The following is a 70,708-nucleotide window of genomic DNA, read 5'->3' on the forward strand; positions in this document are numbered from 1 at the left end:
GAGGAGGGGGAGATTGGGAGATTGGGAGGTTGGGATGAGGAGGGGGAGATTTGGAGAAGGGGATTTGGAGGAGGTTTAGAGGAGAGGGAGGTTGAGAGGAGGGGAGGTTGAGAGAAGGGGATGAGGAGGAGGGAGATTGGGATGAAAAGGGGAGAAATTGGGAGGAGGAGGGGAGAGATTGGGAGGAGGAAGATTGGGAGAAGGGGATGAGGAGGGGGAGATTTGGAAGAGGGGATGAGGAGGGAGATTTGGAGGAGGGGAGGAGGTTGAGACGAGGGGAGATTGGGAGGAGGGGGGGATTGGGAGAAGGCTGGGTGGAGGAGGAGGAGAATGAGGAGGTGGAGTCTATTTCCTATCTCCGCCTGCCGCTCGCTCTCGGCAAAGCGAACATGACTTCACTCGCCTGCGTCATTGCACCCCCCCCCCCCCTAACAACGCGTCACAGCCGAGACCCGATTCCGCACTGCCACAAGCACGACCCCTCTGCCTCCTATTACAACCACACACAGCCGCCTTCCTCTCTCTCTCTCCCTTCACAGCCTTGCTCACACACCCCCCCCCTGCAGCTACCTGCCCTCCACCCTGGCACCACCATCACCACCACCCCCCCGACCCCAACGCAATTGCGCGGCGGTGAGCTGCATCGGCAGGGTGAGTCTGTGGGCTGTGCGTGTTGGTGGTGGTGGTGTTGGTGGTGTTGTTGGTGGTGGTGGTGATGTTCGTGGTGGTGTGGTTGGTGGTGGTGTTGGTGGTGGTGGTGTGGTTGGTGGTGTGGTTGATGGTGTTGGTGGTGTGGTTGGTGGTGGTGGTGTTGTTGGTGATGTTCGTGGTGGTGGTTGATGGTGTTGGTGGTGTGGTTGGTGGTGGTGGTGTGGTTGATGTTGTTGTTGGTGGCGTTGTTGGTGGTCGGTTCGTGTGTGAGGAATGACCGCGGTTGAGAATTGTCTGTGAAACCCGCGCGGGGGTCCCTGGTCACGCGAACGCGTGCGAGAGGACGAGCCCCGTGGGGGGTTGCGGAAGGAAAGGAAAAGAAGGAATGGGGGGAAGGGTGGTGGTGGTTGTGGTGGTTGTGAGTGATGGTCCTGGGACTTGCATTGAGAGCCGCTGTAGTGGTGGGTGGTGGGAACGAGGAGATGGAGCGATGAAATCGGCACACGTGCTCTAGGTGCCTCCGGTAGCATCGTGAACATGGCGGATTGCGGGGAGGCTTTCATCCAGCAGTGGAGTGGCTGCATCGTTGTTGTTGTTGTTGTGCTGCTGGTGGTGGTTGACGTGAGCACCACGACCACCACCACCAGCAGTTGCTGCTGCTGCAGCAACCCCCAGGCCGACGGCTTCATTGACGCTTCGTTGTCGGTGTTGTTGTTCAAACTCGGATGTTCCGTATGCAGTTAAATGTGGTTGGTTCGATGTGAGAATCGATCGATCGATAATCACCAATATCAGCTGTGATTGATCCTCTGCTGGATGAAGGCCTCCGTCCATCATAGGGCTCCATCCAAGCCCCCCCCCCCCCCCACAATCACTCCGACCCAGTGGCGGCTCCTGCAAAATCTCTCAGGGGGGGCAAATGTCTGGATGATTGATAAGGATAAGGTCCACCCATGCAATGGATAAATTAACAGCTTAAGCATGTAAAGGCAACTTCACTTATTTAATATTAATGAAAAATAAAGTGACTCTTACAATACATCTTGTTTGTTTCTATACTCACTAATAAAAGAAACCACTCAAGTTTATTTTATTACAGATTCCACTAGGTGGCGATGAAACGTGTTTACGTATGATGACGTTAGCACGTATGATGACGTAAGCACGTTAGGGCGAGCCCTCCCGGAAGCCATAGAGAATGCATTGAAGCGCCCGCCGTTCGAAAAATAACATCTTTGAATGTAAGTCTATGGGGCCACTCGGGGCGATTCTCAGCCGGAGTGAAATCGCCCAAAAAGAGGCGGTACTCCACAGAACGTAGCATGACACTGATTGGACTATATCCAGAGGCACAGTGACGGCTAGCGTGACTCTGTGGTTCAATGACATTGGTGGTGCGTCGCCCAATCGCCCTAATGAAGAAACCGCCCCTGCTCCGACCACACACTTGGCCTGCCTACAACGCGAGTCGGGTTTCATTAACGCTCCGTCTCCCTTCGGAGGACGTCCTTCCTCTATAATCTCTCTCATCTCTCTCTCTCATCTCTGTATCATCTCTAGATTCTCTCTCGCTTCTCTCTCATCTCTCTCTCGTCTCCCTAACATCTCTCTCATCCCTCTATCATCTCTAAGCCAATCCTCGAGTTCTTCGTTGGTTGTTGTTGTTGTGCCTCGTTGTGCCTTGTTGTTGTTGTTCCGCAATGTGAGTTCCATAGCTGTCAACCCCTTATCAGCACCCTAACTCATTACAGACCAACTCAGACCTTATTGGTCACCACGTGTCCCTGAAATATCTCAACGTGCATCCTACAAAGTCCCATCACAAGGGAGAAACACAAAGAGACAATGTTGTTGTTGTTGCCGGTAGTGAAACGTCTCCACGTCGTATGGACCTGAAAACTCAATGTCCCTGTACAAGAATACGGGGCTAAGCCGTGTGGGGGGGGGGGGGGGGGGGGTTGACGGGGTACGGAATTCCCCCAACGCGTGATAATGACAACAAAGTCAGTAAAACACGTTCCTTCGGAGTGGGCAGATAGGAACTTGGTTGGACAGCACATTCGTGCACGACAGACAAATATGGACGACAGACAAATAATCCCTGGTGGGCAGTGTGGAACCTGTTGTTCCTACCTGTATACAAGATAACTTGATTTTCGGTAGCCAGGCAGCCAGCCAGGTAGCCAGCCCCCTTAACTATCGGCCCCTCCCCCTTGGTTAGGCCCCTCCCCTTACCCCCCCTCCCTTAGGCCCCTCCCCTTACCCCCCCCTCCCTTAGGCCCCTCCGCTGACCCCCCTTCCCTTAGGCCCCTCCCCGCTCCGTACCCGGCAGTAGGTCTCCACCAATCAAAGAGCTGTTTATACAGGTAGGAACAATGTTCCACACTGCCCACCAGGGATTTTTTGTCTGTCTGTCTGTCGTGCATAAATAAATATATAATATAAACAGCTCTTTGATTGGTGGAGACCTACTGCCGGGTACGGAGATGGGAGGGGCCTAAGGAAGGGCGGAGTCAGGAGAGGGGCATGAGGGGGGGGGGTCAGAGGAGGGGCCTAAGGGAGGGGGGGTCAGGGGAGGGGCCTAAGGATATGGGGGGGTGATCAGGGGAGGGGCCTAAGCAAGGAGGAGGGGCCGATAGTTAAGGGGGCTGGCTACCTGGCTGGCTGCCTGGCTCCCTAAAGTCAAGTTATCTTGTAAACAGGTAGGAACAACAGGTTCCACATTGCCCACCAGGGATTATTTGTCTGTCTGTCGTGCACGAATGCGCTGTCCAACCAAGTTCCTACCTGCCCACTCCGAAGGAACGTGTTATTATATATTTATTTATGCACGACAGTCAGACAAATAATCCCTGGTGGGCAGTGTGGAACATTGTTCCTCATCCGTTGTGGTGGTGGAGCAATTAACGTGCTGCATCGATTCCATCCCAAGTCTACCAACACCGGTGACGATTTATCTGAACCGGTCCTGGTCCTCCGCTTAGGTCGACTCAGCCTCAAATGAGTTACCTGGAGTGGTGCGTAAAAACATCGCTACTGGGGAGACAAAGGCGGATGTGCGTGGTGGTGGTGGTGTTGGCTACCCCCCCACCACCTCCCTCGTGTGCCGTGCCGGCCTTCGTTGGTGCTGCTACTCGCTAACAGCACTTGCCCCAATGGTCTGTTACAGGCTACACGGGGGATCTTTGTCTTTGGAGGTGGCGTTTGATGTGGACTCGTGGTATAGCAGTTGCAGGTTGCCGTGGTGAATCGTGCAGTAAATCATAGGCGAGGGGAGTTCAATAACAATTATTAGTCCCAGCTACGGTCAACATCAGTGGCGACTGTGATCAGTAATCGATCGGCCCCTGAGCATTACTCCTCCTTCACGAAACCTACAAACTGACCAGCGTGGTGAAGTATGGTCGAACCCCTCACCCCCCCAACTCCGCACCCCATGACTGACACCTCGTGTGAAGGTCTTCACCCAACAGGATAAAGTATCGACAAAGGGGTGTTTCGTAGTGCTGTATTATTATTATTGTTGTGTGTAAAGTGATTACTATGATCCTGTGATTCTTCGGGAGATTCTTCAGAAGAGGCTGGCAGCACGTGGAGCAAAACGTGGGACATTATGTCAAACAACGCAACGAAGAGTGAGCAGCGTTGAATCGAGCGAATTGTTCCAAGGTCTTCACCACCACGGCATATAAACTATTTTTGTTGTTGGTGTTGTTTGTGAATGCCCCAATTAAACTTTATGCTAAGTGCAAGGAGAGAGAGAGAGGTTTTACAAGTGACGGGGTCACTTCCTGTGAAATCAGTCCTGTTGCCCAGTGATTAAATCAAACAGTCTGAAACTTCCTGGTGCCATGTTCAAGTCGTCCGGCTCTATCAAGGCCCTCTCTCTCTCTCTCGGACTGCTGCCTCGGACGTCTCTCTAAAACCCCCAAAAAAATCTATCGTCGTGACCATTGAGCAACTGCAGTAGCCGTGCTCTATGCGCTGCTGGATGATGGCCTCCAGAGCCATCGCCATCTCTCACGTTCCTTGGAATGCAACGATCCTCCCAGCACCTGTACACGAGCTGATTTCATCGCTGCATCTCCACGGTGGAAATTCCTCTTTCCCTCCTTTGCCACTCCGTCGTTAGTCTCGATCATAGGCCAGACACCCAAGCCCACTCGCTGTGCTTTTTCTTAAAAGCCAATATGATGTTTTTAACCTGATTTTGTTCTCCAATCCATGTGTTAGTGTGTGTGTGAGCGCGGTGGTTAGCGCGCTGTGCTACGAACTCTGCGACTTGAGCCAACATCAGTGATGAATATCGGAGCTGGTTCTGGTCTTCCCCTGGAACGACTCGGCCTTAAATGAGTACAGTAGCTGTTGGACTGTGTAAACAGCATTGAGGAGACAAAGGCGGCCGGGCGTGGTGCTGGCCAGCTATTTCCTCCCCCCGCCTTGTGTGTCGTGTCAGCCTTCATTGGTGCTTGCTAACAGCACTTGCCCCAACAAAGGCTAAATAGGGGGTCTTTGTGATATCTGCCTCCTTGATGGACATAGTCAGCTGTGTTGTACAGCCTCTTGAGATGCGGTTGAGAATAGAAGCTCTATAAAATCCAGAGTGTTGTTGGGTCATACGTGGCTTTTTTGGGAATATCCGTGCACTTGGCGATGAACCGAAATGAGTGGGGATGTGACGTGCAAAGATATGTATTATTTATACACCCTTGCCAGCAGCTGCAAAAACGTGATTAGGCAATGGGCCTGGCGACATGAATACCAGGAAGTAATGCCACTGCGTGCGTAGGTGTTGGTGGTTGTGCTCCGCAGCTCTCCAATGTGTTTTAGTTGTGATTGTCCAGCAATTTGTTCCACAAAAACTGGGAGATTCGTAAACAAATGAAAGCATAAGCACCTTCAATGTTCACTCCACGTTGCTAGGGACCTTCCTCGGGAACTTGTTCAGAAGATGCAGCCAGCACATGGAACGAAATGTCGGACATTATTCTGAACAACGCAACGAAGAGCTAGCAGCGTTGTGCAAATCCTCGAGGTAGATTAACGATTAACTGTCGTCTTTCTGACGTCTCGTGAATCGCTTAAAATTCATGCATGGTGTTGAGGATTTCAGAGATAAATTCGTGAAATGTTTTCAATCAGTCGCACCTGATGGTACAAATTGGCAATATAAATTAATTATATGGTACCTGTTCGCCCAAATTGCTAATATGCTAAAACATTAAACACCAAAATACATAGGAACTTACTTATCTTACAAAAGCATGAAATATAAACACATTTACCAGCAGCAGCAACAGCTCAATGTATGCAAAAGAATGCTTAATCTGAACACAAAATGTGACGGGTGACAAGCCCGACTCTACACCGTCCACAGTCGAGCAACATTCTGTGCAAATCCCCTAAACAGATTAACGACCAACCATCGTCGCCGTGCTGGCAGTGTCTCGCCGCTCGCTGAGCGAGCCGCCGCCGGTGGCAGCAGGATGAGCCAGGAGCCGGGCGCCAGCCGGGGCGTGGTGGCGCAAGTGGACGGACGCCGCGTGTGGGTCCGCCGCGTGCCGTTCGGGTACAACGAGGAGACGCTCCGCGATAAGCTGCTCATCCACTTCCTCAAGCCGAGCAAGGGCGGCGGGGAGGTGCTGGAGGTGATCTACCCGACGGAGATGCCCGGCTGTGCCCTGCTCACCTTCCAAGACTCACAGGGTAGGTAGCAGTGCGTAGCGGTTAGCACAACGCGTTACGAACCTGGTGACCCGAGTTCTATTCCAGCTCACTGTCAACACCATTGACAATTATCTGAACTGGTCCAGGACTTCACCTAGTTGTCCTCCCCACACCTCCGATTAGCACGGTCGGCTATGTATGGTGCGAAAGAAGTTCAACATACGTACATACAAATGAGTACCTGGTGCGGTATGTGTAAACATCGCCACTCGGTAGACAAATGTGACCGGGCATGATGTTAGCCACCTACCCCCTTCGTGTGCCGTGCCGGCCTTCATAGATGCTCACTAACAACACTTGACCCAAAAGTCTGTTATGGCTATATGGGATGATCTTTGTCTTTGTATATATACGCTCTCGCCTACCGTGCATGCTCAACCCAGCACTGTCTTTGTCACCCGAAGATGTTTCCTCTGTCCCTTGAACGCTGGACGTGTTCAGTGGCAAGACGGGTGATGAAGCACAAGCCACACATCCTGAGCATCGATAAGGTGGAACACGAGTTGCAGGTGTCTCCATACAGCGACAATAAGGCGAGAACCCTGCAAATTCACCACACCTCGTGTGTCGTCGCGCCTTGCTAGAAGGTATAGTTGCTCACACCACCGTTGGCGGAAGGGGCCTCCACTAGAAGGAGTTTTACAGAGCCCCTGAAGGGTATATTCTGTGCGTGTGTATGTTGAATTTATTTCGCACCGTACGTAGCCCACCGTGCTAATCGGAGGTGCGAGTAAGGACAACAAACTTAACAACAAGCCGTTGTAATAAATTAGTTTTCAATCAAAATTTTAAAGTGCACAGTTCCAGTGGCTTCCTAATATCGGAAGGAAGAGAGTTCCAGATGGCCGCAGGTGGAACTACCCACACTACCCCACTACATGTGACCTGCTCTTGGACTAATCGTCTACACATTCATACTGCTGTGTGGTCTGAGAAAGTGAAATTTGAACAAAGTTGTCCATCTTATTCCACTTCCACGCCGGGAGATCGAACGGAATCGGCGACCTCCAGATCACAAGATCGGTGTGCTTACCGGACGCACGGTCTTCCGTCTCTATTTTTATCCGTTGCAAACGTGGTCGGTATGAACGCTGCCCTCGCAGGTTATCGAGAAGGTGACGATGGTGGTGAACCTGGAGACGCTGCGGGACGACGCGGCGGTCCTGGGCCTGTTGAAAAGCTCGGGGCTGTACCACAGGAGGGCGGCAGCGCAGTGGTTCGTGGAGGGGACATTCCGCGAAGTGCAGAGAGTGCACGACGAGCTGCTCTACCTCGTGAGCAGCGAGCACAACGGCGGATTCTCCTTGGTAGAGCACGGGCCGGCGGCGGCGGCACATTTCGGCACCACGAGTCACCGGCCACCAGAGGACGCTGCAAACCGTAAGCCGTCGTCGCAGAGGGCCGCCGTTGAAAGTTTCGAAAACAGAAAAGGATTTTCAAAGCAGCACTCAAATGCAAAGGCGCTTCCGGACCCATCGCATTCATCGGTGGACCCACAACACAAGGCGGAAAGTAAAAGACCCTTTTCGCAAGAGGAGGCCGGTGACCGTCTTTCATTGGAGCACATTGAAAAGTGCAAGTTAATGTCTTTGAAAGCAGACAACAGCAAAATGCCGGAGGTAGGTCTCGTTAACAGGACTGTATCTACCGTGGTCCAGGCTCCTCATCAACAAATAGTTCCCGACAAAAGTAAACTTTCCAACAACAGAAATTCCCACCCGAGACCGGTGGGGCTGCAGCAGTTGGATAGCAGGTCAGTTTCAGTACAAACCAACAACTGTCGATTCACCTCCGAGAGCGCTGCAGCTCTGCCGTCCACCTCTTCACAGTTGAGGGCCAATAACGGAGCCGAGCCCGTGAAGGCGGACAATCAGAAGCAGCCTCTCGACTGGTCACATGGCGGCACCCACGGTGACACTTCCACTAAAATACCCAACAGAGAAAAGGCCATCGGTCACCCGAAAAATTCCAAAGCGACCCCGATGGAGACCGCAAAAGGCGCAGCAGCCAGAGCCGCTCAGGAAACGGAGACGCGCGGCAGATCGGCGGCGCTTCACGACAAGAAGGCGCAGCCCACGCAAAGAGCCGGCGCTCATGTGGTGGCGCTGCCCGAGCGGGGTCTGCACAGTGAAGAATATTCGGTGGCGATGGACACGGACGTATTTCAGTACATCAAGAAATTCTACAAGCAGCAGTACAACGACGTCTTGAGCAGGAACCACGCCGAGTGCGTCGAGTGTGAGAGCGGAGAGATCACCACCGTGTATTTTCAGTCGCAGGCGGTGGGGCGGTTGGACGACGCCGACGGTAAACGCAAGATGTGCAGAGCGAGGAATGAGCTGTCCACGTTTTATCAGAAATTTCAGGACAAGCTTTGCCAAGAGTGGGTCGACCTAAGTCCGGCGTCTTTGAGCGTGGAGAAGCTGACAAAAATATGCCAAGCCATGCAGAATAAGTACAAGGAAATTCTTATAAAGCGATACCAAGCAGAGTTCTGTCTGGTTGGAGAGATCTCTAAGGTGTACGAGGCAGCCAGTGAACTTAAATCCTACAATAAATTACCAGACGACGATCAGCGTGGCATCCTAGAGGGAGACACGTTCACCAAATCGGCACTTTTATACAAAACGTGTGATGCCCGTACCACTGAAGGTCTTTACAATATGTCCGGTAGTATGAGCTCTAATTTTATGAAAGACGAAGCTGGGGCAAAAGAAAAGGCATCCACCACCAACACCACCAGCGGAGGCGGAGCCAATTCAGACGGCAGGGCGTCCAACAAAACCTTCGAGGGCCAGACAGACACCTCGCATGGCTATGCATTGCCTGAAATGTACGGGATGTCGGCGTTTGCTAGGAGGCAGGTGGATTACACAAATACTGACGTTAATTCTTACAGGTCGTCGTTTTTGGGAAGACACGACGAGGCGAATGAATTCTCCGGCTCCTCGGACGATGTCCTGAAAGAAGCGACGGGCAGAAAGCAGCAGTGTGCCACGATGTCGACGGCGTTTTTGAAGGAGAGAGGCTCGAGGGTTAGATCGGCAGACGTCTCCTCAAAAATCCCGTTGCGGTCACAGAGCCTAGACGTGCCATTTCGGTCGTCGCAAACCCCGGACGAGCCGTTTGACCTCAGCCGTTGTCCTGAAAGTGTGGCCATGGACACAATGGTATGGACGTACATTGAGTCGTTTCACAAAGCGCGCTGCAGAGAGCTGGGTAGCAAGTACAACGTGGACGTCGCCAAACGCGTTGACGGCGATATCGTGACACTTCAGTTTTCGTCTGCGAACAAATCCATCCCGGAATGTGACCCCAGGAGCTTCGGGAAGGAAATTGCTCAGCTCTACAATTCCGTGGAAAAAACGCTGGGCCAGCAGTTCATCCCGATCGACGAAATCAACCTGCTGCGGGAGAGTGGCGGCATACACGGCATAGCGACCATGAAGCACGTGTGGAGGCGGCTCAAGGAGAGGTTCCCCGAGGTGCTGTTCTCCGAAAGCGCCGGCGGCATCTGTGTGGTCGGCAGGAGCGAGGAGTGTGTGGCCGCTGCCAACGAGCTCAGAATGGTCAATACCACCATCGCCGACGACCAGCGCGAAGCGGAGAAGCAGCTGGGCCCGTCAAACAGACAAGCTCCTCGTGCAGTCGGCCACGAAGCGGGCGCCAGAAGCAAGCACTTGGCTGAGCAAAGTGGCTTTAGATATGAGAGTGCGACCGCCAATGATACCGGTGCTGCCGCTGACGTCCTTTCATGGCCACTGGGCGGGTCGGACTTTATCGGAGAATCCAATGGCGCATCGACGTCTTCGTCTTCTACCACGTCGTTAAGCAGCAAGCTTCAGCACTCCGCGGGCTTCGATCGATGTCCGGAAGAAATGTTATCTCTGCACAATGAGCAGCGAACGACGGACTACTACGCCTCCTCGCATTTCTACTTTCCGAGCGCAAGCGGCGTGCGAGTGGACAGGGGTCCCTCGAATGCTCCAGACCACGGCGCGTCTGCTTTGGCCGAACACCTCCAGCCCAGGGAGGAGGCAGATCGAGGCAGAAGGAGAAATTGTTCCGACGCGCACCATGTGGAATCCGCCGTGAAGAAACAGTCCAACGTCGAGAAGATCGCCGATGACACATTCTCGGTGGATGCCTTGAAATTCCAGTACTTGGAGAAGTTCTGCAAAGTAGAGCTCGACGGCATCCTGAAGAAGTACAACGTTCAGATCACCATCCTGCAGCAGAAGCCAAACCTGGTGTTGAAGCTCACGGCGTGTGCGACAGGCGCAGGTAAAGTGGAGGATGCATCGAAGGTGTTTCTGGTCTGGTACCTCAACAAGTGCTACAGTTTACACATAGAGTACCTCCTGATGGACGGCGTTGCCGTGCAACTGTCCGAGGAGGAGATTCAAATTTACAGCACGGACCTCCAGCAGAGGAATCCTCCCCTGCTGCTCACACGGCACAACGACCTCATCGTGATTGTGGGTCAGAAGGATGGCTGCCTGGCGGCTGTGCACGGGCTCGCAGAGCTGCTTGCCGCGTGCGTCTCTCGCGAGCCGTCCGGCCGTACCCCGCATTCTGCTTCCTCGGAAAAGGACTCTCAAGTCTCCCCTCGACACTTTGGCGAGGGCGACAGCAGGAGGAACCCTCAGAACCACGTTCACACCCTGCCACAGAGGCATCAGCAGAAGCAGACCAGAGGAGGCCTCGAAGGCGCGAAAACCAGCTCCAGAATTTTGCCAAACAGGTTCAGCTTTGAGACCAGGGGGGCGAAAGCCGCGACCCTGCGTAGCCCCTCGGCGAAGGAGTCGAGCGCTAAGCCGAGGTCATCGGAGTCGCGAGGACGGCAGGACAACGTGGACGTGGAGAGGGGCACGGCGAGCGGCGCGCCGAGACGGTCGTCGTCGCTGCCCCGCAACATGGCGCGACAGACGCCCGTGCAGAACGCGCAGAAGCCGAAGGATTCGCGCGCGGACGTCTGCAAGGCGCAGGACATGGGCAGGAGGCTGCAGAAATCTCAGGACTTGCTGGCGTCCGCCGTCTCGACCAAAACCAACCTGGATGGGGTCGCCCTTAAAGACACCAACGTGTTCGCACAGGGCCTCTCCTCCAGGCACTCCGCCGCCGCCGCCATCAAGGAGCGTGCCGACGAGGGCCTGTGGACAAGCGATGGCTCGGCCGCGGGCATGCGCAGGTGGACCTCCCTGGAGGAGCTCGGCGGCTCAAGAAGGAACCCGGCGAACGCCACTGGGGAGGGACGGGCATCGCCGCGGGATGAGCTCCGCGAGCATTGCCGAACGTCGCCTTCGCCCCTGCTGTCCCTGGAAAAGACATGCTCCCGGTGCCAGCAGTTCTCTGGGCAAGTGGTGAGGCTGAACTGCGGGCATTGCCTCTGCGATCGCTGCCTGGGATCGCCTCCCAGGGTCCCGGCGGAGGCGAGGGCCTCGTTCTGCCCCATGTGTCTGTTGGGAGAGGCGGCGGCGGCGGCTGATGGAGCAGTGGCCGGATCGGACCTCGGAGGCAGCATGAGCTCAGCCGTGCTCAATTTTCCTCTGCCGGGACACAGCAAGCAGCTGACCATCAAGATCACCTACAACATCCCTGATGGCATCCAAGGGGTTTGTACGGATTTTATTTTCTAACATTGCTCACTGGCAATTTACAATGCTGTTTGTATTTGTGTAATGTAAATCAAGGGACCTTTAAATGGACATACTCTTAGTTCTTTCGGTAAAGTCACGTAGGTAAAAAATGAAATGATGACGGAGACTTGTGTTGCCTCCGAAACGTCGTGATTTTTTTATTGTTTTATTTTTATTAATTTTAATTGCATTTTTTACCTACGTGACTTTACCGAAAGAACTAAGAGTATGAATCCTTGCAGTCACGAAAGCTTCAAATCTAGAATTTAAATGGACAGTCTATTGCTCTCACAACTCAGGTTTTTTTGGTACGTGCAGAGCAGGAGGGAGCTGGGTACAGCGGTTAGAATACTTCACCTATGAATCTGGCAACTGGAGTTTGATTTCCGGCCATGCCTAGCAGTGAGTAATATCTGAACTAGTCGTGGGCCCCCTGCATGTGACCAAGATTATTAACTCATTACCACGTAAAAAAATATTCCCCTTTACTTACCGATTAGTGACAGCTAAGATGCTTGGCGTGACGGATTGGCCACGGTGGTGGGGGAGGGTTTGCGCGGCCGTGTGAAGCGAAGCTACGGGCTGCATCCGGCCGTTGCTTTGCCCCCACCGCTGCCGTAGTAAAGCGATCGGGACGCGTTGTGTCTATCTGCGGCTCGAAGCAGAGGCGGGACCCGTACCCCGGACGCCCCTACTTTGGCGGAACCTTCGAGGCCTACCTGCCCGACAGCCCCGAGGGCCGGCGCGTTTTGTCGCTGCTCACGAACGCCTTCCAGCGCGGTCTCACGTTCGCGGTGCGCGCCACCGGCGGGACTTCGGGCCAGGCACGTGTCACCTGGAACGGGATCCCCCACAAGACGGCCGTGTTCAGCAGCAGCTGCGGGTGAGCGGTGTGAGCGGAAAACGTGCCTGGCGGGGGTATCCCCCCACCACCAACCCCCCCCCCCACCCACGCTCACCCTCTCCTCCTCCCTGTGACCCGTACTTGACCGGTGCGGTGAAGTATGGTCAAGTAATCCCCCCCGTGATTCACACGGTGTGCGAAGGCCTTCAGAAGTGGCTTGACAAAGCGCTGTAAAGTATTATCGTTATTGTATGCACCGTACGTAGCCAACCGTGCTAATCCAGACAGCCGCAGAAGCGCATCTGAAAGCGCGCGATTTGGTGATAATCTTTATTCGATAGTTAGCCAAAAGCCTCTGCGAGGATGACTGGAGTTTGGATGAGAAGAGATTGCGTGATGATGGGTTGTTATTAACAGGCTCCAGTGCAGCAAACTAAAAATGCGGAGCCAAACATCATAACGGCAAATGGATTCTAGAATGTGACATCATAACTGTTTGACTCTTGTTTTGCAGGGAAAGCTATCCGGATTCTTCCTACCTGACCAGGGTGTGCAATGCTCTGCGTGCCAAAGGAGTGGAGTAATTGTATCCTTTCTGCTGCTCATGCTGCGGCCGACTGCAGAAGGTCCACGGCAATACACTCGGCATTTTTGGGGCAATCGTTGTCATTGGCAGTTATCGGCCATATTCACTGGCAAGAGCACTTAATATTGGCAGCTATGGCAACTTGGTACGGCAGTGACGCAGAATGTGGACGGATTTGTTTTGTCTATAAAACATAAATCGGTGCCGACAATATTGCCCGTGACGATTCCCGTAAAATTGTCTCGGTGTATCGTGGTGTTCCAGAGGCTCGCTCGTGCCATGTTCGAGAAACTCTGAAATACATTTGGCAGGGTCATCGTTAGGGATTTTAACTGTTTCAGTGATTTTAAGTTGACGAGAACCCGCGAAAGAAACTTCCCTTTTGCAATTTAAGTATAGTTAACTTTAATCCCTACACATCGCAGTTACGTCGCTTGGGTTTGAAGAGCAATTTTGAAAAGTGTAAAAAAAATGAATGCTCGCCACAATCACACTGTTGTTCAATTATTTAGCATTTAAAAGGGGCTTCTTAGCGATCGCTTTTCTTCATTTCAATGGACCTTAAAGGTTTGCCGCTGAGCCTCCGTTATGTATTTTCCCGCAGCATGTTATTGGTTCAATTTCACAATATTCTGAATTTGGAGGATGTGGCTTTTATACCGAGAATTTCCAGCAATGCAGGGTTTCCCAAATGACATTGCTCATGACCTAGCATGGGCCCTCTCTCTCCAACTCTACTAATTTTTATGCATTCAAATACGAATTAAGTAGGTACACGCCGCGCTTGCCTGATGATTGCCAAACAATTCACTTGACGTGTCACATGACAAACATGTAGAGTACACACGTGCACGCAAAATCGCTCGTGCCATGTGGCACAACCGCCACCATTCGTCACTGGGGACGTCACCACAGCGCTTGTGCCAGGCCAGGTGCATGTTGAGGCCACGTGCTGTGTCATTGATGGCTCGCTGGCAGGTGGCACATAATCTCTGTGTTTGAGTTGGCACGCTACACAACTTGAGACACATATTGACGAGAAAAAATGCAATGACAAAGATTCCCCGTTTCGCCTATAACATATGGTTGGGGCATGTGCTGTTGGCAAGTATCTGTTAAGGCCGATGCAGCACACATGGGGGTAGGTGGCCAACATCCCACCTGGCCGCCTTTGTCTCCCCTGTGCTGATGTTTCCAAAGAAAAAGATTCCCCGTAGAACCTAAACAAACTGTTGGGGCAAGTGCTGTTAGAAGTAGCACCTATGAACGCCGGACTGGCACATGAGGGGGTGGGTGGCCAGCACCCTGCCCGGCCGCACGCCGGGCCGCATTTGTCTCCCGAGTGGCAGTGTTTTTAAACATCGCACCAGGTACTGAATTGAGGCTGAGTCGACCTAGGGGAGGCCCAGGACCAGTTCAGATAAAAGTCACTTGTATTGGCCGTGAGCAGGAATCGAACCCTGGTCGATGGGTTCGTAGTGCAGCGCACTCACCGTTACGCAACCGCTGATGTTTACAGACACACACACATGATCTCTCTTAATTTGAATCCACGGAATATGTTTTAGCAATCATCACTTGCGTGCAGCGTGTAACGACTTGATTTGTATTCTAATAGAGGTGAATTGTAAAATACGACCTCCCATGGTTTGTCGCAAGGACTGGAGTGTGAAGAATTCTCGTTTGAGGTGGTTACAAAAAAATAATCGGATAAGTGTGAACGGGTGGGGTCATGCCACCCCAAACCTACATGGATATCATCCTCATCATAGCTGCTGAATGGGGCCTTTCCAAGCTCATCGCCATGCAAATTCGCTCTACTTATCGTTAAAATGTCTTTTAAAAGTTGCCAAAAATTAATTATCCAGATGTACAGCAACAACTATACGCCATGCGTATACACAAATTCACTGTCGGCTTATTGAGCTGTTTAAAAGAGTGTACATTCCACTTTAATAACATTTACTCCGGTTACTTGTTTTATATATAGTATATATTGTATATGCATACAATGCACTTTAAGAGCCAGTTTTATTATACTGTTTAAAAAAAAAACAATAAATAAGACTTGGGAAGAGATGTGAAATATTTTTTATACAGGGAGGCCCGTTTTTGAAAACGCTTTCGCCAATCTACTGGACTATGATTTACTATCACGCATTTGTGAATGTTTATTAAAAAGTTGTCTTATAAAAAGAACGTTTGTGTTTTATTGCAGCTTTCAGTATGTTTTTTGGGTGAGAGCGCATGCATATAAATGCGTCGTGAAACCCACCACCACCTGACAGCCAATTAGTAAGGGTTGTCACGTAAACGAAAAATGCCGATTTGTTACTAGTTGTGTGTGTTGGAGAGTAAACCCACAACATTTTCAATTCGATGACCGCGACGTTTCCCCATTAATTACAACTGGCATCATCGGCGACAGCCAGCACAAAGCTGTCTGTTTTGTTGACGTGACAAACTTTACTAATTGGCTGCCGGGTGGTGGCGGGTTTAACGACACGTTTATATTTCGATTTAAAGCTTTCGTAACTGCAGGGATTCATCTTCTTGGTTCTTTTGGTAAAGTCACGTAAAATGGAAATAATAAAATAAAAAAATACAACATAGTAAAATAATATTATAATATAATAATATTATAGAATAATATTTACGTGATCTAACCCCCCAAAAAATATATGTTATGTGCGTTTTCACCAAGATTATATTACAATCGTTACTGTTCGTTCATTGAGTTTTTGAGCCAGGATGGGCGAGGCCTGGGCAACGACAAATATGCAATTGTCAAAAAACCTGAAATAATATTTTAGTTACAACTTTAATAAATCTTATCTATGATTTATCATACCATCTGGGAACACGTGTACTGTTGGCGTCACGCCACAGGATTAAATCCATTTCCGTTTTGAAGTCTCGCAGTGAGAAGTGTTACCACCCTTGATTGGTAAACGGCCCTCAAAGATGACATTACCATACCTGTCAACCCCTTATCAGTGCCCTACCTTATTGCAGACCAATTCAGACCTTATTAGTCTCCCCGTGTCCTTATAAATATCAACGTTCATCCGACAAAGTCTCATCACAAGGGAGAAACACAAATAGACAAATCTTTTGCCTGTATTGAAACGGCTGTACGTCGTGTGGACCTGGAAACTCGATGTCCCTGTACAAGAATACGGGGTAAACCCTATGGGTTGACAGCTATGCATTACAGTCTGTCGTCAATTAAATAGACCTCTATAGCTACACCTGGGTCACACATTGCCATTCGTTTTTTTTGTAAAGACAAAATTAAAAACGAAATTGCATAAGTGGCAGTAGAAATAAATGATGGCTGTATCGTACTTATGCTTCATAACATTAATGAAAGACTGCGTAATTTCAGGTCTGTCCACATTTATTCCTTCTGATGAGTTTCTTATTTCTTTACACAGTGTAAGAATTGTATTGCAGTGCAACGTTATCGTGTGTGTGCATTACTACACGGAGCTGGGATGCCCCATTGGGGTTAATGGTCAACACTCTGGTCTTGTTCGATCCCCTGACACGGAAGTTAAAACCGTGCAAGTTTCTTAAATTCAATTCCTCCTCCGCCTCTGCCCACCCAGCAGTAAACGTGGGGAACGTCACGGCTGATCGACCGGCAGGTCGCATGCGGTGGAGTAAAGTTTGGTATATAGAGTCACGTACATAGAAAAAACAAATTTGAAGAATTTTTTTGTATTGTTTGCTGTTGTAACTTGCTGGACCCCCGTGCCCATATTTGTGTAAATAAGGGCTTCATCGGATCCCCTCCTCCAGTCTAAACCAAGATTCTGATTACTCTTTGGTTCACGTAGGTAGAAAATAAAATAAATAAAAATTTGAAGAATTTTTTTTTGCAAAAATATATAAATTTAAAATAATAAAAGCAAAAAACCCACGACGTTTCGATCGCAACACAAGAGGTCTTCACCAGGCGGAGAGAAAAGAGGGAGCAAGCCATAAATGCCCCTGCTTCTGTGCGGCGTCAACAGCATGGGCGGAGCAGCTAGCGCCAATGTCGGAGCAAAGCACCACAAGTCCAAGTCGTGTTCATGTACAAGTCGTGCGTTAGACATTGGGGGGAAAGGAGGGGGCAGAGATGGAGCTGATGGCGAGAGGGCGGTCCAAGTGTGTTAGACAATGCACTCTCCTACCGTTTGTTTTGTATTGTTTGCTGTTGTAACTTGCTGGACCCCCGTGCCCATATTTGTGTAAATAAGGGCTTCATCGGATCCCCACCTCCAGTCTAAACACAGATTCTGATTACTCTTTGGTTCTTTCGGTAAAGTCACGTAGGTAGAAAATAAAATAAATAAATATTTATACCTCCGTGACTTTACCGAAAGAACCAAAGAGAATGGATTCCTGCAGTCACGAAAGCTTCAAATCAATAAAGATTCTGATTCTCTAGCCCCCGCCCCCTAATTATTTAATCCTCTTAATTATTTGACCACGCCTACCTACTCTTTGGTTCTTTCGGTAAAGTCACGTATAATTAAATACTTGCATATGTATGCTAGTATTTTATTTATCTTTATACTTAAAATAAAAAAAACTTCCATGCATATAAAGATAAAAGAATAAATTAAATACTAGTATGTATGCTAGTATTTAATTTATTATTTTATCTTTATACTTAAAATGAAAAAATAATAAATTAAATACTGCCATACATATGCTAGTATTTAATTTTTTATTTTATCTTTATACCTGACTTTACCGAAAGAACCAAAGAGTAATTCCTGCAGCCACGAAAGTTCCAAATTAAGTTTTTTTTCACGCCTACCTAATTATCCTACCCCTCTCCCCGCTTCTCTGGGTCCCACCTCTTTTGTTCGGACCCCCCCCCCCGATTCTCTAGCCCCGCCCCCTAATTCTCTGGCCCCGCCCCTAATTCTCTGGCCACGCCCCTAATTCTCTGGCCCCGTCCCTAATTCTCTGGCCCCGCCCCTAATTCTCTAGCCCCGCCCCCTAATTCTCTGGCCCCGCTCCTTAATTCTCTGGCCCCGCCCCTAATTCTCTGGCCACGCCCCTAGTTCTCTGGCCACGCCCCTAATTCTCTGGCCCCGCCTCCTAATTCTCTGACCCCGCCCCTAATTCTCTGGCCACGCCTCCTAATTCTCTGGCCACGCCTCTAATTCCCTGGCCCCGCCTCCTAATTCTCTGGCCCCGCCCCTAATTCTCTGGCCCGCCCCTAATTCTCTGGCCACGCCTCCTAATTCTCTGGCCACGCCCCTAATTCTCTGGCCCCGCCTCCTAATTCTCTGGCCACGCCCCTAATTCTCTGGCCACGCCTCCTAATTCTCTGGCCACGCCCCTAATTCTCTGGCCCCGCCCCTTATTCTCTGGCCCCGCCTCCTGATTCTCTGGCCCCGCCCCTAATTCTCTGGCCACGCCCCTAGTTCTCTGGCCACGCCTCCTAATTATCTGGCCACGCCCCTAGTTCTCTGGCCACGCCCCTAATTCTCTGGCCACGCCTCCTAATTCTATGGCTCCGCCCCCTAATTCTCTGGCACGCCCCTAATTCTCTGGCCCCGCCCCTAATTCTCTGGCCCCGCCCCTAATTCTCTGGCCACGCCTCTTGGGTCTCTGGCTCCGCCCCTAATTCTCTGGCCACGCCTCTTGGGTCTCTGGCTCCGCCCCTCCCGCGAGAGAGAGACGTTTCCGGCTGCAATGGCCGAATTCCACATCAAGAACAAGCGCACGGCGCTCGAGCGCATCGAGAAGGCGCTGTCGCCTCTCTACTTCACCGACGTGAACCTGCGGGGCAGGTAAAGCGCGGCGCGTGTGTGTGTCACCTGCACTGCACGTGCACCTAGCCTGGCACACCTCCGATTAGCGCGGTTGGCTACATACGGTGCGAAAAAAGTTCAACATACAGTACTGTACATGCTGTACGTGGTGAAGTGTGAGGTGTGGCCAAACATGTCTCGCCTTCCAATCCACCAGGCCTTCATCCAGCAGTGGAGCGACTAAGGGCTGTGTTGCTGTGTACATTGTTATTGACTTGCATCCCACTGGGATTTTTGCACACAGCGTTGGTGTACGGTGCTTTTTCTGCAACATTTTGCTGTCTTTTCTTGGATTTTCTGTTTGCACTCAGTCACATATTCACTTTAAGATGTTTTCTTGTTCATGTGTTTTGTTTGTTGCGGTTGCACCCGATTCAAGAGCCGAATGGCTCACAGGGCTACACCTAATACATGAAACTTGAAACTTATACCTGGTTATACTGGACCGGTATATTGACTTCACCGGTCCTGGTGGCCTTCACCACCTGCACCCCCCGCCACCTTTAGGATGTTTGTTAATTTTTTAACTGCGGTTAAAGTGCAGCGGCGTGGGGTGTAAGTTAGTGAAGATTAACTTGAGAAAACTATCATTTACAGGCCCATTGTCAATCCACTGCTGGATGGAGGCCTTCCCACGGGCGTTATCACTCCCCACTCATGTTTGTTTGTTGTAGTACAGAGTTAGACTGATGGCCTTAATCTAAGTTGTCTTGTGGTTGTTGTTGTTTGACTTGCATCCCACTGGGATTTTTGCACACAGCGTTGGGTTACGATGTTTTTTTCTGCAATATATTGCTGTCTTGGATTTTTTGTTTGCACTTAGTTCCATATTCACTTTAAGATGTTTTTTGTTCATGTTTTTTGTTTGTTGCGGTTGCACCCGATTCAAGAGCCGAATGGCTCACATGGCTATACCTAATACATGAGCTTGAACTTGAAGAGCCGAATGACACACAGGGCTCTACCTAATACATGAATTTGAACACTCATGTTAGCCGTGGAATCGAACCCAGGTCGTGGATTGTAATCGACATTAAACACGTGCTTCGTATCCGTTACCTGCCGCACGTTTACACCTGATGTGCATATGAACTGGGTGACCACGGGTGTGGAGATGGAGCGTGGGAATCGGTCAGATTGCATAGCCCAATGCCTGGCCCCTATCCAGCCCGTAGGCCCCGGTGCAGTTGCACCGCCTGCACACCTGAGAGGTTACACCACTGGGTTGTATTGGGTGTTGCGATGCTGTGCGGAGTGGTGGCGCAGTGGTTAGCGCACCATGCTTCAAACCCGGCGACCCGACGTTCGATTCCTGCTCACCACATACCAAACTGGGTTACAGATATTTGAACCGGTTCGAGGCCTCCCTTAGGGTCGACTCAGCGTTAAATGAGTACATGGTGCTGGTCACCCACTCCTTCGAGTGCCATGTTGACCTTCATAGGTATCGCTAACAGCACTTGCCCCAATACTCTGTTACAGCTATAGGGGGGGGCATCTTTGCTTTTGGTGATACAGGCTGTATGAAGATGCCCGGCCGGTATCTGGATTGGCGGTGCATCATGCTGGAGGACGCATTTCCTTCCAGGACGCCCAGTCTGCTACGTACGAGAAGACGCAGGTCGGGGATTCCTATGGACCCACGTACGTTCCCACACGCACGCACAAAGACACACACACACAAGCTCTCTTCACCACTACTACTTACTCGCTGTACACCGTGGTTGCACTGCACATCGAAGGCCATGGAATTCTCAAATGATGATTGCATCGTATTTACACTCGCCGGTCGATTCCTGTTGGATTCTGCTGCGGCGGTTGTATGGTTAGCGCACCAGGCTTCCAATATGCCGGCTCAGTTCCATCTCCAGGCGTGGCAGTTGCAACAATGGGTGCAAGTTCCTCCCCCCATTGCCATGTCCTTATGTACACACTCCCAACAGGTTTATTTTACGTGTACCCCTTGTCTGAGCAGCACACAATTAGTTGCAAACACACAGCCGTGTTTCCCCCCTCAGCTGGTCCACACACTGGTTCCAAGTACACGTGGAGGTCCCGGAGGAGTGGACGTGCAAATCTGGTGACGACGATGACGACGCCGCCGCCGAGTGTGACGAGGTTCACCTGCTGTGGGAGTGCGAGGGCGAGTGCCTCCTGTTTCGAGACGGGCAGCCCGTGGCAGGCCTCACGACAGAGGGCGAGAAGACCAGCTACGTCGTTGGGCGGGCGAGACGCAGGACCCCCCCGTCACCGTCGTCGTCAGCGGCAGGATTCTCCGGCACGGCCGAGGATGCGAGCGGCAGAAGGAAGGACGCGGGAAACGAGTCGGCGACCGGGAAAACCTCCGCGCCAATCGACCTCACGACGTCCACGAAAAAATCCCTGCCACCGGCGCGCTCCTTCACAGCCTACGTGGAGATGGCGTGCAACGGCCTGTTCGGCGCCGGCAAGGGCTCCATGATCGCACCGCCGGACCCTGAGCGGAAGTTTGCGCTGAAGCGCGCGGCAGTGGCGCTGTTCCGGCGCGACGTGTACGAGCTGCTGACGGATCTGGAGGTGATCTACGAGGTGGCTTGCGGCCTGGCAGGAGAGGCGGATGGACGTGGCGGCGAGCAGCTTGGCTACCGTGCCCTCTACTGCGGCAACGCCGTTGTGAGCGCCTGCGCGGATGCTCCACGGCCCGGCCCGGCAGGGGCCGCGCCGGCCGGCGACGACGGTGGCGACACGCGGGAGTGGGTGCGGCACGCCCGAGCTATCTCGGGGGCATTTTTCTCCGAGCCGTGGCCCGGGTGCGGCCACGGGAAGGAGAGAGGGGCGGCTCCGGGAACGGTGGTGCACGCCATGGGACACTGTCACATCGACACGGCATGGCTCTGGCCCTACGAGGAGACGGTGCGCAAGTGCGCGCGCAGCTGGGCCACCACCCTGCAGCTCATGGATCGTGACCCCGAGTTTACGTTCGTGTGCTCGCAGGTAAGGAACAGAGTGAGGTGGGAGTGAGATGGAGGGAATCGAGACTATAAACGTTTCACCACGGCAGCATCCAAATCAGAATCTTTATTTATCCTGCAGAAGTGTGTGTAACAGTGTGTCTGTGTACATTAATGAAACCATGAGGTTATATTCTGTGGCAATGAACTTCTGACCTCCGGTGACGATAATTGCACACAGTCTGTTGTATTTTCAGCGGCTTAGAATTACGTACTTTTTGTTGCTTTGGGGACTCATCTCAGCATTCAGTTCACCTACTTGATTGGGCTATTTGTGCAGAGTACATTGTCACAGTTTGGACAAGAAGGGAAGGAGGATGATAAAAGAGACATTAGTTAGTTGTGTACAGTCGAGAATTTAACCCAAAAGCCTTAAGAGATAAACCTCACTAAAACATGTGCCCGATGTCATCAGATCACACAAGCTAAGCAGGAAAATCTGTATAAGGCTCGGATGGGTGACCACAACAGGCAATCATAGGGCTGCGGGGTTTAGGGTGGATATGTAAATTAAAAACTTTACTATATTTACTTTACCAGGTAAGGCCCACTGAGCTATATTGCTCTTTTTCAGAAGTGACCTCGCCACAAATGACAGCTCAACAAAGTGACTTATCACGTGGTCATTTATAGCAGCCAAATACCCTAAACGTATGTCCATTCTAAATGTAGATGGAAAAACCGGAGGACCCAGGGAAAAATCCATGTGACCACAGGGAGAGAGAGACACGCAAACTCCAAATATAAAACCGGCGTTATGGTCGGGATCGAACCCACGACCTCTTGTATACCAGACAAGGCAGATAACATCTCGCCACCATGATGACCCTGTGTGATCGTGAAATATCCAACGGTCGGATACGCGACGTTGTACTTAACCGCCATCCTCTGACCTCTTCATCTGCTCGTCCTCTTACCCGCACCCCCTCTCCCATCTCCCTGCAGGCCCAGCAGCTGAGCTGGCTGAAGCGGCGCTACCCGCGCTCGCTGTATCCGCGTGTGCGCGCCGCGGTGGCGCGCGGGGCCTTCGTGCCCGTGGGCGGCACGTGGGTGGAGTTTGACGGGAACCTCCCGTCGGGCGAGTCCCTCGTGCGCCAGTTCCTGCTGGGACAGCGCTTCTTCCTGCACGAGTTTGGTGCCCGCTGCGACGAGTTCTGGTTGCCCGACACCTTCGGATACTCCGCACAGCTGCCGCAGGTGACCCGAGCCAACTGGTGCGTCGCGTGGTTAAGCAAAGGTTAAAGGCGCGGCCCTGCAATTGCTTGCTCGCGCCATTGCTGGCGGTAGGGCCTCCACTTTTTATTTTTATCAAGGCCCACTGCGTAATATAGCTCTTTTTCAGAAACGCATTGTAAACCACTTCCAACTTCACAAATTCAACGGAGGCAGCAGTAGCTGCAGCGATTCACTCAGTCTCACCTGTCATTGCGTGGCTTTAAATCTTGGATATAGATCTCTAAGATGTGATGCACAGAGCCATATGCAAGAAGTAGTGAAGGAGTGTGTTGCTACCACACAATGACATTACTAAACTAAACTATGTTTATTTCACCAGGTGAGGCCCACTGAGCTGTGTCGCTCTTTTTCAGAAGCAACCTGGCCACAAATGATAGCTCAACGAAGTGGCTTATCGTGTGGAAATATATAGCAGCCAAATACTCTTAAACGCATGTTTATAAATGTGGAGGGAAAAAAGCGGGAGGATCCGGAGAAAAATCCAGGTGACCATGGGGAGAACATGCAAACTCCAAACATACAGACGCCAGGGTCGGGATGGAACCCACAAACCTGCTGTATACCAGGCGAGGTAGTACACGTCTTGTTGCGAAGGTATTTGGCTATTCCACGTTGATCAGACATGCAGGAAGAGGTGCGCGTACTCACACTTTACTTCCATCGCACGTGCCCTGTTCATCGACTAACTGCGGTGTTCCCACCTATACTGCCGGGTGGACAGGCAGTGGTGGGGAATTGAGAAACTTTCCCCGTTGTTTGAACTTCGGCACCGGGAGATTGAACCGGCGACCTCTGCATTGCAAGTGCAGGGTGCTAACCCTTAGACGTCTCACTTGAGCGTCCTCAAACTTACCAACACATCACATAATCGGAAGCAACCTCGCCCCCCTATTGACAAATGAATGCCCACTTGCAAGCCACTGCTGCCATCACCTTGTGCCATACAGGGACAGCTTTTGTCAGGGGGGTCCCCCCAACCTTTTGTTGGGCATTGGAATGAATGGGATGAGAGGTGATGTAAGGCTCTGTGAGATGCCGAGGCATTTCGGCGCCCAACAAATGCAAATCGTCGATGACGTTGCGAAAGGAACGAAGTTCCAAAGGAATTGAGAAACACAATTGAAGAGAGCACTCCAGATTGGCAGGAGCACACGTGAACTGCCAATAACGTTGGATGCACTGGAGGGTACAATAAACCAACACATCTGGTTTGTGTTTTCAAGTTTTGGGCCACCATTGTATTAATTTGGCCCATTATCATTGGGGTAAGTCCCTAATCGCAACACACAAGTTTTGTTCACATCGGATCATCTTCACAAGAGTTGTCGTGCATCCCCGTTACAAACATATGGACAGCTACTGCATATGTGCGTGTGTCGAACTTCTTTCGCACCGTACCTAGCCAACCGTGCTAATCGGAGGTGCGGGGGGGGGGGTAAGGACAATATTGAACTTTAGTTGTAAAGCAGTTGGCAAACCGACCAACGTGCCTGCCCACCTCTCGTTGACCCCCCCCCATCCCCGACAGATCATGACGTCGTGCGGCGCGAGGCGGTTCGTGACCCAGAAGCTGAGCTGGAACCTGGTGAACGCGTTCCCCCACTCGACGTTCCACTGGGAGGGGCTGGACGGGACGCGCGTGCTCACACACTTCCCCCCCGCCGAGTCCTACGAGTGCAAGGTGAGGCCACCCACGGAGAGAGAAGTGCGGCAGTGCGGCAGTGCGGCAGTGCGGCAGTGCGGCAGTGCGGCAGTGCGGCAGTGCGGCAGTGCGGCAGTGCGGCAGTGCGGCAGTGCGGCAGTGCAGCAGCGCAGCCACCAGACCGCCATCGAAGTCACTCTTCCGGTGTTTTCGATTAATTGTCACGATTGCAATTTTTGTGCTACAATTCGCAAATCAAATCCTTGATTCAAATTTTTACCACTTGGTTTGGATTTTTTCTATTCTTTTTTTAACCTCTATCTTGTTGGTACAATTTTGTACGCTCCATGAGCCGAAATCTGATATTAGCATCTCATTTGCAATGTCAATTTCATTTGGATTATTTAGAGCATGTATAGTCTTGGTTGCATTTTCAATCTCTTTGTGTCATTAGTCTGTTGCATTTGTTTTGTCTTGTTTGTATCATCCAGCCCGTTTGTATTGTCTGTTGTTTTTTATATTAGTCCGAAGGTGTTAAAGCATATCATTTACAATATTCTGGCGTGTATGATTATATGTGCTATCATGAGCATAAGGCATCAATTTTTATTAATTAATCGAGGAACCCGTTACCCTGATATTTAAAGATATGTTTTTCATGAAATGAACGTTACTCTGAAGCATGGCGAGTGGGAAAGAAAGTGCTTTCCCCTCGTGTGGAAAAAGAGGTCACTTGAAGAGGTGTCGGAAGCAATTCTCCGAAATCTGCTTCTCTGCGAGCGACCTGAATGGATGCTGGAGACTCGAATGGTTTCTTCATCTCATAACGTGATGGCTGACGGCACAATCAGGTTTAAATTGGGGGAACGGACAATAAAAAAGAAAAACCCGCAGCAAATAAGAATTTCCATTGTAACCGCTGCTCTTGTACCGCGTCGGCCCAGGTGAGCGTCAAAGAAATTCTCAAAAGCGCTTCAAACAACCGGGACAAGGGTCGCACGCAGCACGCCCTCCTGCTCTACGGCTTTGGCGACGGCGGCGGAGGCCCCACGCTGGCCATGCTGGACCGGCTGCGCCGCGTACGCAACGTCGCCGGCTTGCCCCGCGCGACCTCCTCCACCCCCGCGCGATTCTTCAACGCGGTGGAGGCGGAGGTGAACCAGGGCGAGCGGGGCGGCGGCGGCAGCGGCGGTGTAGGTCGTCTGTGCACTTGGAGTGGAGAGCTCTTTCTGGAGATGCACAACGGCACGTACACGACGCAGGCACGCGTCAAGCGCGGAAACCGCCGGTGCGAGGCGCTGCTCAGGGACGCGGAGGCGCTGTGCTGCCTGGCGCTGCTGGCTCAGAGCCCCGTGTACGCGGCTGAGCGCGCAGGAGACGGCTGCGGCGAAACGCGAGATGAAAGTAAAAGCGGAACCGCCTCCGAGGGCGGCAACGCCATGCCAGGAACCAACGCTTCCAGTGGTGGTACGGAGGGCAAGGCGAATGACGACGACGATGGTGATGATGGTGATGATGAGGGCGACGACGCGATGGTGTTGGGATATCCCCGTCAGCAGCTGACGCGCCTGTGGGAGGGCGTCCTGCTGAACCAATTCCACGATGTGCTGCCTGGCAGCTGCACGCGCCAAGTAGCGCGTGATGCCGAGGAAATCTACGGCGGCGTGGAGATCGACGCGGAGCAGATCGCCCGCGACGCCATGGCGGCCGTCGTGCAGCGCGAGCCGGGCGCCGGAGACTTCCCGCGCGACCCCATCGCGTTCTTCAACACGCTCGGCTGGGAAAGAACGGAGGTGGCAGCGTTGCCGGGCCGCGGCGTGAACGGCTACCTCGGAAGAGACCGATTCGTCCCAAATTCTAAAATTGTTTACGGTCGGTATGTGAAGGGCGACGAGAGACGCAGCGACAACGCCGATGGCACAGACGGCCAAGAAGACGCTTCCGCTGGTCTGGTTCTCGTCACCGTTCCGGCCTTCGGCTATTCCATCTACAGCGAAGCCTCACTGCTGGCCGGCGCGGCCAAGTCTCTCGCTGTAATACTGCACCACGAGTCTGACAGCCGCGCGGTCCTGGAGAATGATCTGCTCCGTGTGTCGGTGGATGGCGCGGGGCGGTTGACTTCGCTCATCCACAAGCCGTCGGGCAGGGAGGCGGTGACTCCGGGCCAAAAGGCGAACCAGCTGGTGATGTTCGACGACGTGCCGCTGTACTGGGATGCGTGGGACGTCATGGACTACCATCTGGAGACGCGGAAGCCTCAGGAGCGAACCTCCGAGCCGCTCCGGGTTCTCACCGACGCTGCGGGAATCCGCGTGGCCGTGCGCGCGTGCCTGCACCTGGGAGAGCGTAGCCGGGCGACCGTGGACATCTCGCTGGACGCAGGAAGCCCATTCGTTCGGTTCGACGTCACCGCCACTTGGCACGAAAACCGCCGTTTCCTGAAAACGGAATTTCCCGTGGCGGTGCGCAGCGGCGGCGGCGAGGCCACGTACGAGATCCAGTTCGGGCACGTTCGCAGGCCGACGCACCGCAACACGTCGTGGGACTGGCCGCGCTACGAGGTGTGGGCCCACCGCTGGGCTCACCTCGGCGAGCACGGCTTCGGCCTCGCTCTGCTCAACGACTGCAAGTACGGCCACTCGGCACGCGGCAACGTCCTGTCCCTCTCGCTACTGAGGTCGCCAAAGGCGCCGGACCCAGAGGCTGACATGGGGGAGCACACGTTCGCGTACGCGGCCATGCCGCACGAAGGCAGCTTCCAGGACGCTGGCGTTATCCGCTGCGCGAGCGCCTTCAACCATCCGTTGAGAGCGCAGCGCGCGTCCTCCAGCAGCGTGGCGGGTGGCGCCCAGAATTCCTCCATGGCTTCCTCCGTTGCTCCGGAAAGCCCGAGTAAGCAAGATGCGGCATTGACCGTTGACGCTGCGCCTGCCGAGGTATTCAACGAGGAAGCGTCCCGGAGTCTTCCTGCTGCGCCTAGCGGCGGCCCGCGTGTCAAACGGATTTCCCAGCGGGGCTTCTTCACCGTGGAGCCGTCCTCCGTGGTCGTGGAGACGCTGAAGCTCGCCGAAGGTTGGCCTGGCCACGCAGGTACCGGGGTGGTGCTGGTGGTACGTCTCTACGAGTCCCACGGCGGGGCGGCCGTGGCGAGGTTGCGGTGCCGTTGCTCGCCGGACCTGCCGCTCATTTCAGCTGTGCCGTGCAACATGCTCGAAGACGCCGACGACAGCGAGCCACCACTTGTCGTCAAGGATGAAGGTGATGATGAAGAGAATGTGCCTGAGCAAGTGAAGGAAGGCGATGACGGTCCCAATCAAAAACAGGCAAAGAGACCTCAGTCCGGCCCGGCCTGGCGCTGTGTCTTCGTGCCTTTTAAAGCGTTCCAAATTCGCACGCTCTCTCTGCATTTTGGCCAGCCCACACTTGTGCTGTAGATGAAAGTCTTTTCAAATTTCATTGACAAGATAATGACGTTACTCTTGAGGTGCTGAGAATATCTTCGTGTTAAATAACTCCACCTCCTCCAGGCACTTGTTGTTTTGCACCACAGACAGACTTTGATGTCTTTCTGCTTTATCTTGCACCGATGTTTGCATCGCATGCATCGGTTTTAACGGTTCAAGTAGAAAACAAAAGTCCCATAGAGAGAACACTGATAGACGCACGAGGTGGCATCTTTTTAGTGCTGCAGAGAAGAGAATGTGACCAGAGACCAAATCATTGAAGCAGAATGACACCGAAGTCAAATGAATAAACGTAGTGATTTGTCAAATCCATTGTTAGAGGAAGATCCATGTCGGTCACGAGGGCTGGTGTAAACTTCACCGCGCTGGGCGGAACAGAATTGGTTTACACGTCACCACTGATGTTAGCCGTGGCTCGGATTCAAACTCTGGTCCCCTCGTTCATAACGCAGTGCGCAAACCACTGTACCGCCACTCCCACCCCTTGATGATGCTTAGTTTATTACACGTTTGTTCATAATCGATTGTGAGAATCGCGATGTTGAAAGAGGAAATTGTGGTGCGAGATATCTATTCAGCGGCAGTATTTCCGTTGGTCCAAATGTTTTGTTTGATTAAAGTCGCCGATTGTTTTGCCGAAATGATGCCGATTCCAAATGAAATTCGCCAAAACTGTGGATATTGGCAATCGTTATAGAAACTGATCTTTATTGCAGGAGGGACCTGGATTTCTAGGTGATTTCTTAAGTCTTATAAAAGGCTTGGTTGCTAACACTAATTGTCCGTTTATGTGAATAAAGTTTATTGCTTGAAAATAGTAGTGCCGCGTTTCACTCTGTGGTGGTTGCTGGAATTGTCCTGCGTTGCCGATTTGGTTATGGCAGACAGACTTCCCAACGAGGCCGGGGGGTTGTCACATGACGCACCACATGGTCCTGGTAATCACCATACAGGCGGACTGTCAAATTCACGACGATCTACATTCACGACACATCCTCTGACACAACTCCGTACACATTTTAAACCGGTCCGGTTTCCAATGTCACTTGGTTAGGAGCTTTTGTTATTACTAAGTGGTTTTGTGGATTTTTACTTCTTAAACCCTGTTAAATGTGGCTTACAAAAAGGAAAAACACATCAGCAAGCAATGTTTCTACCTTATTCTTGGTTCTTTCGGTAAAGTCACGTGACTTTACCGATAAATAAATTATTTTATTGTTTCCCTTCTACGTGACTTTACCGAAAGAACCAAGAATATGAATCCCTACAGCCACGAAAGCTTGAAAACAAAATGTTTTTACCGTTTCTACTATGGCGACAATCGGGTCCGATTTATGACGGGGTTTCCAGGAACGCATTGTGACATCGTAAAAGCTAAAAGTGGGTGACCGCCTCGACTGTGATTAAACAATTTGGTAGTGCTACGTTGGCAGCGATGCACACGAGCATAAATAACAAACAACAATTCTAGATTTGAAGCTTTTGTGACTGCAAGGATTCATACTCTTTGGTTTTTTCGGTAAAGTCACGTAGGTAAAAAATTTAGTTTTCATTTATTTTATTTACTTTTTACCTACGTGACTTTACCGAAAAAACCAAAGAGTAACAAACAACAAACTGAACACATTAATCAATACCACTGCCCTCTGTGAAGAAGGGCCACTTCCTGCCGATACATCGCCTTGTTGCGATTGCACAATTGCTGCGAGGCATCGCGCAATCTCAGGATTGCTGCAGTGGAGCTGGGGGCGTAGTGCACATTGGTTAAGCATGACGGGTGACGTTTCTTCTGCATGGGAGATGTGGATTAAAAACAAGTAGAAAGTAAACCACGGTACTTTATAGTTGTTGAAAATGGCACCAAATAAATAATACACAGATGTAAAGCATCGTGCTGAAAAAAAGAACAACACAAAGTCATTAAAGTGAAGCATTACATGTTCACCACTTAAGAAATTCGGCTGAGTGCAATTGAGAATAGGGGCTCTGTTCATTCTTGCTCATGGTCGGTTTTTTTTAAGGAATGAGTTCAAGAATTTGTCCATGGAGTGATCAACTTCTGAGAGTAACAACATAAATAACCTTGAACACAAACTTTGACCGTATTTATTCCCTGCAGCGGGGAGATACCTGGTCACATTACAGAGCTTGCAATGGTGGAGAGAGAGAGTAACTTTACCCACTGTGACAGGTAGCCCCGTATGCGTATGACACAGCTGTGTATACAAAATGCACAAGACATCCCGATCTAAAACCTTGGTCTCTTTATGTTTTTGTACAGCCTCAACATTACAATTACAAACCCACCACACAGTTACTATGTATTAAGCTACAACACCTGTTTCCAGCATCAGAGGTACACATCAATAACTGATTTGTATTTTAAACAATTCCAACGGTGTTGAACTTCATGACAATATACAGTCCTTTGTCTCATCCACTGCTGGATGAAGGCTTCCCTACACCGTGTCGGGCATGGAGGTTATTAGATCATACTTCACCGTAAACGTCAGCTTCAGACATACATGGGAATTGAACTCGGGATTGCCAAATTCGTAGTGAAAGTCAACGACCAACGCGCCGCTGCGCTTCTCAACACAGACGTCCTTCCATCAAGATAATGGTCCAGACTGCATCGCAAGTGTCAGGAATCACCCCTTGTATCATTGTGACCATTGCGCCACCCCATCCTCCACTGGGATTCCTCTAACACAGCATTGTGATGTAAAACTCTGCGAGCCGAGGTTGATTCCCAGCCACAGGTAACGTCGGTGGCGAGTGAGATCTGAAGCGGTCGGTGCGGGACATCGCGTGGCTACGTTCTGGGCAACAGAGGGCGGTGGCAGCCAAATAAATACTGGTAGGAACCTCCTGGTTACACCAGCCCACAGGGGATTATTGTGTCCATCGTGCAGGGAGGGGCTGGGTGGGGAGGGGAGGGGCTGGGTGGGGAGGGGAGGGTGGGGAGGGGCTGGGTGGGGAGGGGAGTGTGGGGAGGGGCTTGGTGGGGAGGGTGGGGAGGGGCTGGGTGGGAGGGGTGGGGCTGGTCAGCCCGTGGTGCCCTTATAAAACTCAAAGTTTAACCTACTCACGCCGGCTTCTGCCCGCCCTCAGTCGGGCATATTTGCGGAATACACCACGCCGCCGTTGTCCCTGGCCATTGACCGAGCAACCCAACGTTCCTACCAGCTCCCTCCGCAGGAATGTGTTGTACCGTAGGTGCTTCGTGGTCAAGTGCTGTTGACGGAACCCCCATGACCGACGCAAAAACGGTGTTTCAGGAGTCCTTCATCCAATAGATTAACAAACGGCCGTGACGTTTGTTTGTATGGCATGTAAAAATGTTCATAATTAAAAAGCAAAACTTGATTGGATAAAGATGGACCCACGCCTCAACTCTGAGCGTTGGCTTGGTGCTGCCATGGAGACAGGGTGGTCAGAGGCGATGTGCGCGCAAGCGTTGGCGCACTTTCTCTGCCATGACGGCCTCCTCCACGGAGCGGTCGTAAAACTCGAGCACGGCGCCGTGCGGGCAGATGAGATAGGTGATGATGGAGTGGTCCACCTGCGCGCACACGCATGGTAATGAACGAACGTCAGCCGCATTCGCTATACGCCGCCTGCCACCAAGTCACCCGGAATAACACCGATACTGTAATAGCGCCTGCGTTTACATTGCACCCGTAAGCTAACGAAACGTCTCGGTGCATTGCTCTTTACCTAGGCGACTCCTTTCCCCCCCCCCCCCGGAGCAATGTTATCACAGCACCGGCCCGCTCAATAGGCATCAGTCCACCAGCAGAGGAAGAATATTACTCATGTGATCTCGTTAGATTTAAGAAGCTAAGCAGCTTTGAGGTTTGGGCTTGGTTAGTGCTTGGATGGGCAACCGTCATTCATGACTGGTTGTCTCCCCAATCTTTATTCCAAATGTGCTGTCAGCATCATGTGGAGAATGGCCAGAGATATGGACATCATAGAACTACTTCTGAGATCACATCAGGTGGCTTTTGTTATCCTGATATAAGGGGGTACTGTTACAGAGAAATGTTGTAACAGTATTTTATTTCTCATAACTGGAATGCAACCAAACTAAATGCAAATCCAAATTCATGGTGTTTTTTTTTTTATGCAGTCACAGGTAATCTGGCTGAAACCATTAACTCACTACACTTTAGAACCCACTTGAATTTAAACTAAACTTGAAATTTTCCAGGTGTGGCCCACTGAGCTCTCTAGGTTTTTTTCACGAGTGACCTGGCCACAAATGATGGCTCCACTAAGTGCCGTATCATGTGGCCGTTCATAGCAACCAAATAATCATGCTTGGGATGACTGTAAAACCCGGATTCAAACCAAGAATCCCAGCAATGCCAGCTGCGTATCGACCCCTGAACCGCTCGGCCACTTCTGTCTGCGCACGTGTGTAGTAGATGACCCCGCGTGTAACGTACCACGTACTCCTGGTCGGTGGGGTCACGTGGGCCGGGCTGAGCGTACACGCGGTAGGCTTTTGAGATCGACGAGATCTGCTCCGGAGAGCCGGTCAGGCCGACCAGCCGTGGGTGGAAATCTGCGTGGCACGCGACAAAAGCTGCCGTAGTTTACGGGGTTGTCTCGCCAAGTACACAGGTAACGACAACAATAATGATGATAATTCTGTAACTTACGTCGGTGATATTTTGGCAAAAAATGTGGATCATGAATAAACACGACCCTGGTAGGTAAAGGTGCAGCCCTGCAATTGTTTGCTAACGCCACTGCTGGCAGATAGGCCTCCACTCAAGGGAGCTCTCGAAGCCCTCGAAGGGTAACAGGCCTTCTCTTCCATACAGGTAAAATGTCTTTGAAGAGGTGGGAGTACCCATAATTTACCCCGCCATATGCGACCTGCCGACCATCTGTGCTGTACCCTCTTTGGTTCTTTCGGTAAAGTCACGTATAAAGAGAAAATAATCAATTAAATACTAGCATACGACGTTTCGATTGCAACACAAGCAATCATCATCAGGTATAAATGAAATAGAAACACAAATCTAGTATACTTGAAAATGTAATGTAATACAACAGAGAGTCGGATAACATAACAGTGTTGACTGTTATGTTATCCGACTAACTGTTGTATGAAATAGAAACACAAATCTAGTATATAAATGAAATAGAAACTCAAATCTAGTATACTTAGAAATGTAATGTAATACAACAGAGAGTCGGATAACATAACAGTCAACACTTATACTAGATTTGTGTTTCTATTTCATTTATACCTGATGATGATTGCTTGTGTTGCAATCGAAACGTCGTATGCTAGTATTTAATTTATTATTTTCTCTTTATAAGTGACTTTACCAAAAGAACCAAAGAGTAATTCCTGCAGTCACGAAAGCTCCAAATTAAGTATGTGCTGTACCCATTTATACTGCTGGGTGGACAGGTTAGGGGAGGATTTCATAAACTTTCTCCATTGTTTCAACGACCATTGTCAGGAGTTTGAACCAAAGACCCCAGTGTGATAAACAGAACATCACGGCAGCATCCCTTTCATAACAACATTTCAAAATAAATTCTTCAACACACTGCAAATAATAAATGAAGCAGGTTGGTGAAGGTGGGAAACCCGTCGTGCCTTTTATGTATTGCGCCACAGCCGCGACGTCGTCCCTCTGCGGATCGATCGTCACGAACACAGGCTGCACCCTGGGCAGGTTCGTGTCCTTGTCTGCACACGCACGCAGCACACGCACGCAACACACAGCACACGCACGCAACACACAGCACACGCACGCAGCACACGCACACAACACGCAGCACACGCACGCAGCATACACGCGTCACAGGACCTAAACACGTGCTTGTCACACCGGATGTGAGACGTGGTGTCAGGTTCAATAACTGCGTCTGTTACATGGCGAGGTTGGCGATATGTTAACTCTCTTGCCTGGTATACGGGAGTTCGATCCCAACCCTGACACCTGTATATTTCGAATTTGCATGTTCTCCCCATGGTCGCATGCATTTTTCTCCGGGTTTTTCCCCTCCACATTTAGAAACATCCATTGAAGAATATTTAGCTGCTATACATTTCCATATAAGCCACTTCATTGAGCCATCACACGTGGCCAGGTTGCTTCTAAAATAAGAGCTACACAGCTCAGTGGGCCTTACCTGGTAAAATAAAATAGTTTAGGAATGTCATTGTGTGGTAGCAACACACTCCTTCACCTCTTCTTGCATATGTCTCTGTGAATCACATTTTAGAGATCTATATCCAAGTTTGAAAGCCACAAGATGGCTGCAGGTGAGGCTGAGTGAATAGTTACAGCTGCTGCTGCTGCCTCCGTTGAATTTGCAAAGTTGGCAGTGGTTTACAACGCGCCGTACCGTTCGCAATGAAATCTGCATGTCACAATGCACTCAAGAGTTTGCAATTTGCCCTATGGCTTTCAATGTGCTGTGGTGCACGATGTGTCCCACAGTTTGGTCACCGTCTTCGTAGCCACACTGCAGCAGAGGTCGCAACCGGGTACCCGATACCCGTACCCTACCCGATACCGGGCTACCCGTACCCGGCCGGGTACGGGTACCCGTTTGCGACCCTGGTGCGGCCGGGTACGGGTAAGGAATCAAAACCCGTTTGCGACCTCTGCACTGCAGGTTTCCCTTGATTTCCCACTTGTTAAGAGAGTCACAGGATCTGGTGTGAGTCATGCGGATTCCTGCACTATGAAAATTCGAAGTCTTTTCATTATTGACCACCACCCTAAGTGATTTTATGAAGTCATTGATATGGAATTATTGTTGGATTCGTGAATGGATTCTCGTGACCTCCTATTTCGAAGTGGCTTTGGAAGCCCTTCTACGGTCCGTGTGAAGCTCACGTACCGAGGGTGTGTACGACGCCCGATACTTTCTCCATTTCCTCTGGACACACATCGGGGCAGTGCGTGAAGCCAAAGTAGAGCAGGCTCCACCGGCCGACCAGGAGGTCGTGACCCTTAACCTTGTGTCCACTCTGATCGGTCAGTTCAAATTTCACACCTCCCAGCCCAACGATGTGATCATTCAAGCCTAGACGGACGACAAACACAGCGTATAAGCACACACACAAGCACGTGCTTGTGATCACACACGTGTGTCCAAATGAGGACACTCAAAAGTCATCCAAGAGGAGTAACAGTTTGAGAATGTTGGTAAAGATAGGCGAATTTCAGAGCTAACCGACACGGCATTGGGAGGCCTTTATCCACCAGTGGTTGACAATGCCGTTCATGATTATTACGTGTACTTTAGTATACTTACGTACCTTGTTTTTCATACCGCAAATATGCCCACCACCCAAAGAAGGCCGATCCAATTCCTGCTGTCACCAAGATTCGAGTTCGCAAACTGAACTGCTCACGCGTGCACACGGAAACACACGTAGAGAGCCCTTCTGTCAATCGGCCGCTGGATTAAGGCCCCCTTCCCCAAGCAGTGTGGGTTGTGAGGGCTGTTGGCCACGCTGCAGCTCTGGCAAGCTCACCTGTATCTCTTTGGAAGCCTTGGAAAATCCACGCGTGTGTAATCGCGTGCTCACCTGTCCCTACAGCAATTACCGAGCCACACACACCACACCGGTGAGCGTTATCTTCGCGGTCAAGTATGGAGTTATTATTGGGGGTTTTTTCATAAACGAAGCCCAAAAACTACACCTGGGTGTTTTTCTGAGTTGCTTTGCTCATTTTTTGTTACAATTCACCTTTTGGGGCCAATTATTTAACGGTGGGGCAAAGGTCAAGTTAAAAATGTCAACACATGGGCACAATCATTTCAGTTCTACTTTTTTGGTCACAACTAAACACAAATATTTTGAAATCTGTCTTTAGGTGACCCAACTCTAAACTTTAAAGGTAATACAGAGGGTGGCATCGACAACTATATTTTTACAGTGTAAAGTCGCATATTCCACTCCCGAACCTCTGATTAGCACGGTTGGCTCCGTACGGCGATAAATAAGTTTAACATCCATACACGTTGTTTGCTCCAAGTGCTGGGAGATTCTGCAATCCCTCTCCTGAAATTCAGTTCCTGACGAAGCTCCCATCGCGTGGAGCAAAACATCGGACATCGTGCCAACAACACGACCCAAAACACACTGGAGAGCAACATAGCACGACCGTGAAAACCCACGCAGTCGAATTCATTTAGATAGGCCCTAACACAACCTTCACAGTCTCTCACACATTTGCCTATCATATATGCGACCCCATCTCCATAAACCATCACAAATGTTGCGGGACGTCCTGTAATCCAACGTGACAATATCACCAGTATCAATTATCATACAAATTTACACATCAACTGGTATCTACAATGAGGCCAATCTGACTCGCAAAGTCCAGTAATATTCACGTACCCTTAAGGGGAACAGGAGAGCTGGTGTCAGTCTTCGAGCAGCGCACCACAAACGCATCACGCCAGTCTACTACAACACACGGGCAGCTGTACACACAGACAACAGTAAATACACTGCTGTATGAAGACCCCTCCATGCCGTGTCCATCATGGGGGTGTTACGACCGTGCTTCAGGACGCTCATCAGTGCGGGTTAGTGAAGTGGTTGGGTGGTCCAGAATGGGGAGCGGTGGCGCAGTGGTTAGCGCTACGTTGCGCAACGAACCTGGCGACGGGAGTTTGATTCCTGCTCGCGGCCAACACCAGTGACGATTATCTGAAACGGTCCTGGGCCTGCCCTAGGTAGACTCAGCCTCAAATAAGTCCCCGGTGCAGTGTGCCCATATCACTCCTAGGGAGTCAAAACCAGCACGGCGTAGTGCTGGCCACCCAACTCCTCGTATACCGCGCCGGTCTTCATCGGTGCTCGCGAACAGCACTTGCCCCAGGCAGCCTGTTAAGGCTACACGGGGGATCTTTGCCTTTGTTTGGGGTGGTCCAGGAACGATTCAGATATCGCTCCCCAAGGATGGTGGTAACCACCGTGGCTGAGAATCGAACTCAGGTAGCCAGCCGGGTTCATCTCGCGAGCGGTACTGCGAAAGAGCGGCCACGTGGTGGCGTGAGAGCGTAGCCAGTCCAGAGGTCGCAAACGGGTTTTGATTCCTTACCCGTACCCGGCCGCACCTGGGTCGCAAACGGGTACCCGTACCCGGCCGGGTACGGGTAGCCGGGTATCGGGTAGGGTACGGGTATCGGGTACCCGGTTGCGACCTCTGAGCCAGTCCCAGCGTGAGACTGCTCTGATGACATGTCGGGTGGTCGGAGGGGAGTGTGTTAAGAGCTGCGAGCCTGTGATTTGTTGTAGAGTTTAAGCGTGGTGGTATCTTCTTGGTTCTTTCGGTAAAGTCACGTAGAAGGGAAGTAATACAATAATAAAAATAAATCTTCTTGGTTCTTTCGGTAAAGTCACGTAGAAGGGAAGTAATAAAATAATAAAACAATAAAATATATAATAATAATTATTTTATTATGTTTTATTTTTATTATTTATTACTTCCCTTCTACGTGACTTTACCGAAAGAACCAAGAAGATGAATACCTGCAGTCACGAAAGCTTTAAATCGAAATAAAAATAAAACATAATAAAATAATTCTCACGACATTTCGGCCACAATGCAAGCAGCCGTCCTCAGGTGAAGAACAGGTCGGGCCGAAACGTCGTGAGAATTATTTATTTGTTTTATTTTTATTATTTTATTATTTCCCTTCTACATGACTTTACCGAAAGAACCAAGAAGATGAATCCCTGCAGTCACGAAATCTTTAAATCGAAACGTGGTGGTATCATTCGCTACACATTCTCACGATTGTGTGAGCACGCGTGCTTTAAGTCTGTGGGTGTGAATAACTAACTGCGCGTGTGTGTGCGTGGTACAACTCGCAATGCCCTCGATCTTACCCAGGAAAGCCTCACTAAATCTTAAGGAAGGTCCCGCATTGGCATGGCACTCCTGAAAAGCGCGTGCAACAGACACACGTGCAGGCACAATTAATAGGCACTCACGAAGATACGCGTGGAACCAGAGAGAGGGCACGGCACACACAAACTAAGACATCGCCACCAATTGGCGGTGATGACACCAGGACGTCATGTGCTGGCCAAGGTGAAACTTGAGCTCACGTTTTAAGTGTCGACTGGCAGCAGCAGGTCACGGGACAGACCCAGTGGCTCTGTGAGACAGACAATGCGGGTACACGATGCACAATGACACACATACAGCGATACAGACACAGTCCCAGAGACAAGACAAAGATCCCCCGTATAGCCTTAACAGACTGTAGGGGCAAGTGCTGTTAGCGAGCACCTATGAAGGCCGGCACGGCACACGAGGGGGTGGGTGGCCAACACCACGCCCGACCGCCTTTGTCTCCACACCGTATCAGGTACTTGATTCAGGCTGGGTCTACCTGTGAAGACCCGAGACCGGTTCAGTTAATCGTTACTAATGTTGGCCGTGTCGAGCTCGTAGTGCAGTGCGCTAACCACTGCACTACCGCTGCCCACACACAACACGCGTAAGGGACACAAACTCAGTCACACGCAGACACAGCATAGACATGCACAGCCTCACTGTCGCCCCCACTCACTCTCTCACCCTCACACGCTCTCACTCAAACTCATCCACCCGCACCCATCCTGGCTCACCCTCACCGACTCACTTTCACTCACTCTCACTCTACCCACACCCCAGGTGACCCCAGGATCCTCGCCCCCTCACACTCACTCTCTCATCCTCACTCTCACCCCTCACTCACCCTCACTCACTCTCTCACCCTCACTCACTTTCAGCCTCACTCACCCCCTCACACACCCCCTCACTCACCCTCACTCACTCTCTCACCCCCTCACTCACCCACTCACTCTCACCCTCACTCTCACCCCTCACCCACTCACTCTCTCACCCTCACTCACTCTTTCACCCTCACTCACCCCTCACCCTCACTCACCCCCTCACTCACTCACCCTCAATCACTCTCTCACCCCCTCACTCACCCACTCACTCTCTCACCCTCACTCTCACCCCTCACTCACCCACTCACTCTCTCACCCTCACTCACTCTTTCACCCTCACTCACCCCTCACCCTCACTCACCCCCTCACTCACCCCCTCACTCACTCACCCTCAATCACTCTCTCACCCCCTCACCCACTCACTCTCTCACCCTCACTCTCACCCCTCACTCACCCACTCACTCTCTCACCCTCACTCACTCTCTCACCCTCACTCACTCTCTCACCCTCAATCACCCTCACCCCCTCACTCACTCTCTCACCCCCTCACTCACTCTCTCACCCTCTCTCTCACCCTCGCCCCCTCACTCACTCTCTCACACTCACCCTCACTCACCCCCTCACCCTCACTCACTCACTCTCTCACCCACCCCCTCACCCTCACCCACCCTCTCTCCCTCTCATCCCCTCACCCACCCTCTCTCCCTCTCTCCCCCTCACCCACCCTCTCTCTCTCACCCCCTCTCTCACCCTCACTCACTATTTCACCCTCACTCACTATTTCACCCTCACTCACCCCCACTCACCCATCCCAGCCCTCACCTCCACGCCCCTCGTGTCCGTAGCCGGCGAATCACGTGGAGTCACTGCCGCTTCCGGACCGGGTCCCGCTCGCGCAAGGGTCCGGCCTCTTCTCACCGCTCCGCTGTTTTAGTTCCGGTTTCATTCCTCCCCCCCTCACCCCCCTACACAAGATTCACTTCAGCGGCTCCTTTTTGTCAGTGCCACCCACTGCTTGACGAGGGCTTCCCCACGCCGTGCGCGTCCAGGGGGTTTAGTTGGACATACTTCACCACGCTGGACAATGCGGGGTTAGTGAAGGCATAAACGTGGGAACATAGAAGTAAAATAACATAGAAGTACTGTACAATGGATGTTGCTACACTGCCCTATGCTGATTCTAGATTTGAAGCTTTCGTGACTGCAAGGATTCATATTTTTAGGTTATTTTCCGGTAAAGTAGCGTAGGTAAAAAATTAATTTATTTTATTAATTTTAATTTTTTGCCCTATGCTGCCCTACCCACGTGGTACTTGATCTGGGGTCACGTCGGTTTTGGGATCCTGCGGTCACTCGGGGTACACGGGGGTCAGGATCTTGGGGTCCTGGCTCCAGGTTTCAACTTGGCTTACGAGATCACGAACGCGTAAGCGTTCAGAAATTAAACGAAACACGAGGGAACCGAATCTTGACCGAAAGCTTTCGTGACTGCAGGAATTCATATTCTTGGGAGTTTCGGTAAAGTAACATACCCGCTGGCTAACTCACGGAAAACAAGTCGTAATTGGGACATTTGTGGCTCGGCGAATCACTTTCCCATTTAAATTTCACCAAATACCACGGATTCGTTTTTATTTTTAAACTTTGGATTTTCATGACGCTTTCAGATTTATTTTACACGGATCGTTTACATTATGCCATGTTTTTTTTTACAATGAAAGAATTTAAATGATCTGCAATTGCTGGGCAAAAACCCCCCCTATCTGTCGAAATCAGATCAATCCACCTGTAAACCACGTGGCTTGTGTGGGCACTCCTACTCTGAATCCCCTCCTCTTTCCCCGCCCCCTGTGAAAACACACGCCGCTCTGTGTAGCTCACTTCAGTGTTTTCTAATTTTCCCGTTCCTTTTACATCCATATCTTAGTTCCCCATTCTCATATCTCGTTCATTTCCCCCATACATTACATCATTCACTCCCCTTCATGTCGTCTGCCACGGGTAAAAATAAACTATGTTCTTCCATTTAAAGCTTTCGTGACTGTAGGGATTCATCTTCTTGGTTCTTTCGGTAAAGTCACGTAGAATGGAAATAATAAAATAAATAAAACATAATACATTTTTTATTATGTTTTATTTTTATTATTTTATTATAATTTTTATTATAATAAAATAATAAAAATTAAGCATAATACATTTTATTATTTCTATTTTTTTTTTATTTCCATTCTACGTGACTTTACCAAAAGAACCAAGAAGATATGTTCTTCCAGTCCTTTCGTTCCCCCTTAGCTGCTTGTATTCAGTAGTGGCCAGGTCACTTATGAAAAATAAGCTAATGGCTCAGTGGGCCTTACCTGGTAAGAAAAAACTATTTTGTTTAGTTTTATTTGTATATATTTAAAAGTGATTTATTTACATTTACTATACTTTGCACTCCTTTTGTGTTTTTGTATTGTTTGTTGTAACAACTTGCACCTACTGGACATCTGAAAAATAGCTTTATAGCGCAATGGATCCTCCAGTATAAATACATATTATGATTTTGAAACTGTGATTTGTGAGTGAAGGCAGAGAAAGAAAAGCGGAAGAGATTGCCGGATGAAATCTAAATCATTATAAGGCCACGACCGGACAGGACCGAGTTATAATTAGCCCGTGGGTGCATCTTTAATTTGCTTCACAACTCATCGGATTCCTCCAGTCAAAATAAAGTTTCTGATATCAGCCATTGCCTCTACTGGCAGACACAACATCGTGCCCTTGCAACATCCCTTTTGTAAAGGAAATATCGTGGACCAAACATTAAACAACAACAAAACCCTCTCTTTACACACACTAAACCTTGTTTTATCTCTCTCCCTCTCTTCTTCATCTCTTTCCACAGGAGCACAGGGCCAGATCTGTTCGTTTGGCAGAACCGTGGGAACCTCACGGGTCATATGGGCAACTTCTGACAAGAAATCGGGCTCAGAGGTCATGAGAACCCTGGGCCAGTTGTGAGTGGCGGGCACGGAGGCCGGGCGATGTTGCAGTGAGCGTGGGAGCAAGAGGGGGGGGGGGACGCTGCAGAGAAGATTTCTCCCAACACCACCACCACGCTGGTAATGAGGAGGAGCCGTGCTCAATGGGACGCTCACTCAAGCAGAACCATTGTTGCTTCGGGCCAGCCACAACAATAGCTGGCGTCTCTACGCGCCTTGGCACCCTCGTCTCTGTCGCCTGCAATGTTCATTTGGTCAGCGGTTTCACCACCGCCCCCCCCCCCCCCCCGTTCTTTTCAGTTTAATAAGGAGTAGTAATTCTAGATTTGAAGCTTTCGTGACTGCAAGGATTCATATTCTTAGGTTTTTTCGGTAAAGTCACGTAGGTAAAAAATTAAAATTAATAAAATAAAATAAAAATCATGACGTTTCGGAGGCAACACAAGCTTCCGTCTTCAGGTGGAACCGTCACAGCACGATTGCTGCATCAAGTGAGAGAAATTCCAAGAAAACAGTCCTTGTATATATACTGGTTGAGGGTGGGAGGAGCCATTGTGAGGTTCGGTGTGGCTGAAGCACGCTGCAAGGAATGAGCCTTTGTTGTGTAGACTGGTTGAAATGAGAGGTTCCAAGAGTTGTTAAGGTGCGGCTGATGTAAAGGTGCGGCTGCTGTGAATGGGACTGAGTAGTAAAGTGGCTTTCACGACCAAATATTATCCAATAAAAATTTATAGAAACAGGATAACCTTCACAATTCCTCTGAATCCTTGGCACTCGAACAGACTTGCAGACATGATAATTGTTTTTTTTACCCTTTTATCTGGCAACAAAACTGACAACTTTTTTTACGAGGAGTCATGTTTGCATTGACCACAATACCTGCAGTCATAATGCAAACAAACAACATAACTCTGATAATGTGCACTGTCCTTGAAGTTGATTGGTCCACACCCGAGACAGCTTTCCTTAGAGCCTAGTCTCACATGGTGTTGGACCAGATGATGTAAACAAGTAAACCCGTAAAAACAAAGTTTTTCACTCTAAATCCTTTATATGCGTGGCGGCTAGAGTCCTCTCGTCCTCTGGCTTGAGATGGCTGCAATCTATGGGTCAGATGATTGTCTGCCAGTATTAAGCAATTGGTAATTAAATATTAAATTTGTTTTCCCTAAACAGTGTAAAATTTTGGAAAATTTTTTTCACAAAAATTAATTGTCACACACAAAGAGTCTGTGTGGAAAATGTCAGCTCGATTGGATCACGGGAAGTGGGTTAAAAAACGAGGGAAAGATTTGCACGGTCCTAAGCAAGCAAGCGAACTTAATATAAAGGATTTAAAAATATATTCGCCTGTGGAGGACGCGGGGATCGATCCCGCGACCTTTGGCATGGGAAGCGAGGGCGCTACTAACTACGCTACTCCACCGCGGCCTGTGAAGGGGTTACGCTCTGGGCTCTTGCACTGTGATGTTCAGCCAAAGCCATGAATGCGTTCTATTTGAATATATGTAAAATACAAATTTTTTGCCTAAAAAGTGTAAACTTTTGGGAATTTTTTTTCACGAACAATAATTGTCTGGCACAACGAGTCTGTGTGGAAAATGTCAGCTCGATTGGATCACGGGAAGTGGGTTAAAAAACGACCGAAAGATTTGCACGGTCCTAAGCAAGCAAGCAAGCACGCGAACTTAATATAAAGGATTTAAAAAAGGTGTCAGTTTTGTTGCCAGATAAAAGGGTAAAAAAACAATCATCATATTTTTTTACTGGCAAATGAGGTTCCAATGGTGTATAGACTTGCAGACAGTCGGACATAGCCGACACATAAACGCTTTGAACCCCGAGTTGCAAAGGATACGAAGCTTTCGTGACTGCAGGGAATTCATCTTCTTGGTTCTTCACCTGAGGACGGCTGCTTGCGTTGTGGCCGCAACGTCGTGAGAATTTTGTTTTATTTGTATTATTTTATTATTTCCCTTCTACGTGACTTTACCGAAAGAACCAAGACGTGCCAATTCGTTACTAGTTCAGTACACCGGTGTGTTGGAGTAAAGCCACTATCTACAATTCGAGTACGACGTTTCGCTGATAATTGCAGCCTAATTAGGCGAGAGCTTTGCTGAACTAGCTACGCATTAGCACGTCTTGTTTACGCGAGAACCCTTACTAAATGCCTGTGTCGGGTAGTGTCGGGTTTAATGACACAACTATTGTTTTTTTTCGTATAATTTCCAACTAAGCGTTGATGTATCAGCCATGTCCGACTGTCGGTCTGTTTGTGAGGTTTCAGAAGAACTGTCATGAAGATTATCGAATAAAAAATGTATTGTTTTCGTATAAAGTTGGACAAAATTCATGGAAGGGTTATTGCCCAAAACACTAATTTTCAGAGGGGATGGGGGGGGGGCACTTTTGCCGATAACACATCGTCAGTGTGAGGGCTGCCACACATTTAACACCATTGGGGGTTTGATATGAGCAGCACGCTGATGATGATGGGGTGGTGTTGTCACTCGTTGTGTATTGTCGGGGGCCACCAGAGGACCGCCAGTGGCCTGCGGGTCTTTTTAAATCCTTTATATTAAGTTCACTTGCTTAGGACCGTGCAAATTTTTCGGTCGTTTTTTAACCCACTTCCCGTGATCCAATCGAGCTGACATTTTCCACACAGACTCGTTGTGCGTGACAATACATTTTCGTGAAAAAAAAAATTCCAAAATTTTACACTGTTTAGGGAAACATTTTTAAATATTTAATTACCAATTGTTTAATGCTGCCAGACAATCATCTGACCCATAGGTGGCAGCCATCTCAAGCCAGAGGACGAGAGGACTCTAGCCGCCCCGATGCCACGCATATAAAGGATTTATAGTGAAAAACGTTTTTACGGGTTAATTTTTTGGCATAATAGCTACCCCGCCGACTTCCGTACTTCTAATTACATACTTCTGAAGTCCTTAACTAATTAACGTAGTCCCATAATGCACGCACAACGCATGTTTTTTTCTTCCGAATTGTTACTTTAGTGTTTAGTCGTAGGCAACGTGTGCATCTTTAGTTAAGTCTCAGCGTGGATGTCACTGTCATTCTCTTCAAGCAGCAGTTGAAACACGTGGTCCACTCCTCATTACGCTTATGTTTGATCCTGCCACGTGCGATAATTCACACCACACGTGGTCAATTGGCATAATCAGAGCACACTTTTTCTCTTTTTACCAAGGCCCACTAAGCAGTATCTCTTTTTCAGAAGTGACCTGGCTACAAATGATATAATCAACGAAGTGGCTTGTCATGTGGAAATTGAAAGCAGCCAAATACTATAAACACATGTTGATTTTAAATTTGGAGGGAAAACCCGGAGGACCCGGAGAAAAATCCACGCGACAATGGGAAGAACATGCAAACTCCAAATATACAGGCGTCACAGGTCGGGATCGAACCCATATACCAGACGAGGAAATGAACATCTCACTATCTTGGCACCCTGTGGAGTGGGTACCCCGAGTTGTGTAGTACAATAAGATTGGATGACAATACGTTGCATTGCAATTGATGTAACAATTTACAACCCGTTAATCCACAGCTGGATAAAAAAAAAACCTCCCCGCGCCATATCATGGGAGGTTGTTTGACCGCATTTCACCACACTGGACGGTGTGTTTGTGAAGTCGGGGGGGGGGGGGGGGGGAATTGGAACTGATGTTAGCTGCTACTGGTAATGAAATCCAGGTCGCAAGGTCGAGAGCGCAGTGTGCTAACCACTGCACCACCGCTCCCCCAATATTGCAAAAAGGTGTGAAATCACTATGCCGATATGTTCACGCATATCCAAACGACACCTCGAGATCAACCTGCTCTATGGTAATTATCTTATGACCTCCAACAGCGAATCGCTTCCTGGATTCAGTGATCGCACAGCCTGTTGGAAATGCACAAGCTTGGGATTATTCGATTGTGCAGAGAACATTGGTGCAGCATGGACCAGAAGTGAATGATGAAAAAGGACATGAACGGTATTGTGCAGCCCTGGTTGTCGTACAAGAGCCATACAAACGGCTGACTCTTGTTGCCATATTATGTTGAGTTGGTATGTAATGTAAGGGGCAAAAGTGCAGCCCTGTAATTGCTTGCTCATGCTACTGCTGGCCGACAAGGTTATGACGAGATGGAGCTCTATACAGACCCTCTAGGTGGTATATCGGCCTTCGCTGGTCAGACGTATGTTGAACTTCTTTCACACGCTATGTAGCCAACAGTGATCATTGGAGAAGGAAGGAAAACAAACTGAACACAAAACGTTTTCAGAGTTTTCAATCTAAATTTAAAAGTCCATTGCTCATGGTCTTCGATGGTTAGTCAAAAGCCAGAAGAGAGGTGGAAGTACCCAATTTACCCTGCCATACGTGATCTGAAAATTGACTTGTGGTGTACCCATTTATACTGCCGGGTGGGACAGAGGCGACAGATCATCTAAGACGCTTGTTCCACGTGTCAACTGCCGCACCGGGAGATGGAATCCAACCAGCAACATCCGCATTGCAAGTCCAGTGTGTTAACAAAAACAAGATCACAGCATGGCAGCGCTGTTATATGATAATTCGCGTACTATTCAGCTACTGCAAAAAAATAAAATTTCCCATCATAAAAATAAGTTAATTCTGGGGGAGACTAACATTGTAGTTACGTTCAAGCATTTTCTTCATTTGAAAATGGAATTAAACACGGGATGGCAGGCGGACATGCAAACCATGCTGGGATTCCAGTTGTTTTGATGTAGACAGCTTGTCTGTATATTTTGTTCAAAAGCGTGTTTTTTTCTTCTTTTGGCTGTTGAATTTGAGATGCTGGAATACATTTTTGACCTTTTAAGCTGCTTTGCCAAATGTGTGTGAGATGGTTTACTTCCCGACTGGTGGTGGAATTTCAACATTTCTGTGGCAGGGAGTCCGTCCACTCCACAGCACAACAAATGTTGGCATCGCACAATGCAGAAGTGATTTTCTGCAACGTGGTATCGGATTTTTCTTTTGTATCTCAAGGTGATTGCAACTCGCAAGTTACAAGTGCAGAACAACACATCGAAGCGCTTATACGGCACAACTGTGCAAACCTAAGCAGGTAGTACAGAATTGTGACAGGCATTAAGACAGCTGAATCGTGAAATGTAAAATTGAGAGGAACACCCATGGAGGGGCTGAATTGTGTTTTTTTATTTTAAGTTAAACATCGAGTCTTTTTGCATCTCTGCGTCCAAGCTTTGTACCGTGTGTTATCAAAGTGTTCACAAGTTTCAAACTTCCACCATTATCACAGCGTCGGCAAAGGCAAGAGAGTCCACCTAATATCGTTAACGGATCTCACTATACTCCAGGACAGAATGGGGCTCCCACTGCCAATCCAACACACATCTTAGCACCATCTTATGAAGTACAGTCGTCACGAAATTGTCTCATTAGGAGGTTGAACACGAGCAATGTGGATGGCCTGCAGGACGAATGGTCATATCTAAAGCCCACCACCACCGTGACTCTGGGAATGCGCCCCACGCTTAAACCACATTGGTCGAATGTAGTTCGGTTGAAGTCTTTCGGGCCTCATCGCAAATTATTGCGCGCAAAATTATCGCGTTAAATTTGGCTTTTCACTTTACGTCACTCATTTCAGCTCCTTGTACAAACATTTTTTTTAGTGTTTCACGTATTCAACAATCTACAGTCTAAGTGTACACAATTGAAGTTTAATATTGTGCATCAGTGAGGTTACTTCAAAAATATTAGTGACATTTATCCAGGGATTGATTCCCGACAGGGTGCGACGATGCAGTCCATGCTGTGGGAACTGTGAAAGGATATATCTGTGGAGGGGGCAGTGGTGCGGTGGTTTGCTCACTGCACTATGAACCCAGCGACCTGAGTTTGATTCGCGGCCGCAGCTAACATCAATAGTGAGTGGGTCCTGACCCCCCCCCCCGCCCCTTCTCGCTTCACCAACCCACACTGCACAGTGTGGTAAAGAACTATCTTCTTTGGGAAGGCCTTAATCCACAAGTGGATTGACAAAAGACAACATTTTCACTATCTTCATATTTCTGTCATGGCAAAGAATGTGAAATAGGGATAAAAAGGAACGAAATATGAAAGGGTTCTAAAGCAAATTTAACAATTGCTCTCACATGTATCAACAACCAACTGCGTTAATTACTTCAACACCGTTTCCAAGCTGTGCAGGGGCTTTGTACGTTTGCATTGTGCTCTCGACAAATGAAGGCAAAACTAGTGTTTTTCTTTTAAATTAAAGATTACCATAAATATGAAGTAAGGTTGTCCCGTTCAATAAATGTTTTTAATATTGCATATCAATGGCACAGAGAAACAACACAGAGAGAATCTGCTACCGCCGGAAACATCGAACCCCTCCAGTGCAGGCTTCAAAACGAGCCAGTGCTAAACCCCCTCAAGCAAAACGGTAATCCGTATGCAAAACCAAAATGAACACGAACAGGTAAACGTCGACGTTGTACATGGGTCGGCGGACGTCACGACGCACGTTAAAAACTGCACTTCAGAATAACGAAAAGTAACAAAATGCGAATTAATTAGTTCCTAAAATCCTATTAATAACGAGATTCCATGGGCGAGGTTCAGCAGAAGGAACATTTCCATGAAAAAGATGACGTCAAAACAAGCAGCACCAATCCACGGACCGGCATACACAAAAGGCGGCAAAGGGACGGTGGGGGGCTGGGGGAACATCGTCGTTGCCTGGGCACCGCCACCTCGCTGTTACCTCTTGGCCCTAACGAAGTACAGGGCGTTGGTTTTGGGATAGTATTTCACGTTCTGCTTGCGGTCCACCAGCCCGCCGAAGATTATGAGCTCCCCCCGGCCGCGCACCACCGTGTGGAGGCTGGTCTCGGGTGGCCCCACCACTGAGCGGCAGGAAAGGCCCTTCCACGCCACACGCCTGCTCGAGCGTGCCTGCCCCACCTCCAGCACGTACATGCGCATGGGTTTGCAGTTGAGGCTCTGGTAGAGCGGCTTGCCGAGGCTCAGCGAGTGAGGATGGTGGCGTGGCGCTCCCAGGCGCTGTGCCAGGTTCTGGAAGGAGCGCGATGCTCCGCCTCCGCCTCCCCCGCCGCCTCCTCCACCACCACCACCACCTGCTGCTGCTGCTCCTCCCGGCGCACTGCTTTGGATGGGTCCTGTGACGGACTCTGCTTCTGCTGCTTCTGCTGCTGCTTCTGCATCAGTTGAGCTTGCGGCTGGTGCCATTTCATCTTCCGTGGGGCTGTGGGTAGCAGCAACAGAAGCAGCAGCAGCTACCGCCGAAGCAGACCCATTCACATTTACACCAGATTCCATCCTGTCGTTATGAGCCGCACACTCACTAACAGATCCGGATTTATCTGCGACCGATACCGAGGTTCCCACGGATCGTAGAGCAGCCGAGAGAACGTCGGCGGAGAGTCCTTTCGTCTCGGCAGAGAGCGTAGTGGAGCTCCGGCCCACCATGTCCATGCTGGACAAATCGCAACTCGGCGATTCCGGTCGGCACACAAATGATAGCCTGTGGTCCTGCCCATCCCTGACGGAGTAGCTACCGCAGTTTGCGTCATCATGTTGCCGGGCAGTCAGTGCTTCCCTGAATCTGCCCTCACTACCGACAGAACTCATCCGGGATGGCGATATTCTTAGGGATGAGTCCGAGGCAAAGTTTTTCCTTTTGGACATGTGGTTAGTGGACTCAGTCCTGCCTCTGCCAAACATCGTTTTTGGGACCCATGTTGTTAGCGGATGTAAACGCACTTCCTCCAAATCTAGCCGTTGCTGCCGCTGACCCGTCTGCTGCGTGTCTCTGAGCGCCAAATACAGCAGCACCCAGTCCTGATCGCCTCACAGTCACCATGACATCCTCCTCCGACCGAGAATTGTCCGATGTTTCGTTATCAAATGAAAGCAAAGCCGCTCTCAGCCCGGCGTTGAGGGTAGGGCTGGAGGCCGCGCGTTTATTCTCGAGGGTTGAGGCCACTTTGTGCGTCGACGAGGTAGATTGGCTGCCGACTGGGCACTCTCTCCAGCCTTTGGTAGGCACATCAAACCCCGATGCTGCTTCTGCCGATAACATGCGAACGCTGTGCCGTTCGGAGGCTGCGGCCATATACCTGTGCAAGCCGTTCATTTGCGGAGAGGACAGACCGGACCTGTGCCAGGTGTCTCGTTCGGATGCGTTGAAAGATGACCTTTCGCAGGCGGCGGTGTCTTGAGTCCCGTTACACCTGGAGGCGGCGTTTGAGTTGCGGTGTTTGTGGAATCCGGATGAGGCGGGGCGGCTCAGCAGCCCGGAGATGACGCTGCTCGCACCATTCTCTCCGAGGCCGCCTAGTGCCGTCGCACCGCTATGGCTCGCGCAAATTTGAATCCTCGCGTCATCCGTCAAACTGCGCCCCGGAGCGTTATTGGGACGGTCCTGCCAGGGCGGCTTCTGGTGCTTCCTCAGAGGACTGGACGAGAAGTTACACGAGCTGTCGGGTGGACACTTTGCGGACCGTTCATTTACGGGGCCGTAGTTGTAGGCGTAGCTCGTTTCTGCCGAATAAAGGGGCGGCCTGTCCGCCGAGCCGTCGCCGGCCTCAGTCGCTATTGCTTCCCTACTGGGCCCCGAGAGGAGATGCCCCACACCAGGAAGCGGCATCCTGGCGCTCGATGCGTCCGGCTCCGAGCCAGATTGAACCTGATCAGTGGGCCGCTCAGGGTGAGCTCGCAAGTCATCACGCACAATGGAGGAGGTCACAGGCACAGGGTCCGCGGGCTGCGCTGTGTGAGCTGGAGTGAGGCTGGACAAGAGGTCAGACCCGATCGATGGGGGGCACATGTAGTTTTCGTCCTCTCTGGAGGAATTCCTGGGGCTCCCATCCTCTACGATCGAAGGGGCGTACTCGGGGCTGGAACCCGCCGAGCTACCCGAGTCTCCACCTGCAATGCAATCGCCACGCAGAGAGCGTACGCTACACGTCAAGCAACAGCACGTCTCTTTTTTTTATGCCAAATAGGCATCCCAATTCAAGGGCAGATAAGGAGCATAACCATAAACATTTTAAGAACCAGTTTTAAACAAATATATTACCCAGGTAAATTGTACAAATGGAAATAAGTACAAAATAAAGTCATGTGACTGGCGCAATATCTCATATGGCAAAGCATGGTTATATTCCTGAATAATCATGATGGTTGAACATGTGTCAACTTGTATTTATAAAAAAATCATATAAATAAATGGGGGAGTGGTGGCAGTGGTTAGTGCACTGTTTTATGAACCAGGTGACTCGTGTTTTAATTCCCACTGACAGCGAACATCAGTGGCGAGTGAAATCTGCACTGGTCCTGGGCACCCCCTTCATCTATCCCGCAGTGACGGTCACATGTAGACACTACATAGATCCAAAGTGTATTGCACTTTTTTCTACAAAAATAAATGCAACTAGAAAAATAACAACATTAAACGATCATTATAAACTCGACCCATAGCCTTGCCTCCCAACAGTTCAGCCTGACAATTAAGAAGCCCACCTTTCCCTGACCTTGCCAGGGCACTTTATCGCCTTTCCTCCGAACCACTTGACACTCCAAACACCCAACTATTCACAACACTCCAAACTTTCCCTCATTCCTTCTTCCCTGCCGATGCAGGAAGCCAGCCAAGAGATCAGAGCCTCTCCTTGACTCGTTCTATAAGCCCTGTAGGCAAGCTCGTACAACCCTCAATAAGCACGTGTGAAAAATGCTCTCGAGGCAGCTTCACACTCGTGTCAAGATAAAGCGGCCTCACTCAAATGACATAAAACAAACAAAGCCGCTAAGAGCTGAGTTTTTTTTACTTTGAAGAGCAACACGAGTCACGCTGATGGCGAGCGTTCACATGGACCCAACTCACAGCCGTTAAGGGCTGAGCTTGTGAGATAACACGACGGGTGGGAACCTTTTCCTTACCAGGGCCAAACAAGACTTTCGGATATCTTTGGTGGGCAAATACACATGACCACCACGCTATGATGTTATCCAATAATAAGTAAAACATAATGGCTCATCATGTTTCTACCACTAGAAACTGGAGCACTATAATTTAGATACTAGCCATCGTACAAAGACGGGCCACTGCATCGCACGCTTTCAGATGCGTTTCTGCGGCTGTCTGGAACGTTCTTCCTTCCGATGTTAGGAAGCCACTGGAGCTTTGCACTTTTAAATCTAGAATGAAAACTAATTTCTTTCGCAGTTTTTTGTGTTTAGTTTGTTGTCCTTCCCCCGCGCCTCCCATAAGCGCAGTTGGCGACATAAGGTGGGAAAGAAGTGGAACACGTTGGACAGCACAACTCTACGCATAATTTTTTATTAGTGACAACCCCTGCTGGATGAAGCCCTCCTCACACCGTGCTGATTGTGGGAGTTGAATGACCGTACTTCTCCGTGCTGACCAGTGCAGGCTGGTGAAGAGGGGGTTGTGGTCTGGGACCGGTTCAGATCTCTCTCGCCACAGACGTTAGCCACGAGTGGGAAACAAGCTCAGGTGGTTGGGTTCAAAGCGCAGTGTGCTAACTGCTGCCTACAGCTGTGCCTCTGTTTTATGTTGTCAGCTCCTGATTTTCACTCAATCTGCTTGACTCAAGATTGAGTTCCTGTGGGACTGGTTTAGTGGTAGCGGAGTGGAGAAGTGGTCCTGGTACCAGTGTGTGCCGTGTTTAGTTGTAGACCACCGTGCGGCATGCTAGCGGTCATACCGGGCTGGCTGCGCTGTGTGCGGGGCCGCAGCGTGCCCCAGCGCCCGTTGACGCACTGCGCCTCCTCCTCGGGTTCGCGTGGCGAGCGGTGAGGAGACTGGCTTTTGTGGTCGCCCAGTCGGATGGGCGCCGGCACGGCGGGCGGGCTGGTGCTGATGGGCGACGGGCGCGAGTGCAGGCTGGGGCTGAGCGGCGCCTTCCACTCGGTGCCTGGCTGAACACCACCACGCAATCTCCCACCTGCGGCAACGCGATCACACACACCCCGGTTAGGAAACGGTTAAAGTAATTGGCTAATGTTGTTTACGAATCGTAAACAATTACAAACCGTCGCACACGTTCCGAGTGGTTCGATGGGAGGAGACGACATGGCATTTGCAATGCACGACATTACAACTGCGGATAAAAAACATACAAAGGTGACATTGTTGCCGATCGTCGAGTATTTTGGGCCTGTGCCCGGCAACCGTAACTTTAAAATAGATTAAGTTGCAGCACACATTATTTGCTTTGTCGTGATTTTCAACAGGTTCTATTGATACAGAGTGTCTATAAAGGTATCAGCCATTATTATATAAATATATAATGGTTTGAGGTATGTCACTACAGTAGCGAGGCGTTAACTACCTCGCCTGGCACTGGGGGAGCCAGTGGGGGGGGGGGGGGGGGGGGGGGGGGGGGGGCTGGGTTGGCACATGCCCCCCCCCCCAATGATCCGATCAAAATCCCTAATTTCTGTAGGTCAATAGAACTACTAACATACACACTTAATTAAAATACACATATAGCCCCAAGTCAATGTTAATGAAATGCTGGATGAAGGCCTCCCTCGGCTGTGTCGGTCACAGGAATTATTTGACCTTACCTCCTCAGTGTGCACGCTAATACTTCAATGTTGACAAATTGAAAAGGCACACGACATTCTGGAGACAAGACTCAGTTATGTGTACCCCCAGCACGTTGGCATGCTGGCATGCTCCAAGGCAAGGCAGACTGAGGCTGGCACACACCTTGCATGCAGGGTGGCACCAGAGCTCAGGGGCGCAGTGCTCTTCGTTGACAACCTCCAGCTGCTGCCAGTGCCAAGGCTGCACGTCCAGCAGTAGCAGCCACGCATCCTTGAACACCTGCAGTGTGCGCACATCACCCTTAGCCAATAGCGTCGCTCGAAACTTACGCGGTGGTGACGCACCCTTTTGTCAGGGTTCTTCAAACGAAGGCGCTCAAAGCGGCCCGCTGAGCTATGGCCCGTCGAGACGAGCAGAGATACAGATTGGCGAGATGAAAGAGATATGAACAAGAGAAAGAGATAAGAGAGCTGAAGCTAAGAGATGAAGATAAGTGAGACCAACAAGAACTAGGCAAGAGGTAGAGGTGAGAGAGATGTAGACGAGAGATAAGGATTGTGATATGTATGCGAGATAGACAAAATACCTGAAGAAAAGCGGTACACAAGTGGTAACACATACAGATGTTATGACGTTAAAATGCTCCACGACCTGCATCATGACATTTCATTCACTCGCTGGGGACTGCGGTGGTTATGTCTGGTGCATACCCATGACCGTTACGCTATGGGATCATGGAATCGCATATTCTTTGGAGACAGTGAACGTAAGAAAAGATTTCCCATCACATACCGAACAATTAAATTAAAATTTGGCTTTATGCTGCATCAACTGAAAACGTTGTGAACAAGAGATGCAATTGTATATCTTTATTACTTTGAAAGAGATCAAATTGTGATACGTCTGAGCGAGCACACAGAGTACAGGCACCACAATCATGCAGGGAATGACTTTGAGCATGATCAAAAACCTGAAATGGAAGAAAAAAAATCACTCACAGCATTGGGGCCTCCGCAGCCACCGAGGATCAGGATTGTCTGATCATCCAACACAATCTGCAACAGGAAAAACCACACACACCTATGAGAATCCCATGGATACATTGACATATCGTCTCCTCTGCATGGAAGACATTCTCCCCTGCCTTATTTAAAATAGAGCCTTCTCTTGTGAGAGTTGAAAAAAACAATACTTGTGGTCAGAATGCAAACAAAAAACACTGATAATATATGCATTGTCTTTTGGTCCACACCAGAGACAGCTTTCTTTTGAGCCTAGTCTCAAAACGGTGTTAGACCAGAGGACGCCAAAAGGCGTACAGCACAAAGACAAGCACTATCAAAGTAATGAGAGCTCGGGGATGAGCAGCTACATCATGGGACCTCCTTCGCCATCTTCACACCTGTTTGTTGCCAGAAAAAAGGGGAAAACCTATTCTCATATTTTGGTACTGGCAAAGGAGGTCCCATGATGTTGGAAAAAAACACTTTATAAAAAGTATATCCTAGGAGATGCAGCCATTTTTGGTTCAGCTAGCACAAGCGTTTCTGCCTAGGAGTTCACAAAGGCAGATATGATCATGGGCAAAAATATCGAAAGTGTCATGCAGAATGATAGGGCAGGCAGCTTCCACACATCACTTTGCAGCCATGTGAAATAGTGATGCTGCACAACTGAATCTGAACAAGCCATACGCTATGAGAGCAGTCGGTCATGAGGCACTGTGAACCCTTTCACCTTCTCAACAACCATGCTTTTACAGTAAAACTCTTGTTATCTGTGGCTGGATTGGTGCTAAAACCTTCCTATTTTGTTGCTTGTCTGCAGATAAGATGGAAGGCCGACAACCGTGTTATGGACAAGACATAAGCCTGGTGGGAGGCTTAATGTTGTCCGAGGTGATGCGAGTGAGATCAAAGTTAGGTGATAAGTTAATCCTAACATCTGCAATTTCCAGCTGATAAAAACGATGACCGGGGAGCCAAATATTGGTTCAAGCAAATAGGGTAAAAAAATATATATCACCGGGAACACATTCGATGCATACCGAATGACATTACAATACAACGTGAAGATGATTTTGAAAAATAATATTGGATGCCGATGACAATGAATAACGATGAGCATAAAAATTACGATGGATGATGATGACATAATTATGAAATTAAATAACAATGAGGATGAAGACAATAATGATTATAATAATAATAATCACGATTGTTGCCAGTCTTCATTGGTAAACAGTGCATTAACTGCTGCCATTATTGATTAGGACGAAGATTAATTGAACTGCGTTGGTCGTTGCTATCATTGCTGGTCATTGTCGTCAAGACAGCTTGGCAAGACTGGTGTTGGAAGTGAGCTCGGAGAGGTCGGTGACCAAGCGGTGACATCCCTAGAGTGTCCCTAAATTATTAATTCATTACTAAAATAAATACAATTAAGACTGTAGCTTGAGCTAAGTCGATAAAACTACACCCACGTGCACACTAGTGGCAGTGTGAAAATATTTTCTTATGAGTCATCCCTCGAATCGCTGAGTCTCACGTCCACCAAGGGCATTGGTGGCACACATCGCATTGAGATTTGAGTGTCCCAGGTGTTTGCCAACATCTCAGCTGTGATTGTTCCAAATGCTTATAGTTTTAACCACAAATAACACTTCTGCTTAGTAACCATAATATAATGCATTATGTTGCTAACTTTCAACACAGATGTGAAGTAAAGTCTATTTGTTTAACCAGGGGAGAAGACAAGACACCGGGAAAGTCGAATTTGCACTCATGACCTGGGTGACCAAAATTACAAAAAAGCTGAACAAATTAAATAAAAGTACAACGATGAAGTAAATAAAAACCAGCGGTGCAATGACGACACTTGCCTGGGACTGGCCTCCACGAGGCTGAGGTTTGGTGCCAGTGACAGCAGGTCGCGACCAGGCCCACTGCTCCAGGTCCAGCACCCACACTTCGTTGTTCCTAAAGCACGGCAATCAAACGTCGCACGTACGTAGCCGGTTGCCCACACACAACGGAGCATCAATTACCCGGCAATAGCAACATCCTTATTCATACTATTTTTCAACATTAACCCTATGTGAATAAGCAGTATACCTCATTAAAATCTCCTCTGACAAAATCACCCACAATTATCTCATACTAATACAACAGTGGATTGGACAAAGAGCAATACACTTCACACCACAGGTGTTATATAGGCAACAGCTATGTCTCCACATCTAAGTTCCTTCACATTCACCAATGCACGCTGACCAGCGTGGAGAAATGTAGTCAAATAACCCTCCTGTCCCACATAGCCACATAAGGCCCTCATCCAGCAGTAGATTGACACAGGGCTGCACATTTACACATTACATTTAAGCGGAGTTAGTTTAATTATTTGATTGCAACAAAAGGATTGTACCATAAAATATAACGTACCATAAATACTACCCGATATTGGCTTTCAACACAAACGCCAATAATCCTGTTAAAGCGAAGAAACTGTTTAAGCAAGTGCGTTGAGTGGACACCTATCAAAGGCCAGCATGCCACTCAGGGGAATAGTGGGAACAGCACTAGATTCTGGCCACCTGTTTCCACAGTGATTCAACTGATGTATTCAACCAGGTACAGTACTTGTTTTAGGCAAAACGGAAAGCAGCAGAGGTCAAGGCCCATTCCAGATCCCTACTGTGATCGCCAGTTGTGTGCATGGCTAGTGATAAAAGAAAGGTCTGTATATACATAGTTTATACTGGTAGGAACCTCCTGGTTACACCAGCCCACAGGGGATTATTGTGTCCGTCCGTCGTGCATCCAAAAATGGGAGGGGTGGGGCTAGGTGGAAAGGGGAGGGTGGGGAGGGGCTGGGTGGGGCTGGGTGGGGGGTGGGGCTGGGTGGAGAGGGGGTGGTCACCCCGTGGTGCCCTTATAAAACTCAACGTTTAACCTACTCACGCCGGCTTGTGTCCGCCCTCACAGTCGGCCATATTTGCGGAATACACCACGCCGCCGTTGACCCTGGCCATTGACCGAGCAACCCAACGTTCCTACCAGCTCCCTCCGCAGGAATGTGTTTGCCATTTGTCAAGCCACTGCTGAATGAATGCCTTCCCAATGTTGTGCAAATCATGGGGGGGGGGGGGGGTTGGGGTTGTTTGGCCATACTTCATCATGCTTGGTCTTTGTGGGATGACGAAGTGGGCACTGCTTCATGTATATCACTCACCAGCAATGTTAGAGCTAGGAAATTAACTTAAAGTTCGCTGGGTCCATGGTATAGTACCGCACCCAATCAGTGCACCAACCTAATCCTTAGCCTTCAACAATACCCCCCACACACACACTGGCCCTGATACACATGTGATATATATGCAAAGACTCACATTTGCCGGGATCCCAAGGAGCCTCCAAAAACAATCATCTGATTGCCGATAACAGAGGCCGAGTGCCCGGCCATTGGCGGTGGCCCCTGTGTAGTCACAACGCAATTCCACCTGCGCCAGATGGGACATAGAGTAACACTGGTCACCTGCTCCACCGGGTTATTATGTTTTGCAACAGTGGTCGATTTCATTTTAAGTCAATCAACAATACAAAAAAAGTAACCGAAACATTTTCTGTGTCATTCTAGTGGGAACAAAAGAAGAAAAGACGAGGGGAAAAAGAGGGGAAACCATCGAGCAAAAATTCACAATCACGATCCGGAACCAACCATGTATCAACTATCACGGGAAAACCCATAGCTGATGACTTCTTGCGAGATTGATCCTTGAGTGTTGCTATTTATGAAGGGAGCAAAGTATGGTTAGACAAGCGAGAGCTACATGGCTCTAGTCTGGTACACGAGCGATGTATGTCCAGTGAAAATCTCATGAAGACTTATATAGTGTTATACGTTAGTGTGGCAGTCACGGGATACAGGCAGGATACAGGTGCACGGGAATGGTACATATTTGATGAAGTTGCTTGTTTGTGTGTGTGTATGTGTCTGTGTGATACAGGTGTGATTTAAGTGTTGTGCATTGTGCAAGCGTGGTGCAGGAATGGTGCAGGCATAAGGGCAGCTGTGGGCACATGTGTGAGTGTTCCAACGTGGTTTTGCGAGCTTGTACCAGTTCTTGGAGGGAGAGTAGGTGTGGATCTCATCAAAGAATCGTTCAGGCTGGTGCAGGGGGTAAGGGCTGGGCCGTGTCCATCCTCCAAAGAGAACCAGCAGGTCCCCGTGTACCACCAACGTGGCGCCCGCTTTGGGGGACGGGTACGAGCCTGGTGTACACACACAAACACAAACATTGCATCCACGGGCAGAGCCAGTGGGGGGGGGGTGGGGTGGCACGTGCCCCCCCAATGATCCGATCAAAATCCCTAATTTCGATGGGATCATTGGGGTTTATTAATAATAAATTGGCATTTTGCGACCCCCACTGCCACTGTGTAGCATGTTATTACGTGCCAGGGACTCTATGAATTGATAGGACAATAGTCTGAGTCTATAATTGGCAATAATTAACGGCAAAGCAGTTACAAGTGACTCACAGAATTGTGCGTACACGATTTCCCTGAAGGCATACCTTCAGGGAGCGCGATGCCGATCACACGCGGTTCTAATTCGACCCTCGATCGATGGCCGTGCCATCGCCGCACACGCGTCGAATAAGGGACAAGTCCTTACTTACTAACAACTATAATTTTTCATTGCTGGAGGGGTTGCCCCCCCTCCCTGAAAATCCTGGCTCCGCCATTGATTGTATCCACTTTTTTTTACAAATTTTATTTCACCAGTAAGGCCCACTGAACTATACAGCTCTTTTTCAGACCTGGCCACAAGTGATGGCTCGACGAATTGGCTTACTACGTGGAAATTTATATAAATTTGGAGGAATAAAACCGGAGGACCTGGAAAAAGCTCCACGCGACCATGGGGAAACGGACATGCAAACTCCAAATATACAGGCGTCAGGGTCGGGATGAACCCACGACCTCCTGCATACCAGGTGAGGTAGTTAACATCTCACCACTGTGGTACCATTAACTTGGGTCTTTCGATAAAGGCGCGTGGATAGGTTATCTACGCGATTTTACCGAAAGACCCAAGAAATTTAATTCCTGCAGTCACGAAAGCTTTAAGTCACTGTGGTACCCCTGACATCAAAGATCCCCCGTACAGCCTTTAACAGACTTGGAAGCAAGTGCTGTTCGCATGCACTTATGGAGGCGGCTGCCACGGCTCAAGAGGGGGTGGGTGGCCAACACCACACCCACTGTCTGTCTCCTCAGTGCTGATGTTTACACGCCTCACCAGGTATCACATGGCCTTGAGCCCGAGGTGGACATTCCATATTCCTATGGCATTGGCTAGTCACTCTGCGGGACATGCACTGGTGACATTCCATGAAGCGAAAGTAATTTCTATGACCATTGCAGCAATGCTGGGGCTGGGTCGTTCCCCTAAGCAGGAATCAACGCTCATCTACGAACCATTTGGTTGCCAGGTCCACAGTAGTCGATGACCGAATGTGAATACAGGTAGTCCCCGATTTACGATGGTCCGACTTACGATATTTCGATCTTACGATGGCGATAGCGATATGACAAAATTGTAAAATATTTTACATTTCGCGCGGCAGGCAAACACAGCAGCGTGCGAGGTACGACGCTGTACGCTGGGACGCTGCCGGGATGTACTGTACGCATATAGTTTATACAGTACGGTACTGTAAATTGCTCTGGTTTTGCTAAATTATCACCATTCTTTAAGACTCCTGGGTAGGCTAGGCCATTTTCGACTTACGATATTTTCGACTTACGATGGGGTCGTCGTAACGCATCTCCATCGTAAGTCGCGGACTACCTGTTGTCCAAGACAAAGATGACGTCACTGACCAGAGGCCAGCGGCCGGATCCACTCCTTGCTGTTGAGGTCGAGCCGCCAGAGGTCGTTGAAGGCAGCGTTACAACTGCTGTGCGTGCAGCCCCCAAACACGTACATGGAGTGGTTTGTGTCGTAGTAGCAAGCACCTGCATTAACAAACAAACGTCGGCATTATTCAGGGTTATATACCAACAAATACAGTGGGGAAATCCAACTTGTAAGTGCTGTGAGGAAGGACTACTGCCTGAAATGTTACCTACTTATCCTTTGGAGAGTATTTTTGATTCATGTGTTGAATCTTTAGATTATTAATCTGCCCGTTTATGGTTCGATTACTCGATTATTCAAGCATAGATGGGGGAAAGAAGCCTCATATCTGTGCTGTTTAGTGGGCGTCACAGTATATTGTTTGAATCTGCTTCCAGACCCATACAAGGTGTTTTGTGTGACATGTGCCGTGTGATGTGACGAAGTAAGACAACGTCATGCCGTGTGTGCGTCTTATGGTGAGAAGCAGCGGGTGGTAGGTGTGACAAAATAAGACAATGCAATGTGCATGATACTCAAAAGCACTGTATGAATAAGTGTGGTAAGGTAAGATGACATGCATGTGTGTGCATCTTACAATGGGAGAATCACTGTAATGGGTGTGACAAAGTGAAACCATCTGAGCAAGTGCAAGTCATTTTTCTTATTTTTTAAATTCTTTCTCCAAATTCTATCAAAATTGTGCTGTCAACGTCATGTCAAGCATCGAAGCATCCATTCGAATATCTCGCGCAGAAGTCAAACCCTTCGTGTTAGAGAACGGCCCACGGAAGCAGATATAAGAGCTATGTCCGAGATCCCTTTAAGTGGTCTATGGTCCACACACAAGAGGGCAGCACTGTCCTACCCGCTCTGCCATTTGAAAGTAATCTTTGCCAAACAAGAACCACGTGAAAGAAAAGACCTGTGACAGATGTGCAAATGCAGGACAACTTTTTCAGGTGTGTACATTATTCTGTGCGAGTAGCAGTGGGCAAGAGTTGTGATCAAGCAACACAATATGATCACGTTTGTGCATGTGTGTGCGCATGCGCGACTCTTACTGTGAGAGAAGCGCTGCGTGATGGGTGTGCCGGGATAGGGGTATGTACGACTCTCCCACTGAATGCGTCCGTCCTGCACAGCTCGAATAAACCCGTGGTAGCACTGCCGTGCAACACCTGCAATGCACACACACGAACACGCACCTGCTGTTAGATGACCAGGCCAGACAACAACAACAACACACGCCACACTGAAGAGCACACCCGAATTGCATCACACCAAAGAACCATGTCCCACACCTCCAAGAAGCAAGATTGCCGATATACGGTGCGAAAAAAGTTCAACATAAATATAAAAGTCGAATCACACCCACAATGCCGCACGTTCTGCTATAGCAGAACAGCACACATTGGATTACACCCATTCGACCGTGAAATTAAACTCTAAATCAGTGTTCCTCCAACAGGAGCTTGTGACCCTTTCCCACCTGATGATGGACGCTTGTGTTGTGCCCGAAACGTCGTGATTTATTTTATTTTCTACCTACGTGACTTTACCGAAAGAACCAAAGAGTATGGATTCCTGCAGTCACGAAAGCTTCAAATAAAGATTCTTTAGAACAGTTTGTTGCCCTTCCCCGCACCTCCGATTAACACAATTTGGCTACGTACGGTGCAAAGGAAGTTCGATATACATACATCTCCTTTGGTTTAGCTATCCACATCTCTACATCTTTTCTTCTGGTATCCCTCCCATATCTCCCGTTCAGTGCCTCTCTCAATTCGCCCCCCCATCTTTCCTCCTGTTCCCTCAAATCTCTGATCTTTATTTGTTTCTTTTTGTCTCCTTATCTCTGTCCTTCTGTCTGCTCTCGTGTTTCTTTATACCACGAACAAAAACCTACGCAGCGTTGCCGCAATGTCGAATGCATAATGCACCCTAAAATGTGGTATTTATTTTGCTAAAGTGTCTTATAATTCAATGAAAAATACTCTAAAGTTAATTAGAAAAAAAAACGTTGCTATTGGAGAGCCATCTTACAGAAGATGAAAATGAATGTGCTACTTAAAAGGGGGATAGATATCTTTTGAAAGATGATTCTGAATGGCTGGTGGTGGTTCCCTGCCCTTACGGAATTCTGCATTGCAAATGGAGAAAAGTCATCCAGAAAATAATTGTGAGACATTCGATTACTACACATCTTCCAGAAGACAATGTATCCGCTGGATCAGCGGTGGCCAAACGGCGTCTCCCAAGCCACATGCATCTCTTTAATCCACCACATACCCCTCTATCGAAGGGGCATAATGGAGAACATTATCAGAGGAGCAAAGAATGATGTTTCCCAATGCCAAAAACTGTTTATATATATGTACACACACTTGGCTCTTTGCAGAACTCATGGGTACTTTTTTGCTCTTGGTCTGTAACAGATTGGGCACCCCCGCTCTGGATTATAAGACAACAACTATGCCAACTCTTGCTTTAAAATACAGGAGGGGAAAAAAATGTGCGTGTTATCTGGAGAACGTGGTGTTGCTGCTGGCCGTTGAGCAGACCAACCTTTAATGAGGCGGTGCCACTGCTTGCACACAAGTGCGGCCGTCTTGTGCTGCTGGTAGGGAGACAGGAATGCCAGGATGTACTCCAGGAGCTCCTCCGGGAGCTCCCAAACCGATCGCTCGTGCTGCTGTTGCTGCTGCACCGCTCCACAAAGCCCCAGGCCTGGCCTGTCGGCCAACTCCTCCACATCCATGGCCTCCCCACCTGCCTCCAACGCCGCGATAGCGCCGGGCCACTCGGCCCCGCCGCCGAGCGAGAGGCTCACATCCTGCATGTCCTCAGAGTCGGGGTAGTAGGGCTCCTCTTCACTGTCTGACGAGCTCGCCATGCTGCTGCCCCTGTGGAGTCACATTGAGGGCACGCACGCACACACACAAATATATATATATATCAATTAATAATGAAATACATTTGGGATTTGTACCACTCAGTACACACGAGGGGAGACCCCCCTCGCCGCACGAGAGCACCCCCCAACCCCCCCTCCCCCCACTGCCTGCTTCCCGAATAATTTCCACTCGCAATGGAATGAAAAGTCACAATTCAGGGTTGTGATTCGATCCAAGAATGTCTTCCTTTTTTAACACTGTGGTGAATGTAGTATGGTTGCTGTACTTCTTTTTCACCGTATGTAGCCATAGTGGCACCCAGTGGATAGTCTCGCATTAACCCTTTATAAAGTAGTATGTAAATTCGGTATTCGCACTATTATTTTAGTGCAAGGCTATCATAAAAGTGCTACGCTTCACGAAAGAGTATGTTCTGCAAATCGGGGGACTATGGTGCCATGTGGTTGCTCAATTTTAGTAACTTGCAAAAATGGTCTTATTGCTTGGCAATGTCACTGCACCGGGGCCATCATCCTCCAAACCTAAAATTATCAAAGGACTATGATGGTAGTAGTGCACTTGCCACAATTCAAAATCAATCTAAAAATTATTCATTAACATTGCATTTTATTGTAAACAATATATGATGGGCGCAATATGTTAAATAAGCGATAAAATGGAAATGTCGTAAGCTTAATATTTGATACTAATCGAGTCAATACATCACGACACCCCTGTTACAAAGAAAAATATCCCCTGTGTAGCCCTGAACAGACTGTTGGGGCACGTGCTGTTTGCGAGCACGTATGAAGGCTGGCGCATCACACGAGGGGGTGGGTGGCCAGAACCACGCCCGGCTGCCTTTGTCTCCCGAGTGGTGATGTTTGCACACCGCACACCAGGTACTCATTTGATGCCGAGTTGACCTAAGGTAGGCCCAGAACGAGTTCAGATAATAATCACTGGCGTTGGCCATGAGCGGGAATCCAACTCAGATCGCCGGGGTCTTGTTGGTCCCACAAATCTTCTTGTGGCTGTGAGCCAAACTAAAATGTGTTTTCTGGCTTCATGCAGCCTTGAGAGCACATTTGACATTGGCGGCATAAATATTTATCAGCAGCCATCAGCACACTCTGCTTACATATCTATACAAATATCTGGGGGGGGAGGGGCGTTTAGTGGAATTTTAGGAAAAGTAGAGCAGTGGCGAATGTACTGCGCTACGAACCCAGTAGCCCATTGTTCAATTCCCAGACACAGCTGCTAGCACTAGTGATGAGTAACATTTAAACTGGACCAGGACCCCAACTTTACAAACCCACGCTGATCAGCCTGGTGAAGTATGGTTACGCAACCCATTTGACCAGCACAGCACAGGGAAGAGGCGTTCATCCAGCAGTAGATTGACGATCTACTGTAAATAATTCTTAATTATAGGTCTCTACAGCACAACTGCAGAAACCTACGCTGTATCGTTATAAATAAGTGATATTATTATAAAGGGGAGCGTAATGCATAACATTTTTAAACAAGTTTGTTCAATGCCAACCAAAAAAAATTAAGGACAATCTTACTCTCGCCAGAAAAATAAATTTTTTTGGAAAGAGCGGATGTCAGATTGACAACTTTAAGGGTAACGCCTAAGCAACGGGTGGCACAGCGGTTACAGTGCGCAAGCCGAGAGTTCAAATCCCGGTCGGGTGTCAACTCAGCCCTTCATCACTCTGGGGTCCATAAAATGAATACACCTCCTCTTTGTGGGGAAGTACAACAGCGGTTGTCCTATTCATTAACTTGCCCTGCCACAGGAATGTGAAATGTCTCATACCACTGACTTCAGGGCTGTAAACAGGGGAAAGAGAAACTCAATTTTACATGGAAACCTATGCGAAAAGCACTGTGATGCAAAATAACACAGGTACTTTAAATTGTAAAAAAAGAACTATTTCTAGCCCTCTGTAATTCCACTGCTGGCTATCCTTGAGGCTGGTAAACATTTTGGAGGGGGTGGGTATTGGAAAGAGGTAGCTTGGCTAAAGCCACTCAAAACAAAGTCAGCTTCTAGGACTCTTTCAGGCTTACTTGTCTCCAAAAACTGGAAAACCAGAGTTTTTACTTTCATAGACACAAAAGAATACGAACATTTTACAGGCTTGCCTAAGATATTGGAAAGTAGCTTATATCTTTACAAAATGTAAATGTACCTGTACACTCCTTTTGTCAGTCGACTGCTGGGTGAGGGCCATGCCATTAGGGTTATCAGGGTTATTTGACCCTACTTCACAGCGCTGGTCAGTGTGGGTTGAACGTCAGGAGTATATGTGGAAGCATAGCAGTACAGTACAATAATGGATTTTTCTGTACTGCCTTGTGAAGCCCACAATGTAGCCCTGCATCTTGGCAGCGTAGTTTGGAATTAAGGAGTCATTTCAATTTGCTGGTATACATGTATGATAGAATAATATTATTGTCGTGTAGGTCAGCAGAGTGAAGGTAAGTTTACTACAATTGTGTGATTAAGCAGTTATATGGATGCTTGATAGGAAAGTTTTAGACGGTAGGAGCAGCTCAACACAGGTATATGTATCGTGAGTTAAGTATGCAGGTAGAGTTTCGTAGCTTTAAAGACGACCCGTGGATGATTGTAAAGGTGACTAGCTGTACTACCCGGCTTCGCCCGGGACTTGTATCCACCACGACCGGCCGCCTTTGTCTCCCCAGTGGCGATGTTAATACGCCACACCAGTTACTCGTTTTGAGGCAGAGTCCCTCCCTCACCACTCTGCCTCCCTCACCACTCTCCCTCCCTCACCACTCTCCCTCCTTCACCACTTTCCCTCCCTCACCATTCTCCCTCCCTCACCACTCACGCCCGGCCGCCTTTGTCTCCCCAGTGGCGATGTTAATACGCCACACCAGTTAATCGTTTGAGACTGAGTCGACCTAGGGGAGGTTCAAATAATCGTCACCGGTGGTGGCCGTGAGCGGGAATCGAACTCGGTTCGCCGGGTTTGTAGCGCAGCGTAGCGTTAACCACTACACCCACCGCTCCTCACACACCACACACGCACAGACACACACACAGACACAGACACACGCAGACACACACAGACAGACACACACACAGACACACAGACAGCACGCTAACCACTACACTACCGCTCCCCACACACCACACACGCACACACACAGACACACACACAGACACACACACAGACACAGACAGCACGCTAACCACTACACTACCGTTTCCCCTACACAACACACGCGCGCGCGTCCATAGGTACACATACACGCGCTTGCTGCAGACACACACGACTGTGAGGGTGCGTACGCCAGTAAACGACTGAAATAATAAAGCGGAAATGCTGCGCAAGGAACGCCTTAGAGCTGCAACACATTTGTGTAATGCGAGCGTAAACACACAAACACATACAAAGACATACACACACATACATGCACACACATACACACAAACACATACACACACATACACACACATACATACATACACAGAGACATACACATACACACAAACACACACATACATACACACAAACACATACACAATACACACATACATGCAGACACACAGACAGACACATAACACACATACATACACACACATACATACACAGAAAAACACACACACATAGATACAAACACACATACATACACACAAACACACACACACGTACATACACACATACATACACACAAACACACACACACGTACATACACACATACATACAGACACGCAGACATACACATAAACACATAAAAAAACCGACATACATACACACACACATAAACACACAAACACATACACACACATACATACACACATACATAGAGACACACAGACATACACATAAACACATACACACATAGACATGAGCCGGCTTCGCCCGGGACTTGGATCCACCACGCCCGGCCGCCTTTGTCTCCCCAGTGCCGATGTGAAAACGCCACACCAGTTACTCGTTTTGAGGCTGAGTCCCTCCCTCGCCACTCTCCCTCCCTCGCCACTCTCCCTCCCTCACGACTCTGTAGAGGACGTGAAACTTTTATGAATTTACCTTAGATTCGCGTGGTGGGTGTCGAGGCCTAGCACCGTGCAGAGCCTCCCGCCTCGCCTGATTTTCCCACCCGGCTGACGCTGGGTACGGGTGCCGGTCCCCCCCCCCCCCCTAGCGCTCGAACAATACAGAGTAATGGCTATTATTTAATTAATTACGGAGCCTATGAAAGTGGCGAAGGCGTGGCTAGCCGTTGGCAGGGGCAACCGCCGTCCAATGAAACTGCAGCCCTTGGCGAAGGCGTCGCTAGCCGTTGCCAGGTCCAATGAAAGCGGCGAAGGCGTCGCTAGCCGTTGGCAGGGGCAACCGGCGTCCAATGAAAGTGCGTATGGTCCGGAGACACACAGACACACATACAGACAGACAGATTCACGATTTTATATATATAGATTAAAGGCCATGCAATATTATTATTAGGGATGACGGCCAGTGGTCGAGACAAACCACAGTGGCAGGCAATGGATGGGATATGCATTACATGATGTCCACCACGGTGAGGGAGCAATAAAATCAACTCGTGTGTGTCAGAGTTAAAGATTGGATTGTTGCATCACGAGAGCCTGAGAGATGACGGCAGCGTGGGGGTTGCCTTCATCCGTAAGTTCTTAGATGATGTTTGATTAATTATTGTTCAAATCTGAATTTGATCAATTCATTGGCATGTATCAATAATATCTTTGTAAATTTGACAATCTTGTTGGGTGGGGGGCTGGATTGGGCCACTGGTGTTATATATGGCCAGGTATCGAACTAGGGGCGATCAGTTTAGAACAGTGCTCAAACAACTGTGCCACTGCTTCACGCCACAAGTATTTAACAAAACCGACTCACCACATGATTTAGAAATATATCTATACACGCAATTCATTATATTTTTAATGCCTATAATTTTCAGTACGAAAAAAAATATTTTATTCAACGGCGAAGAAAGGATATCTCGACCCAAGCGAAGTAACCGAGCGATATTTTTTTTTATCTGAATCACAGGAGCAGAGTTAAGTGACAAGTGTCGCTTTCGCTGATATCAAGAGGTTACGTCCGATGTTCACCCTCATCGCATTCCTCTTCATCTTCACTGCAGTATTTTGCCCTTCGAGAGGTTTGGTAGTAAAAACATCAAAGTACGCGTTACATTGTTTTTGATCTAAATAAAGGGTTGAAATTAAGTCCCTTTTGTAAAACTTTCTTTTTCACCTTTTTACGAATACCATTTACTCCGCTGCCACAGAATAATAATGTTTAACCCTTTTTTGTAAAGACGAGCACACAATGTTAAATTCGGCCAGTTACAACCCTATGTTAGTAAACCGGAATCGTGTTTTTCTTCCTCGCTCTGATACCCGCAGGTAATTAACCTATTATGACTCCGTGCATAACAATGAAAGTGAATGGACCTAGGGGGCAGGGCTCAGGGTGGGTACACACTGTGGTAGCACGAATATGCGTGTCGACACACTAAAAGCCCACCAACCCTCACTTAGCAGGTTGGTGAAGTATGGTTAAAAAAACTCCCAAAGACCGGCACGGTGTGTGGTAGCACAGCGGTTCGTGCGTGCACTTCAAACCCAGCGACTAGAGATCGATTTCAGCTCACGATCAACACTAGGGGCGATTATATGAAAACAGTCCTGGGCCTCCACTAGGTCGACTCAGCCTCAAGTGCGTACTTGGTGGTGTTAATTCAGCTATCCAAGTTATAAATCTACATAAACAATTGTGGGACTGAAGGATGCAGCAGTTGTCCTTCAGAAATAAGCGGATGCAGAGGCTTGATGCTCGCAGCCAAGGAGAGCAAACACGAGGCTGCTAAAACATAGCAAGCTGACGGGTAGGAGTACAGGTTGCGCATTCACCAGTCTTCCTTGGTCAGTTAACCTAAAACATCCACGCCTTTTCCGTGACCTCTGGTGAGCGAGCTTTGGCCACGTCACGGCGCCTCGAAAGTTAACCTAGCATGGCACAAGCACCATGGTGACATCAACACCATTCAGTAGCAAATGGAGGTTGTTGTTTTTGTATATGCATTTGTATGTGTATCCATGCGTGTTTTTATTCCGCTTCAGTTGGTTCGCTCCGAGTATAATCTGGCCAAATGTTTGGTTCAGCCAGAGCATAAAAATCCTTCCTTCTGGAGTAACACTAAATCATGATGACATGCAGGCTGAAGAAGGGCAAGCTGCCTAGATAGGCGCTGGAGTAGCAAAGATGGGCAAGCAAGAGGAAACATTAAGCCAGATTGGAGGACACTGGAAAGGCAATCCTGGGAGCTCCATTACCAACTGTGCAACGTGCATTAGGAGGTGTAGGAACCTCGTGTGCAAAGCTGTTCGGTCTGATAGAAAGTTGCAATGGTGGGGAGTCATAGGACCAACAACTCGACCTTGACCTTGAGACACGTGTGTAATATGTGAAGGGAGAACATCTGTGCTCCACTGCAGCTGCAGATTTCAGAAACCCCTTGAGAAGTTGCAGAGGGGATTTAGCAAACAACGTGAAGCTGTCCAGAACTTCGCAGGTGGACATCAACACACTGTGATAGATTTGCAGAGGTGGGAAAGGGGCGAATAAGGACTCAATTGGTTGGCTCCACATTCATGAGTAGGAGTTACGTCATGCCTCTGTGGCATCATCCACATCTACTACATTTTAATTGGGATTGGCTTCCACTGCATAGCATATTATGCGATCCACCCATTCCTCATGATAGACACACAAATAAGTAGAATGAGCAACAACATGGTGACTGTGAATAGTCTTCACTGCATAAACATTTCACAAAGACAGAGAATTCTCCCCTCATTAATCAGGCCACTTGTTGTGATTTATACCATGCACAATTTGATAGATGTTCCAGTCCAGGGCCGCTCTTAGGCTGACCCAGCCTAAGTTCAGTGT

At 49.2% G+C, this 70,708-nt stretch overlaps 4 protein-coding genes across 8 annotated transcripts in view; 2 read left to right on the forward strand and 2 right to left on the reverse strand.

The window, feature by feature from the left end:
* Positions 1-457: 457 nt before the first annotated feature.
* Positions 458-15,621, forward strand: LOC133352322 (uncharacterized). Of its 2 annotated transcripts, XM_061567913.1 has the most exons (6): positions 458-651; positions 6,062-6,357; positions 6,820-6,911; positions 7,482-11,993; positions 12,683-12,900; positions 13,376-15,621. In XM_061567913.1, exons 2-6 carry the CDS (start codon positions 6,138-6,140, stop codon positions 13,443-13,445), a joined length of 5,112 nt encoding a protein of 1,703 aa, XP_061423897.1. In that variant the 5' UTR covers positions 458-651; positions 6,062-6,137; the 3' UTR covers positions 13,446-15,621. The 2 variants fall into 2 exon arrangements, with proteins under 2 accessions (XP_061423897.1, XP_061423898.1); XM_061567914.1 differs by lacking the exon at positions 458-651 and having other exon boundaries at positions 6,190-6,357; positions 6,783-6,911.
* Positions 15,622-19,117: 3,496 nt separating this feature from the next.
* MAN2C1 (mannosidase alpha class 2C member 1) lies at positions 19,118-29,413 on the forward strand. Its single transcript, XM_061567937.1, has 6 exons — positions 19,118-19,245; positions 20,785-20,910; positions 21,285-22,239; positions 23,202-23,453; positions 25,021-25,173; positions 26,079-29,413. The coding sequence occupies exons 1-6, from the start codon at positions 19,148-19,150 to the stop codon at positions 28,566-28,568; spliced, it is 4,074 nt and encodes a 1,357-aa protein (XP_061423921.1). The 5' UTR covers positions 19,118-19,147; the 3' UTR covers positions 28,569-29,413.
* Positions 29,414-31,596: 2,183 nt separating this feature from the next.
* Positions 31,597-40,208, reverse strand: LOC133352479 (protein SCO2 homolog, mitochondrial-like). 4 transcript variants are annotated; one of them, XM_061568150.1, is made up of 10 exons: positions 40,150-40,191; positions 38,716-38,765; positions 38,494-38,545; positions 36,994-37,079; positions 36,121-36,180; positions 35,902-35,989; positions 35,481-35,666; positions 34,225-34,317; positions 33,053-33,171; positions 31,597-32,163 (listed from the first exon to the last, which is right to left on the reverse strand). In XM_061568150.1, the coding sequence occupies exons 4-10, from the start codon at positions 37,048-37,050 to the stop codon at positions 32,035-32,037; spliced, it is 732 nt and encodes a 243-aa protein (XP_061424134.1). In that variant the 5' UTR covers positions 37,051-37,079; positions 38,494-38,545; positions 38,716-38,765; positions 40,150-40,191; the 3' UTR covers positions 31,597-32,034. The 4 variants fall into 4 exon arrangements, with proteins under 4 accessions (XP_061424134.1, XP_061424135.1, XP_061424133.1 ...); XM_061568151.1 differs by having other exon boundaries at positions 40,134-40,152; XM_061568149.1 differs by lacking the exon at positions 38,494-38,545 and having other exon boundaries at positions 40,150-40,208.
* Positions 40,209-47,510: 7,302 nt separating this feature from the next.
* FBXO42 (F-box protein 42) overlaps positions 47,511-70,708 on the reverse strand; it is a 32,162-nt gene continuing 8,964 nt past the window's right edge. The window contains 12 exon segments of the mRNA XM_061567908.1: positions 47,511-50,068; positions 50,070-51,283; positions 53,086-53,280; positions 53,283-53,325; positions 54,096-54,212; positions 54,932-54,988; positions 56,815-56,911; positions 58,321-58,431; positions 59,050-59,203; positions 60,821-60,955; positions 61,901-62,017; positions 63,405-63,742. Coding sequence (XP_061423892.1) covers positions 49,094-50,068; positions 50,070-51,283; positions 53,086-53,280; positions 53,283-53,325; positions 54,096-54,212; positions 54,932-54,988; positions 56,815-56,911; positions 58,321-58,431; positions 59,050-59,203; positions 60,821-60,955; positions 61,901-62,017; positions 63,405-63,732 — 3,543 coding nt within the window. The 5' untranslated portion in view covers positions 63,733-63,742 and the 3' untranslated portion in view covers positions 47,511-49,093.

The sequence above is a fragment of the Lethenteron reissneri genome, chromosome 40 (genome assembly GCF_015708825.2).
Source record: "Lethenteron reissneri isolate LAM-NWPU_2019-01 chromosome 40, ASM1570882v1, whole genome shotgun sequence".
Classification (NCBI taxonomy): domain Eukaryota; kingdom Metazoa; phylum Chordata; class Hyperoartia; order Petromyzontiformes; family Petromyzontidae; genus Lethenteron; species Lethenteron reissneri.

Excerpts from the sequence above, each read along its gene's own strand:
- LOC133352322 (XM_061567913.1), top strand. The coding sequence starts at position 6,138 with ATGAGCCAGGAGCCGGGCGCCAGCCGGGGCGTGGTGGCGCAAGTGGAC. Across the intron at positions 6,358-6,819 it reads CACCTTCCAAGACTCACAGG|TGGCAAGACGGGTGATGAAG; the intron begins GTAGGTAGCAGT and ends GGACGTGTTCAG. Across the intron at positions 11,994-12,682 it reads TCCCTGATGGCATCCAAGGG|AGGCGGGACCCGTACCCCGG; the intron begins GTTTGTACGGAT and ends GGCTCGAAGCAG.
- MAN2C1 (XM_061567937.1), top strand. The coding sequence starts at position 19,148 with ATGGCCGAATTCCACATCAAGAACAAGCGCACGGCGCTCGAGCGCATC. Across the intron at positions 19,246-20,784 it reads GACGTGAACCTGCGGGGCAG|GCTGTATGAAGATGCCCGGC; the intron begins GTAAAGCGCGGC and ends TTGGTGATACAG. Across the intron at positions 20,911-21,284 it reads GGGGATTCCTATGGACCCAC|CTGGTCCACACACTGGTTCC; the intron begins GTACGTTCCCAC and ends TTCCCCCCTCAG.
- LOC133352479 (XM_061568149.1), bottom strand. The coding sequence starts at position 37,050 with ATGCGTTTGTGGTGCGCTGCTCGAAGACTGACACCAGCTCTCCTGTTC. Across the intron at positions 36,181-36,993 it reads CTCTCCTGTTCCCCTTAAGG|GGACAGGTGAGCACGCGATT; the intron begins GTACGTGAATAT and ends TAATTGCTGTAG. Across the intron at positions 32,164-33,052 it reads CCACCGACCAGGAGTACGTG|GTGGACCACTCCATCATCAC; the intron begins GTACGTTACACG and ends GTGTGCGCGCAG.